This window comes from Ambystoma mexicanum, chromosome 6p, assembly GCF_040938575.1.
Source record: "Ambystoma mexicanum isolate Mex_15411 chromosome 6p, UKY_AmexF1_1, whole genome shotgun sequence".
In the NCBI taxonomy this organism is placed as follows: Eukaryota; Metazoa; Chordata; class Amphibia; order Caudata; family Ambystomatidae; genus Ambystoma; species Ambystoma mexicanum.
In genome coordinates this window covers 1,387,901,283-1,387,973,371 of record NC_090935.1, presented here as the reverse complement: position 1 = coordinate 1,387,973,371, position 72,089 = coordinate 1,387,901,283, and the positions used below count along the sequence as shown (strand labels likewise).

General features: G+C 44.6%; 1 long non-coding RNA gene across 1 annotated transcript; it reads right to left on the bottom strand.

Moving 5' to 3' along the window:
* Window positions 1-16,596: 16,596 nt before the first annotated feature.
* Window positions 16,597-71,383, bottom strand: LOC138510441 (uncharacterized). The gene is made up of 4 exons (XR_011280389.1): window positions 71,192-71,383; window positions 35,537-35,634; window positions 30,353-31,981; window positions 16,597-22,844 (listed from the first exon to the last, which is right to left on the bottom strand). It is a non-coding gene; the product is annotated as an uncharacterized lncRNA (long non-coding RNA).
* Between the last annotated feature and the right edge of the window lie 706 nt (window positions 71,384-72,089).

Here is a 72,089-nt window from a genome sequence, read left to right as displayed (position 1 = left end):
CCAACGAACAAATGCATGCATGGGCCCCAAGTGCCCTGTGAGTGGCCATCCACAATTGGCAACACACCATTGCCGTACTGATGCAGCACAGGCATCTGAAGGTGCAAGTACACCAAAATGAACTGAAAATTCCATGACACAAAACAACAACAGTCCCCCATCGCTTGCCACCAGTGTAAATCAACATTCAAAGCAGTAACCTGAGGGAGACTGCACCAGCCCTGTACACATGCCAGTAGTCAAACCAACCATCAGCATAAGCACGTACCACACAACTGTACCCAGAAGCCGGAACCCAATGCAGAACACCTCACAATACATCGCGCCACAAATCGGAATATGCCACATTACTAGTAAAGAATAACGCTACACGGTAAATATCTGAATATAAATTTAATGCACATCAAAATCACCAAGCCCATACAGCCATTTGAACATAAACTCACAAATGATCAGCATTACTGTGGGCTGCATCCGCAATAAATGACCAGCTTCCCCATGTGTGACGCCCTGTACCTTCATGGCACACAGGGGCTACATCAACGTCCAAAAAGGCAACATGGAAGCGCCTAGGACCGCAGGGCCGTCCCATGAAGTAGGCACTAGTCCAGCTGGAAGCTAGGTATGCTGCACCTAGCCACTAGTACTGCGTAAGGGCATGTGGGCCATTGGCGATCGTCCCATAAGATCGTAATGGTGCTCCACTGATTAACTCGAAGCTGCAGGTGTCGACTGTAGAAGCCATCTGCAGGAGTGGCGTACAGATGGCAGCGGCAGAAGGGGAGGAGATACCTGTCACCCAAATGAAAAAAATGATAGCATGGGCATCCGAACTTCATATGTATAACTCACTTCATTCAACACACCAAACCTACAACCATATGCATGCTAGCCCACTCATAAGGATCAATTGCACCCAAAAATCACTTGCGAATTATTACGACACAAATCGAGGTGAATACACTATTTCAAACGAGTGTCTGTGTGCATGCGCCTGTCAGAACAGGATCCATCAGATGGGATCATCAACGTGCATAGACACAAGTGATTGAAGGCGCGTCGAGACAGGGAGGGTTCAACAAGGGCAGACAGACGATGGTCCCACTATGGCAGCCTTGCATCACATAGCGCAGGGGAAGGGGATAGATTCCAAATAGCCATGTACATGGCAGACTCCCAATTAAATCATCTTTCCATGCACCCATTCATCATTCCCTCATCCCGTTATGAAAACGCCTGAATATTCACTCACATAACATTCGAAATTTCCATTGAGTCTGTGCGTAATGCAGCCTCCAAAATCCACTGTGCTCCTGCCCGGATTCCTTGTGTAGTGAAGTCACATGTATATGGGAACGTCCTGCCTTATCGTCCACTACGCTATAGCGCATCCCATTCAAATCATATCAATCATTGCATTCCCGTCATGGGCCCTGTCCCAAGGACATTCAACAATAGAACGTTACATTTCCAGTCAGACCTGTGGGCGTCTCCACGCCGCTAGTTGAAAAACGAAAGCGCTGTCCTTCGAATTCCTAATTTGCAACATCACGTCGAAAAGGCATCTGTGAACGCTTGTATTCACAAATACATCTATGCAGTGCGGCTGTGTGTGAAAATGGTAACTGGCCTCAATCACTGATGGGACTCCCCGCCGTCGGTGAACGTCGGTACAGTGCTGCATGAGGGTCCACCGTTGATCGAGTACTACATTCCACTGACCCTTCACAAGTCTGCTCGCGAATGCAAATATAGTATGTGAAACAATGGGACCATAGCAGAATTAACATATAAACCAATATATCACTGCCATCGGGATAAAAAACATGATTGTAAATGCAAGATGCCATGCGTCGAATTGCAGCGTTGTGTGCGGGACGTGCTCGCACGAAAGGCATTGCAGCTGACACAGGTGGAATGAATCACCACAGGTGAAGGCTATACAGCCTGAAAACACATAAATTACACACCCAACCCCCTCCCCCAACCACACCCACCCCAGAATGCTACCGGCAGGACTAGCGATGTTGGGCCTGGGGGACCTGATTGCACTGCAAGTACTCCAACTTCAAGAAGAAGACGAACGCCAACTACTACAACAACCGGCCGCACAGAGGAGACGCAGGAGGAGGAGGAGGAGGAGGAGGGGGGCAAGGCATGGCCAGCAAGCCCCACCAGCACAGCCACTACCACCACGCAGGCAGCCCGCAATCCCACGCCTCCGAGCTAATCCGTTCAACCTCACAGCTGAGCAGATCCACACCCTCTACCGTTTGGACCGGGAGACCATAACCGCCATTGTCGACATGACACACGCTGACCTTGTCAGCATGATAGAGAGCCAAACCGCCATCCCACCCCTACTGAAGGTGGTGTCTGTACTCCACTTCCTGGCCACAGGCACCTACCAGCACACAGTCGGACAGTTGCATGGCATTTCACAGCCACTATTCTCACGGACACTATTCCAAGTGCTTGATGCCCTCCTGAAGCACTCAGACGACTACATCACTTTACCACGCTCGGAGCAGGAGCTTACAAACACAAAAGTGGGATTCCATGCACTTGGCGGCATACCGGGTTGCATTGGTGCCATCGACTGCACCCATGTGGAATTGGTTGTCCCACATGCCATGGAGGCCCAGTACCGAAACCGGAAACAATATCATTCTATCAATGTACAAATAGATGCATGCTTCTAGCACTCACGCCTGGTGGCTGTTACATGGACACGGGACTTGTGGCACTGTGTGTGTCTGGAACATGCACAATGTGGACTGTACGCCAAGATAGGCCTCGTACACAGAGATCAATGTCCACACATCTCATTGGATGAAAATGAAGAATTGTATTGCAGATGTGAAATGACATTACACACCCAATCAACCCGCCACCCAAAGAAGCACAACACACCCCCTCCACCCTCCACCCCCCCCACGAACACCAGTGTCCAATGACGCTCATTGTCAGTGGGCAGACGCTATTGCAAGCCCCCTTTCCGGGTATCAGGGGCACCCCTGCCTGTGGAGCGGCGGTTCCTCCCAGATCTACGTTGGGGGCTGCCCTGGACGGAACTTGCAACGGATGATGTCTCTGCCTGCTCACGTCCATGCATGTCCCTAAGGGTTTGTGAGAGCTCAGTGAGCACACGGCGCACAGCGGCAAGTTCAGCACATACGTCTTTGGACGTCGCATGCAGTTCCCCCCTCAGGCTCTCGGTGCTTCTCTCCATTTGTCCCCTCAGGCTCTCGGTACTTCTCTCAATTTGTCCCCTCAGGCTCTCGGTACTTCTCTCCATTTCTGCCCTAAGTGTCTCAGTAGATGTTTCAATGGTTGCCTTAGAACCCCCACATTCAGCAGCATGCTCCTTGAGGAGCGTGGCCAGTTGCTGCTGTTGCACTATCATCTGCTCGAGGGACTGTTGCCTCTGCTGGGCCATGCCCATTTGCGGTGGTGTCACAGAGGGGCTGGACGCCTCATGTTGCCTTACAACAGGCCTTGTGGGGGTTGGCCAGTCGTCGTCTTGTGGGTGGCCCCTGCGTGGTTTCCTCATGGTGTACGGGATGATACAAACAGGGGGATTGAGACAGGTCATGGATGTGTCCTACTTCGGCAGCACCGTTTTCTGTGTCGGAGCATGCTGGCATGAATGCAGTGTCACCTAGGGTGCTGCTGCCACCAGAAGCAGTGCCTTCTGTGGCATCCATTGGGGGGACCTGTGGTGACATGCTGGCTGCTGGGGTGCCTGTTGGAGTCCCCTCCAGTGTGCTGCCACTCGATTTGTGCAGCTGCCGTGTCTTGATCCGTGCAGCTGAGGTGGAGGGTCTTTGGCCGTTGGTCTTGGCCCTCTTTGCAGGTGTGCTGGTAGGGGTGTCCTGAAGCTCGTCGTTGGAATCGGACCCTGTGGTGGAGTAAAGGAGGGCGAGCGTTATTCATGGGTCTGTGGTAATTGTAATGGCAATTGTGTCACATGCATTGGGGTGGTACCTGGGGGTGATTTGGGTCAGGACCTTGGAGGTGGTCTCATTTTTGTGTGCATTGGGGATGCAGTTATTTTGCAGACTGCAGTTAGGGTGTGCATGCTGCACATGTAGAGTGTGTTTTTGGGATTTTAAAATATTTATTTATTTAATCTGACTTTTACGGGGCGCTGTCATGGCAATGTATGTGGTCGTTCTCCTGGACATGTGTTTCTATTGCACTATGGGGACACATGGTACTTCACATGGTTGGTAATTGTGGATTTGGCATAGTTTTATTTGGGCCACCTACCTGATTCTTCTGATGTCTGCACTCCTTTCTCCATCCCTCCGACTCCCTCTATGCTCTCCATTCTAATGGTGGAGGCACAGATTTCTTCCCAGGGGGTCAACTTGATGGGTGATTCCGATCCTCCCCCGGTAGCTGTGGCAATGTTCCGGTTGGCAGAGAGTATGCTCCGGACGCGTATCCGTAGGTCGTCCCATCGCTTTCTGCATTGCTGTGGGTTGCGGGGTGCGGTCCCCACCGCACTTACCCGCTGTGCCACCAGCGCCCATATGGCCTTCTTGTTCGCAAGTGCCGTCCTGGTCATTTGCGTAGAGAAGACGACGGCGGCATTCTCCTGGAAGGTCTCTGTGAGCACGGTGAGTTCCTCGTGGGAGAAGTGGACCTGCCGCTTGCGGTCGCACGCTTTTTTAGCAACTTTTCCCATATTTATTTTTTTTAATGGGGTGGCTAACGGGTTGGGATGTGTCTCAGGGTCGGATTTTTTATGGTTGTGTTGGGATTCTGATTTTATAGGTGTATGGCGTGCTGTTTCCCGTTCCGGCCCCATGTTTTTACTTCCGTTTCCGTATATTTACGGTGACCGTATTTTGCGCTGACCGCTCATTACGGTGACCGCTAAAATGGGTGGCGGAATTGCACCTAGGGCGACGTACAACGGCGGTAAGGGGCGTTTTGGGGTCATTTCCGCCATCGCGGACTTTGCACTTCCGCCATGGCGTAATGCTCGTGCCCGATGGGTCAGAATTAGCCGCACTTTCCTCCATCGTGCAGTGGCGGAAACGCTATTTACGCTATGGCGGTCATGTCAGTTGCTTTCCGCCAGGGTCGTAATGAGGGCCAAAGAAATGGCCAACACATAACGCTAAGCGCTCAACAATCAACAGAACAAGTTCAGAAATAACTCACTCTCACACAACAAAATAATAATGTACACAAGAACATCAATTGGCCAGTACAACATACCAGAAACACAGGACCCAAGAGTCAATCTGTCTGACAGCGACCATTCATAATTGCACATGTGCCTCAATGTGTTGTACCTTGTACATGGCACACTTGTATTTTGTGACTGCTAACTAAATGGGGCAGGAAGTACAGACAACAGGAAAGCTAACAATAATGGAGATAGTCAAGCTAATACATGAAGATGGAACATGAACATCGGATGAATCTCAATGTCCAAACAAAAAGGGATGCTAACCATGCACTGGACAAACAATCATGAATCCCACTAGGTTTGTATACACAGGTCACACTTGAGACTTCCCACAGATATAATGGAAGCCCAGTGCCTCTGTGTAAGTTACTTTTACATGGTGCACTCCGTGCAAGTCCATGGAAAGGGGAAGCAGGAGTGGCATATGTGTCTGTACCCTAAGGCACAAACAAGGAGTGTACCAACACGAGCAAGCCTGCATGGGTCCAGCTGGAACCTACATTGGATGCCCTTGGATGCCACACAAAGCAACACACTGTCACATAAATGTACAATAGACAAAAACAAGTTTAAAAAAAATCAAAAATGCCCATGGGTGACCGAGTGGTGGGGGGCACCCAGGAAGGAGGAGGTGCAGGGTGCACGTCAACACCCACATGTGTGGATGTTGAGAAGAAAAATAAAACCTCAATGGGCTAATGGGCAGCACGGCTAGCATGGATCGGGAGACCTGTCACTGCTGTCACCACCCTCTGGTGTAGAATCAGAATGTCGGAGTGGTAAGAGAGGATCACTATGCATAGCCCTGGCCTGGTCATCCATGGCCGTGGCCATGTGGGACTGAGATGATTGCATCTGTAACCTAATGGCTCGGAGGTCCCCATGCAACACCTCACAGGATGCACAGAGTTCCTCCGTGATGGTATGAGTCAACTGTTGCATCTGCTGTTCAGACCATCTACTGCAGGCTGCCTCGAGTGCCGCCAGCATAGTTCTGAGAGACCTATACTTTAAACTCAGGGCGTCCCTGTGGGCCCAACCCTCTGCAATCAGGGATGCCTGCAGAGCACTCAGATCTGCCCGTCAGCTTCGGTTGCTGGCCTCCATGTGCCGCTTTTGTAAGCGGCATGTGGACCACAATGCCTGCAGCTGGTACTCCACCTGTCTCTCTGGGGGGATATTGGACTTGGCCACCCTATCCATGCCTTGAGCCAACATCTCATATGAAGCACCCTGTGTTGTGAAATAGTATACATGGACTGCTCCCACACAGTATCGCCAGCTAATACACGGCCATTGGCAGACCCCATGCCTGCCTGGGCCAATGGAACCTGGCCCTTGATGTGATGCACTGTCTGTAACTGCAGGACTGCATCCCTCCCATGATCCGCTGGCTCAGGACCAGGAGTCAATAATGTGATGCGTGACCCTGCAGTCGTAACCAACACAGATGGACATACCAACACTGACTGACCCTATGAGGTGGCCCCCCTTCAGACATTTGGGATCCAACAGCACCCACACTCTATGCACTCACCTGCAACAGCACAGAGGAATCAAATTCTGGTTCACCACCAGGGCCATAGGTATCATCAGAGGAGTACTCATACTGAGTCAGGCCCGGGATGCACTGTAGCTCCAGTGGTTCATCATGGGCTGCCTCTGCAGCTTCCTGACCCTGGCCAGTGTGGACAGCAGATGGCAATGCTGCTCCAGGACCCTGGGTACTGGTTCCGGGACCTTTCTCTGCATGTCTCTTGCCCTTAGAGACAAGGACATCTACTCCTGGGTCTCTGTGGGCCCGGACTGGGACCACTACAGGGCTAGCTGGGTGACCCTGATCCTGGGTGGTGGTTGCTGCAGCTGCCCCTGCAGCTTCCTGACCATGGCTGGTGTGGATAGCAGATGGCAATGCCGCTCCTGGACCCCGGGTGCTGGGGACGTCAGCATGTTTGGTGGGGGCATAGATCTCCCTCCATGGTCTCGGACACCACAGTCACCTCTGCCGCCTCGGCCACCATGTCCACCTCGGCCACCTTTCCCACTCGTTACCCTCCCAACCATGGCACTGATGGAATGGTGCAATGGAAGGCGCAGCTAACAATTGTCCTGGGCAATTTCAATGAAGGGGCAGTGTACCTGATGTTAAACGTACCAGTGTGCTCCTGCAAGGCTCAAGGTAACCCCTGGTGAAATTAAACAGGCAGTGTAATGCACAGGCACCTCAAAAATGAAAAAACGTGTATGCGACCGCTCGGTAGCCCATGTGAAAAAAACAAACGTTACGCTGTGGCACCCAGCAACACAGAAAATGCATGCAAATGGTACTGTGATGTTAAGAAAGGGAGTACGCAACACACAGGGGCACCCACAAAATTCAAAATGCGTACGTGACTCACCATCAGCCTCAAAAGTACACGTGTGTGTGTGTGCACAGAGGCAAATCCCCCACCAAAACAAAAGGCTTGTACGGTTGCAGTAGTGAAGAGATCATTTGGAAAAGAAGTCCACATGTCTGTCTGCTATAACTCGCACACGCCACGCCCAACGTTCAGCGCGGGTCGCGTAACTTATGCGCTTAGGCCCTTTCCTCTGATTTCACGTTAACGCGCTGTTTTCCGCACGTGCAGAGTCACTCTGTGTCCGGCTGCCCATGCGAGTAACACGGAAGACCCAGGCTCCTGCCTACCAGCCCATTTACCTGATTCCAACTGCCCTGAGCTGCCGCCTACAAGCCATCTGCTGCTGCCTTCCCATTGTGTTTGCTTGCTGCCCGAGTGCCCTGCAATTTGGTTGTCTGCTATACAGCCATTGCCACTGCTCCTGACTTCGGACCTGTGACCTTCGGACCTGTGACCACCTCTGCTGATCCAGAAGACTCCCAACGTGCCAGACCACCGCTCAACAGCCCAGCCCCAGGACCACCTTGCCCACCCACACCTGCCTCTGGGGTTTTCATGTCAGCACCAACATCATCTGAGGCAAGTGGCAACCTCACAGCAGCGAGGCAGAGGGCTGTCAGCTTCAGTGCAAAAGAAGTTGAAATCTTGGTGGAGCAAATCCTGGGGCAGTATGATGCCCTCTTCCACGGACCAACGCAAGTTAGAAAGGAAGGACGGAAGAGGATATGGGCCGACATCGTGGGTGCCATCAACGCGGAGGGGGTGGCACCCTGGGACTACCACCATGTCCACAGGTGCTGGGAGGACCTCAAGGCTAGGACCCACAACAAGGCCTGGCAATTCTTCCAGGCAGGTATGAACCAAGGGGGTCGTCGGGGCCGGTTGAACACCACTGACATGTGGGTCCTGGAGTGGTTTTATCCAGCACTGCATGCCCAGGTTTTGGATTTGCAACTCCGTCTGGAGTCGACTGGAAAGTGTCCATGTGCTGGTGTCATCAACAGTGCATGTGCATGTTGATGTGTGGTAGGAGTGTGCACCTTGACCATATCGCAGATATGCCTCTTGTACAGATGTCTGTGTGCATGTACGAGACAGTGCTGCATGTGTGTCCATTGAGGCATGTGTGCTACCAACGGTGTAACTGTTGCTATGTATGATGTGATACAGCATGTAACGATGTACATGTGGTTGCTTACATGTGTCTGACATGGCCATGTGAGAGGTGTGACACATGGGTGCTGTCTCAACATTATGGACATGCATGGAGTACATGTGCATGGGTCTGAGATGTGACTGTGTGACTGGCCACCAGTCCGGGATGGATGGAACTGGAGCATTTAAATGTGTGCAGTACTCTTGCTGCCTGATGGACATTGAGGGGACTCTGATGTCATAGCTCCGTGCACTGCTTCAGGGCTGTCAGGTGATGTGTGTGAATGAGGTGTGTATATCCCATGATGACGCAGGTAGCAGATGTTTCCACGCAAACGGAAACACCAATGCCTGAGGATCTCGCCATTCGAGACAGAGTGGAACCATTGCTAGCCGGTATCATGAGGCGTAAAGGCACCATTTGTGATGATGTCCAGGCTTCCAATCGTGGGCTTGCACATCATCACAATGAGGTCTGCCGTCTCAACAACTGGCTAGCTCAGTTCCTGGCCTCAAGTTGGGTGTGTGGGCTGACCACTTATGCAACCCCATCCTTGTCTTCCTCCTCTTTGCACCAATCGTCCTCCCTGGTGCCTTCTGGCCCAGGTGCCACCTGGGCACCCTGTGTACCTGCCCCCCCGGCGGCCCGTCTGGTGGAGATTACATCCCAGCCTGAGTCGGGAGTCGAGGTTGGATCAGCCGTGGTGGTTGCCACGCTGATCCAGGTGACAGGAGCTTTAGCAGTGGAGGGTGAGCAGGCACCAAGTAGCAGAGCATGTGCACGACGGCCCTGGGTGTTGTCATCATCCCAGAGGCTGTCCTTAAGGAGCAAACAATGGGCAATTTTGAAGCAGCAGGCTCGGAGTAGGAGGCTACAAGACTCAGGGCATACAATGTTGTGCTTTGACCTTCACCAGCATGTGTTTATGCTGTTATCATTGTCTCTGGTGATGTTGAGCATCTGGCACTGGCAGGCAGTTTTGCTGTTATTTTTTTTTTTACACATGGCCAGACCAATGCAACAGTCTTGGTGGGTAGCGCACTTTCTGATTGCCATGTATTCAATCAAAACTTGAGTCATTCCTCTTTCATTGTGCTTTTGGTACTCCTCTGCCCTGGTGAACTCCTGTTTGAATCTGAAATGGTTGCCTGGATACCCTCTGATCTTGTCCAAGGGTCCAGTCACCCGCCACTTGGACACTAGCACTGCCTCCCTGGCATCTCACAAACTTGGACTGCTTTTATGTATGCCAACAGACTCCTGCCGGCACTTCACAACTGCTGACTGCACTTAGGCTTGCACTTGACACCGGCTGGCCACAGTTTGTTAATTTCCTTTCATGTTCTATTTTTTATGATGTCCAACACATGTACTGCACTGCCCATTCCACCCACACCCTTTTCTCCTTCCCCACTTCCCATGCACTGGCGCCATCCCTCTGGCACCTGCCCAAACAAGTTTATTTTCTCTGTCTTCACTGTATTCCCCCTCCACAGACTCTTTGGGCCTTTGGACACTGTGTATATGTACATTATGAATGACATGTCATTTAATTACATGTCATGTCATTCACACACAGGAGGAACTGTGATGTGTTCATTAGGATATCTGTTCAGGTAATGTCAGCTCATTGAGGCTCAGGCCGTGACACTCCTGGGCAGTGTCTGTTCATGTGGCACACATTGAGGTTGCTTAGATATCTGTCACTGTGTGACTTTTTCTACAAGGGGATTATTGAGATGACTTTGTCACATGGGCTGCTGTGATGTGTATGTCGGGATATGGTTGCAGACAGCAATTGTGTTTGAGCAGCTGGCACACTCAAGGATGTAGCCCAGGTGTATGCTTTTGTTTCTGTTTGCAGGATATATTCTGACCAGAAGGTTCAGGGTGGTGTATCTACACAGCATTCAAGGTGCTCAACATTCCATCGATGGAGTTAACATGTGTCACCATGTCAGCATCCATTCTGGAGGGGGCTGCCTGCAGGGTGGCGTCATGGGTGATGGGGGCTGGGGTGTCCCATGTGTTGGGGGATGCCTGCAGGGTGGGGTGATGGGGCGGTGATGTCCCATGTAGTGGGGGCTGCCTGCAGAGTGGCGTCACGGGTGATGGGGTGGGGTGTCCCATGTGGAGAGGGCTGCCTGCATGGTGGTGTCATGAGTGATGGGGGCTGGGGTGTCCCATGTGTGGGGGATGCCTGCAGGGTGACATCATGGGTGATGTGGGCTGGGGTGTCCCATGTGGTGGGGGCTGGCTGCAGGGTGGGTCATGGGTGATGGGGGCTAGGATGTCCCATGTGTTGGGGGCTGCCTGCAGGGTGGGGTGATGGGGGTTGGGAGGTCCCATGTAGTGCGGGCTGCCTACAGGGTGGGCTGATGGGGGCTGGAGTGTCCCATTTAGTGGGGGCTGCCTGCAGGGTGGAGAGATGGGTGCTGGGGTGTCCCATGTGGTGGGGGTTGCCTGCAGGGTGCCGTTATGGGTGGTGGGGTTGGGGTGTCCCATGTGCTGGGGGCTGCCTGCAGGGTGGCATCATGGGTGATGTCAGCTGGGGTGTTCCATTTAGTGGGGGCTGCCTGCAGGGTGGCATCATGGGTGTTGGGGGCTAGGATTTCCCATGTGTTGGGGGCTGCCTGCTGGGTGGCATCATGGGGGATGGGGGCTGGGGTGTCCCATGTAGTGGGTGCTGCCTGCTGGGTGGTGCCATGTGTCATGTGGGCACGGGAGTCCCATGTGGAGAGGGCTGCCTGCAGGGTGGGGTGATGGGGGCTGGGGTGTGTCCCATAAGGAGGGGTATGCTTCCTGTGGATTTTTGCAGGTATTGCAGGTTGTTTCCCATCTGCACCATATTCCCTCCAAAACAACCTGCGATACCCACACAAATCCACAGGATTCCCATTCTGACGGGACAAGTTTTCACACGATTTGTATACTGGTCCAGGGATGGCGTGGGGGCTTGCGCAGTGTTGGGCATTTTACTTGCTTTTTACTGCGCATGGGGCGTGTTGGGGGCCTTACTGGGGTGCTTGATGTTCCTTGCGCCACGGCTATTGGTGCCTCGGGAAATCCATGAATACGCATGATGCACAATCGTTTATTTGTGCCACAGCTGGTGCACGCTCCTTCTTGGCGCGCAGCACTTGCACCATTTCTGCACTGGATTCTATGAATTGGGCCCATAGGGTGACATTTGCATGTAAGGAAAGAGTTTGAAGAAGTCTTTTTCAGAATAGGAAGGATGGTTGTGTGTTTAAAAGATGAAGGAAAGACAGATGAGAGGAGTTATTGAACAAGGAAGTAAGAAAAGGAAGGAGAAAAGGATAGACTTGAAGAATAAGAGGAGAGGGAAGGGGATTTAAGGGGCAGCAGTGGGGTGTGCTTTTGTCATCAGAGTAGAGAAATCACTGTCAGCGAGAGGGGTAAAGAGAGATAGAGATGCAGGAGATGCAGATAGAGGAAGGGAAGAAAGGGAGGAAGCAAAGGGTGTGATAGAAGAACAAAGCAGTTTAGAAGTAAAAAATGGCACAGTCAGTTGCAGAAAGAGGAGAGCAAAGAGCAGGAGATAGATTCGAGAGAATACGAGCTAGAGTTTGGAAAAGACGACATGAATGGGAGTAGTAGGAATGCAAAAGATCAGAATAGGAAGAACCTTAGTGGAGAGAAAAGAAGCATCAAAAGAAACACAAAGAGAATAAATGGTAGAGAGATCAGACAGAGTATGGGTCTTGTGCCAGCGGTGCTTGGCCCGATGAAGCATGCACATTTGGGACCGAAGCTGCGGATGAATCCAGGGTTGGGAGTTTCCCGGTGGGGATGAAAGGAAATGATGGATCAAGGGTGGTTAGAAGAGAAGAAAAAGAAGAGGCAGCAGTATCCTCAGAATAAAAAGCAAAATCAGATAATGATGGGAGCAAAGAATTACAAGTAGTTATGAAAGAAGATATGCAAAATTCATGGGGCTTGCGACAGTGGAAAGAGTTTGCTGACAGGTCAAGTAAGAGCAGGAATAATTGAAAAGAAAAGTAGATTGTGATCAGACGAATAGATAGGCAGGACAGACACTGAGGTCATAGATAGAGTAGAGGAGAATATTAGATCTAGAGATATTAGAGAGAGGTGAAGAAACAACAGACATATGATACGAGTCAAGAGTAGAGATTGATGGGACAGTCGAGTAAGTAGAAGAAAGATGGAGATTGAAATCTCCAAGAACCTTAAACTGGACTTTGAGAGGAAGAAGCACTGAAAGAGAAGAATCAATGTCATTGCAGAAAGATGTATTAGAGCCAAGGAGTTGATAAAGGAAAAGAGAAAGGTCCTGGGTAGGAAGAACATTGATACTCAAAAGATGAAAACGAGGGGCGATCAACTGGAGAAAGTAATAGGGGAAAATGAGGAGTGGTAAAGGATACTAACCCCTCCACCCCGACCTGATGGGTGGGGTGTATATATGAAACCCATAGAAGTGGAAGAGAGAGCAGCAGAAGTAATAGTGTTAATAGAAGAGTTGCAGGTTTCAGTAACACATAACAAAAACAAGTTGAGATTAAATAAACAAGCCAAGAGCTGAGTCGGCCTTACTGCAGAGAGAACTCACATTCCATAGAGCAAAGACTGACAGGGGTGGAGGGTGGACGTAAGGGTATAACAGATTGTACGGGTTACAAACCGAACAATGCTGAGGGGATGGGGGGAATACCAGTGTTTATGCAACTGGCAGGATTCACACAGTTGTTTATATAATGTGATTCTGCCATATGTTGTGTATAGCACAATAACGTTACAGTACCCATTGACGTCACAAAGCTATGCAGTGTTAATGTTATACCTGTTTTTAAAAGCACATTTTTATGGTCAAATTATGTCAAATGGTACCTCTGAAGATTCACTTCTGATTTGCGTTGATCTCATTACCATTATTTGTATGACATATAATCACTCTTAAATTGAGGCGGTAGTCTTGTGGTGATATAATACCATGTAATGTGGTCCTTTTCCCCGCTAAAAGTTAGAAGAAGGACAATTGATGAAAGAAAACAAATCACTCCAACTAAACAGAGAGGGTTTTGGTTTGCAGGCGCCTAGTTTCAGAGATGTGTGTTGGGCATTGGAGGCTTAGAGGGTGGCATTGAGTGCTTCCAGTAGAGAGACGCAGTTAGGTTGGAGGTGTTCGGTAAGTGTAAGGTGTAGGTTGGCAAGGTCTTCTGTGAGGGCTTCCACTGGGAAGATCTTGAAGGACCTGAAGGTTTGTCTGCTGGGTTTCTGCTGGTAGGTACAAAGTAGGGTACATTGCTTAAACCCAACCCTTGTAGACAGCACAAGGACAGAAACATGTAGGGCAGAGCATAATCCTAACGAAGAACCCTATCATTATAGAACATTCACAGATGTACAGCACAAAATGTATTTCAATGCATCAGTGGACAAAGCTAAAGTCATTCATTGATTGATTTCAAAGCATGTATTATTTCCAACTATCTGCCTGTTAAATATGTCCTTTAGCCTATTGTACATAGATACTGGAGTATATAAGCAGTGTGCACTGTATTTGTTGCTGTGTAATAACAAGAAGGTGTACACACCAGAGGTTGAAGTAAAATATGTGATGTTTTATTGAAAGGAATTTCATATATAGTAAACTTCAGAATATGCAAAGATTGCATTTAATTTCTGAAAATATTACATTTTTGTTAATCTAAAATATCATTAAAAACAATGCCTTTTTTAATTCATGCGAAATGCAAGTCTGTTTTTCCTTCTTTTTCAGTGTTTCAGTATGACGAGATGACCTGTCAGGGAATGCCCATAGTTTATATGGATGTATGTTCCTTCCATGGTAAAGACAATTATGAGAAGGAACTGCTAACTGGCACTAGAATGCTTGTGTGAATGGCATCTGTGAAAACTCAGCTTGTTATAAAATTGGTCCCCTGAGTAGTCAGGAGGCGAAAGTGAAAAAGCTGCCCTTACTGCCATAAATCATCAGCGTCAGGAGCTTGTGATTGTAGTAGGTTCAGACTGAATCTGTAATGAATTTGTTGAGCCAGGATGAACCTTTGTGCAAACAACAAACCCATGGGTAGTTAATTCAAGCAATAGATGGTTTAGAGATGTCAATCAATATTACTGTATTTATAAAAAATATAAAGGATTAATCAAAATGTGAAGGTGCTGATGAGGATACAATGTATTTGGCTGCTCAACTAACCAAAATCAGATGCACTCCAAGGTGAATATATTGATATGGAACATCTCCATGGAGAAATACAGATAACAGCACTAACTTGATCACAAACCTAAGCTGAAAGCACACTTTCTACTCTGCAACGGAGTACAGATGCTCCAGATCAACATTTAATTACTGCCCCAAAAGAAAACCCACTTATTAATAAGTTCTACCAATATTTAAAAGACTAAGAAACGTTGCCCTTTCTCAAATTCACAGGGAAAGGAAGATCTTTAATTCAAAATTCCTGTGGTTAGGAAACTACAATCTGTTTATGAACAGTGGGAGGTACTTCATTTTGAAGCATAATGTTAACTCATCTCCATGATGCACCAATAGAGACTTCAAATGACTATTGAGATCCAATGTGATGATGCTTTTTGGTCGTAAATGAGTCAGGACTAAATATTTATCTAAATGGGTGTTGGTGTGTGCTCAGTTCCAACTGAGCTCTCCCACTCGCCAGGGCTCCTCTACAAAGAGAGGACTGACATTACCCTGGTCTAATCTTCAGTTTACTTTATTGCATCAGTGATTCCTTCCTCACGTGGCTACAAATAAATGTTGACCGTTATGTGCAGTTCAATGAAGTGGGTTAACTGTCTTCCTGTCCCAAATTGCAAGGCTGAGAAAGTAGCTATGTTATTAATCAACCGCATCTTTTCTCATGTTGGCCTCCCTCAAAATATTGAATCCGACACATTTTACTGTGGGGGCAATGGCAATGTGGGAAATATGAGGCTTTAAGAGATAGGTACATATTGCCTATCATTCACCTTATAGCGGGGGGTGTCATTACATAACCCAAGGCATAAAACAAACAGTGTCACACAGCAATTTGCTATGTAATTCTATAGGTTTGCAAATCAAATTGCCACTTAAGCTTCATATATCCTGTCTGGCAAAGACCAATATGTGTTAACGTTATATTTTTCTATTAAGACAGTCATTTAATTCCATTACTAAAATGTAAGTTGTTACATAATGAATAATTACAGTATTGATACTGTGAAACAGTGGATCATCTCCATGTTTTAAACTCAAGTTTAGATTAGTGCATCCAAGTTCTTATATCAACTATATTTCATTTTGTTGTGGAAGATGCATCATATTGACTAGTGAACACTTTTGAAAATGTACGTGGAAACACAATCAAATGCTGTTGTTGGCAAACCCAGTTCTTTAACTTCTTGGTTGCATACATTTGTGCAACTGGTGCTCTACCCATGAGCGATCCTATACTCCTTGAGATTCTATATTATCACCTTGTTGCTTTATAACAGCTGCCATGAAACTGAGATGACCACAAACTACAATATTCTACCTAGTTTTCTCAGTTTTCTGCTTCCTACGCCACCCATTCTGTTGAGTCTCTTTCTTTCCTCCTACATAATGACTACACAAAGCAAACAAGATTATGCAAAGTAGTGATCATTAGTTCCATCCACTGTTTACATCTTGTTCAGGAGGAGAGGAATTCACTGACGGGCCCATAGGTCAGCGCTCACCCTCCAGAACTTGTAAGACAAGATAGCTGCACCATGTGAGGACAGGGAGTGCAGGATTCACTTACTCCAACACGACTCAATAATGAGGACTCAGTAAGTTGGCAAAGGGAAGTTTGTTTAATGACAATTACTTCAAACAGAGAAACAAATGGAAATCAGCACCCTTGCGATCACCTGTCTCGTTCTGACTTCCTCGAACTTCAGTCGAACAGCAATTCTCATAAGCAAAAATCATCATGCAATATAATTGGTTAGGAAAGGTAAATTAAGTATAGGTTTTATATCTGTATATGATAATAGGGCATGCGGATTGGATAACTTTTATCGGGTGGGCGTCTACGCCCATCCCTCTACATTACGTGTGATAGACGTCACTACAATTACGACGTCCTATTGGCTACAATATCTATAGGACTCCAGATAACTTGGTCCATTGTGATTGGGCAGGTTACACCCCTAGACATACATTTCCACTTTTAATTACCAGCATGCAGATGGACACCCCTGTGCCTGGTGTCCCAAGTTTCACCCTGTCTCCCTTCCATCAATCAGTGTTTTAGGGCAACGTGTCAATTAGTTGGCTAAGGATGGCCTCGAAACTGTAGTCTCTTATCAGGAAAAGTTATGGCATCCTCGGGTCCTGGATGACATCAGGCGATTGTAATTCTTCGCGCCTGGCTGGTCATGTGTTAGTTCACCATGAATCTGCTTCAGTTTCCAGCTTTTAGTGCATTTATTTCTGTGTCAGCCTAGCCACCTGCATGGGTCCCCCTTATCTTGACCTTCATGAGGCAGGCTGGTATGCTCTGAAGTTGGAGTCTTGTGAGCTGACGCTCTCCTCCCCTTCTCTGATTGACCTTGATTTCCTAGGCATGAGCCGCTCTTTGTTGAGTTTCGATTCTGCTCCTTCTCTTGCCTTTGGCTGGGTTTCGAAACTTGGCCTGTCAGGCCTCTGGCCGCCTGGGTACATTTCTGCCTTTACAAATGGGAGTCACACTTTTATAATGTGCCTTATTGAGGTAGATATATGGTTGGCGCTTGCCTCTCTATCTTCTACTAAGCATTGCAAGGAGTATCAATTTCTTAGCATCTTGCTTTCAAAGCCTATTCACACACGTTTAACAGGACTGTTGCTTCCATCTTGTCTCGTAGCACTGTTTCCTCACATTGTAACATTGTCTCCTCTCTGTGTCTATTCCATTCATTTTCGTAGTTACTCACACTGGCGTGTTATCTTCGATAGCTGCTTTCATTCATTCACGGGTCTGTTCAGGCCCTTGTGTCATTTCCACTGGCCTTCCATTAAGGCTTTTGGGGTCTCTTTGTGGACCGTGTGTAGGTACTCCTCATTTCGTATCAGCGGCTGGTATGGCTGTCTAATAGGGTACCGTGCTGCCCAGGGTTGTATGGTTATGGGTGCTTCAACCGGTATGGATCTTCTGATGTATACTGGGCAGAGTCCCAGTGCAGCTCTTTGTAGGTTAATTTGCTCTTCATACGTCACATACCTTGGCGAGCACGCTCCTGGAACCTCGAAATAAGAGGAAGGGGTGCAGGCCATGTCTGGGACCTCCTCTACAATCCCTCCCCTGGTCGGTTCATCGACTGCTTCTACACCCTCCTTTGCATTCATTTCTTTTGATTCTTCAGTGTCATGCTCATCGTCTTCAGCATGTGTACATGATGGTGTGAATGTGTGAGCCTTTGGAGTCCATATTGTTATCACTCCCTTAAAAACTTCCTGCTGTTTTCACATGTTTGTCTTTGTTCCATGTCATTAGCTGACATTGTCCATTTGCGATGCAGTAGATCCATTTTCCTTCATGCCTTCTTTGTTTCTTAGGGTATGTGAACTTTGTTATCTGTGGCGCAAATTTGCTGGCTTTCATAAAGTCTCTTATTTCTTCATCAGTCAGGTCTCTGGGCTTCCATCCTGGCTCGACATCAACCATTATTTTCATCCCTATGGCTTTCTTCACAGTTTTCTGGCACTGTGTAATGATTATCTTGATAACACAGAATCCTAGCAATACCATTGCTAGTAGAGCTCCCATAAACTTGAATGTATCTGCCATCCATTGTGGGACCCACGAGAATAGGTCTCCAAAACAGCTGTCATCGGCCATTTCATTGATCATCTGGTTTTTCAGGCTTGTCAACATGCTTTTGGCCTCTGTGAGGGTTCCAAATGTGCAACATGATTCTCTGATTTTTGCACAAACACCTCCATCCATTGCTGTGATCATGTCAAGAACATATCTGTTTTGGAGGGTCATAATTCTGATTGCTCTCAGCTCTTCTTTGATCGTGTTGAATCCTTTTATAGTGGTATTGATGGTCTGCAATAACACCCATCTGGTTATCTGCAACCATTTAGCATTCACTCCAACTTGGATGTGGGGCAGGAGTAGTGTTGTGAATACTGTTGAGGGGAGGCTGAACAGCCTGTGTTCGTACGGGATTGCATGGAATGCCTCTTCTGATTTGGGAGAAAAGCAGTTTTCCCTCTTCATCCTGGATACCAGTTCTACAGATCTCCTTCTTCTTAGATGAGCATCTGCTTTCGGGAAATTGTCCAACTACAGGTCATTCTTAGGGATCACTAGCGCGGGAACGTGGACGTTCACTAGTGTGCATTTGCCTCCCCAGTTTTCGGCAACCTTATGTATGCCTTGGATCCACACGCCCAGTAATGGTCCATAATAACTGTGGTTCCTTGTGTCATTCCTGGGGCTTCAAAGATTCTTCCGCAGTTTTGATTCTCTCCCATCTTCCTTGTGCCATTGTTTCTGAAGCATAATTTCGGGCTCTCCAGTGGCGCTATCTGCAGGGGTCCCCCTCTATCTTCGACCCATGGTAGTAACTTTACTAGCTTTGGCCACAGAGGTTTGCATAACCTCTGCAAATTCTCTATTGCTCCCTTGCAGGCTCCAAGGACCATCCATGCTCGGCAGATTACTAATCCATCCTCCCATCCATCTGGGGAGACCATTGACCCCCAGATCTACATTTAGCTGCTGTTGTTCCAGATTTGACCCTCTTCTGCAGTCTTCCCTTGAACGTTCAGTCTCGGGTTAACTTCCCATCTTATCCTTGATCTTTTGATGCCAGGGTTCTCGTACCTGATCACATTTTTTATTTATATTTATATAGTGCGCAAGCAGCCCAAGGGCATTGAGGCGCTGTTACTTGCAAGAACTTATTGATTTCTGGTGTGCACTCGGTTTCTTGTTTTAATGTCCTGGACGTAGCCATCTTCATCCAGGTAATCCTTTTCGTTGGCCCATATCAATGAGGCGTCTCTTCCCATAAATTGTCCTCTGGTGTTGCACATTGCTACATGTGACATACAGTGTGCTGTAGGGACATCAATTTCTACAGCCTCAAAGATCTTGGATTTTCCCATGCTGTATGGTAGGAGAGCACAGACGAAGCATTCTCCTTCCGAATGTCTTCGTCCTACTTCCTTCATGTACTGTGACATATGTTGTTTCTGAGATGGGCTGTGTTGTCCTGCTAATCATTAAGTTCATTGTTATCTTTGTGTGGGCTTCTCTTGATTCTCAGCGTTCTTGTGTAGTTTGCTACTATGTCTCAAAATGCGTCTTTGCTGCTTTTCCTCTCTGGGTGTCTCGGTGGAGCAGGCTGCCTCGCTATGGTAGGAGAAGGTTTTGTGTTTCTCCTCCTCTCCTCTTGTTGGTTTTTGTCATGGTTCTCAGGCCGCCTATGGCTCACCATCTCCTCAGTGTGAGGCTGAGTTATAGATCTGGTGCTTGTTTGTAGTGCTCGAGCTGGCGTGTTTGTCGTTATAGTATCTGCAGTTCTATGTTCCAGCTCTGTGTGCAGTTTCTTTGCACACTATCAATGGGAACAAAAAGTCTATCTGCATTTGTGTTTTGCCTGTGAATTCCTTTGTGGCTACTTCTGTTCTTTTGAGGGATTTTGCTATGCCCTCTCTCTCTAGTGGTTCACTTGGCTCCTCTTGAGTACTTCCAATGTTCTCTGGAACTGCTTGTTCGGCAGGCAGTCTCTCCTTCCCTGCTGCCTTCGTTGGAGGTCTTGTAGCCATTGACACTTGCCCTTGTTTGTGTGCATTCTGTGTGTGGGTGCGTGCCATGGTCAATGCTACATTATTATTCATTCCGTGCTGACCCTGTCTCCAGCCTTTTTTCTCATTCATCACCTCATGTACGTAGCGCTGCTAATTACATTCAATTTTAAATCATTTGCTTCATCATTAGCTTTTCTTGGAACTGGAATCCCTATATAGGGTCTGGGTGCTTTCGGAGGCCCCAGATGTTCATTATCTGGTGGGTGCACTGAGATCGGGGCTCTACGCGCACCAATAAAGAAAGCAATTCTGATTGTTAATGACAGAAAAACAATAATAAAAACTATACATATACACACGATCAATCGGAATGACAATTTGCAGCATTTTCTTCCAGGGAAGTGGGGCGCCCTTCTGTTGGGGGTAAAACCAAGTTACTGTTCTGGGCCCCCATTTCGAATGAGTTCATAGTCAATTATGTATTCCTTCTTTTACTCTGGTCTCGTATTTCGAGAGTTTGTTACTATTAGAGGGACGAGTGCTTCTCCAAATGTCCCCCCTCACGTGAATGACGACGGTAGTCTCTGGGTGCTCAGTACATTTCCTGTGCTAGACTATGGAAAAGGGTTAGGCTAGCACCTTTGGCACATCACATTCATTATACATATTGATAAAAGGTGAGGTTCCAATGCACACCTCGAATTTGCCTTGGTCCTGAGGACATGCTGGAATTTGCTCAATGCGAAGGAAGGAGAAGATGGAACTTCTAAAAATCACACAAAAATAAAATGTTGTTAAAATAAAAACAAAAGTAAAAATAAAAGTGAACATATGAAAAAATAGGAAGAAATGAGAAAAATGCAGAAAAATGAAAATAAGATGGTTAAGTTCTTGTGTCCGCTCCTTTCACTCGGGCTCTCGGTGACAAGTTGAAGAACAGTGTCTCTCTCCTCGATCTGCTCCACGGCGGAAAGTTTATTGGAATCTCCTTAGGAATTCTCGCTGGAAGTAGCACAGCTCCACTCTGAGCATTATACCATGGAGAAGTGTGCCCATGTGTGGGGCATTGGCCGGATCTCTAAGGAAGGCGATGACGTCAACATCTGCAGGCCTACTACCATTTCTGGATAGTCCATGACTAACCTAAACAGAACGTTCTGCGCCATCCGGGTGTCCTCGGGTGATAGCGACATTTGTCCTCTTTGGCTGTGTCCTGATCACAAGCTTTTCTATTGATTCGAACAGTCTTTGCACCTTCCCGTCGCGTGGATTACCACCAAAAGATTTAATTTAGTCCACAGCTGACTCAGTTGAGCCAGGTTTCTTGGATCTCTGATATAAGTGCGTGTGTCGTTCTTCTCCCGACGAGCCCTGGGCACTTCTCGATTATTTGGAAGAACAAATTAAATGTGAGTTCATCAATGTCTATTGGCGGTGGACGCATTTGTGTCCTTCTCACGGTACTCATGCAGTACAATGAAGGCTTCCGTGATGACAGTCAGTAGTTGCCAGATTATTTTCTTGTTAGCCGGATCTTGGATAAAGTCTGTGACACTGGCTCCTCTCCCTATGAGTGATGGGTATGATAGCACCAAAAGTTGGAAATAGGTTAGCACATCCCACTTGAGACTTCTGCCGGAATGTACCAAAAGTCTCAATACTGATTGCTTCAGGATACTGTGTTACACTCTCAGGCAATGTCTTATTTGCAGTCTATCAGAGTCATGATTCTTTGTACTAATTGAGCATGTTGTGCTTTCGAAAACTCATTTTATCAATGTTGTTGTGGCTTAGGATGTGCTTCTCTTTACCCTGCAACTGGGATGTACAGAATGTTTGTTTTATTGTTATTTTATTCCTTTCAGTGCTTAGATGGAATGTTCAGTGTAAGGCCAAGTTTACACAATGAGCTCTCTTGTTTTGTCTTTTCTGATCATGTGTCCTTCTTCCTCGTCATGGATCTTGTCTGCACGTGCTGAGGTTCATCCCCGTTGTCTGTAGATTCTTTGCAGCCGGATGCAACTGGAGGGTCCGCTCCTGCATAGGGTTTAATGTCATTGAGAAAGATCCATGCTCTTCTGCCCTGGAGCTTGACGGCGGACGGGGTGCAGTCCACTACGATAAAGGGGCCATTAAATCTTGGCTCATCCCACCTTTTTCTTGCGTGGTTCCTCACCAATACTGCATCACCAGGGAAGACGAGGGGCACACAAAGGATTTGAGCTGCGCCTGCTTCAGCACTTCCTGTTGTGTATTGTGCTGTGCTGTCCCCTTTTCGCCATCGCTGCAGCTGGCCTGTAATGACAGAGGTGCTGGATGTCATGCAGTCAAGGTACTTTTGCATCTCTGTTCCCAGAACCTCTCTAGTTGGCTGGGCATCACAACTAGCTCTATCTCTGGGGGTTAGAGGAGTCCTCATCCTTCTGCCTGTAACTATCTTGTGCGGCCTGAGATGATGGTCAGATCCTGGTTGGTTCTGAAGTGCATACAATGCCAATGGTAGACAGTGCAGCCATCCCGTCATTAATTTGAGCTTCAACTTGGCTATCCTCTCCTTAAGCAAGCCGTTGATCCATTCACATATCCCGTTACCCTCAGGATGATACGGCGACGAGAACTTGTGCTTTATACCAAGCAACAAGCTAATCTGTTCGAAAACTGCATTAACAAAGTGAGCCCCATTATCTGATCTCATTACTTCACACACCCCCCATCTAGGGAACACCTCCCTCACTAGGAACTTGGCAGCACAGGTAGCGTTGGGGTGTGTACAGGGACCTGCTTCAATCCATCTAGAGAATGGACACACCACAACAATTAAATACCTGTACCTGTTGCACACTTGAATCATGTCGATGTAGTCGATATGCAAGTGCTGGAATGGTTAATCTGGTCTGGGGATGATCCCTCTTACTACTTGTAATGTGTGCCCAGCAGTGAATTGCTGGCAGATTATGCAGTTCACCATGAAAAATGCAACATGCTCTGCTAAATTCGGTGTGAAGCAGTCTTCAGCGAGTGTTGCAGCAAGATTTTCTTTTGTCATATGCATGGGGTAGTGTAGTTGTTCTAACGCTACCTTTAGAAGGGCGATAGGCAATACTGGTTTACCAGTACTGTCTTGCCTCCACAACCCATCAGAGGGGTTTAAAGAACACTCTTGACGCTTCCACAAATCTTTCTCTTCCTGAGGTGCCTCCCCCTGGAGCTCCATTAGCTGAGTCTGCCCCATATTGCTATAGGCTTCTGGTGTGGCTCGCGCTACCATCATCCTCTCATTGGTACGTGCCACCTCCACGTCCATGATTGTTTCAGTTTTGGATGCCATGCGCTTGGCGTCCGTGTCTGCTTCATGATTTCCACGTGACACGAAATCCGTCCCCTTGGTATGAGCGGTGCATTTCAAGATTGTTATGCCCACTGGGAGCTGTAGAGCTTTTATCAGCCTGTCCAACAAGGCTGCATGTTGCACTGGCGTGCCGTCTGCTCGGAGGTAACCCCTCCTTTTCCAGCGCGCTAGACCTGCATGTACTGGGGACGTCACATAGGCTGAGTCACTGTACACAGTTACTTCCTGGTCTGCATGATTCTCAATGGCGAGTATCAGTGCCAGCAGTTCTGCAGCTTGCGCAGAATAGTGAGAGGGTATTCGCGCACTGAGTACTCGAAACTCTCCATTCGCTAGGTGTTTTATCACTGCCACGCCTGCATACCTTTGTCCATCTTCTTGGTCGATTCTCGAAGAACCGTCAATAAAGATGATCTCTCCACTTGCCAGGGCATTTTCCCTTACCCTGGGGATCTCATCATAGAATTCCTCATAGTTTGCACAGTCATGTATAGGTTCTCCCTCTGTGACTGGCTCAGCTATGAATGTAGCAGGATTCACAGTTTTACATCAAACTATTTTGATCTATGGGTTAGAGATAACCACCTCATAGGCGGATGCTCTCTGAGATGTCAGTGTGCCCTTTGGCTTCTCTAGTATGGCGAACAGCGAATGTTCAGCATATAATGTCATTGAGCACCCCATCACAATGGATGACGCTTTTTTTCGATAGCGAATGCGGCGGCAGCTAGATTTTGTTCGCACGGGTAGTGGCCCTTCATAACCGGGTCCAGACTCCTGCTGTAATATGCTAGGGGCTTCTACCCAGCGAGGTTCGCTGGGTGAGCACTGCCATCATAAACTTACCATCATAGTGTGAGAACAGGTAGAATTCCTCTGCATAATTAGGAATCCTGAGAACTGGGGCCTTACAAATTGCCCCCTTGAGTTCTGCAAACACTTTCTCCATTGCCTCAGTCCATTGAATTTCTCCTTTTGTTGCCTGAGCTTTCTTTAAAGCCTGAGCAAGGGCTTGGTATACAAGCTGTAGTCAAAGACCCATGCTCTGACATAATTGCACAGGCCTAAGAAGCTCTGCATTTGTTTTAACATGCGCGGCTTGGCCGTGTTCATGATGGCTTCAGCCCTTTCTGGGGTTACATTCTTCCCCTCAAGAGAGATCAGTAGCCCTATGTACACCACCACCTGTTGACAGTACTGCAACTTTTCTTTATCAACTTTGTATCCCTTTTCAGCCAGTATAGTCAATAGTTGGACAGAGTCATGCCTGCATTGCTCATCAGTGGTGCTGCAGATCAGAATGTCATCTACGTACTGCAAAACAACACTGTCCACCGCAATATTGCCTAGGTCCGTTTGCAGGACTCTGTTGAAAATAGACGGGGACTCGCAATATCCCTGTGGCAACCTCGCACTTTTCAGGTGCATTTATCTGAAGGTAAATGACGTCAGGTCCTGAGAGTCACGATGCAGTGGAATTGAGAAAAATAAGTTTTTCAAATCAATCACCATGAAATATTTTGCCTCAGTGGGTATATTACACAGTATTGTGGATGGAGTGGGGACTAGAGGGAACTCAGCTTCAACAATATTGTTTAATGTTCGTAAATCTTGAATTAAATGCCAGGACCCTCCCTTTGATTTTTTGACAGGGTAAATCACCGTATTGCAAGGTGATTCTGACGTCACTAGGATGCCCTGCTCCATCATGGCGGAAATTGTCTTCGCAATCTTTTCATCTGCCTCTCTGGACATGGGATATTGTCACGCTTGTGGTAAAATTGCTCCTGATTTCAGTTTAATTTTTACTTCACCTGCCCCCTTCAGAAGGCCTACATCATAGGGCCCTGTAGTCCATACCGCAGCAGGCACTTGGGCCATGTCGTCCTCAAAGTATTCTGTACGTACCAGCGTCAGCATCATTCTCTGTGGCACCTCCCGTCTGATCATTTTGACCCAAAATGTGAGACTTACTTCCACTCTTGTCTCCTCTAGGTCAGGGTGCTCTTCAAACAGATCGTCATTGGTGACGTCAGTCACTCGATACCCTTCTTCGATAATCGCACACCATTGTCTGCCTTCGTCATCATATCCTTCGACCAATACCACTTTCCCTCGCACTGCAGCAGATTGTATCATTAAGGGAAATACTTGCCCCTTCTCTTCGTGCATGGGTATTGTTGGTCTGAACAGAAACTCATCAGGGGTTCTCATAGTTTTGCCTGCGAGGCCTGGCAGTCCCGCCATAAACACCCGCATGCCATATGCAAAGACTTCTGGCTCTAACGGTACAGCTCTCATGGCTATACGTCCGGAGTATGCTCTGATCATTTTGCAAACGTTTGAATAATGCATTCTTGGAGTGGAGCACACTATACCATTCTCGGTCAACGAGATGGTCATGTTTAATTTAGTCATCAGGTCTCAGCCCAGAATATTTACTGGGGTCTGACGTGAATACAATAGGGGTACATTCATTTTGCGCTCTCCCACTGAGACTGGGAGTGTGTCTGTAAAGGGAACTGTACTAGGAGTCCAGTGAAACTCTGAGTATCTATAGCCTCGCCGGACAAGGAAAATTTGCCCTCTCATATGCACGAGTGCGTTGCACCCGTGTCAACTAAGAAGGAATATTCTTTCCCCCCTATGGTGACATTCACCCTTGGTTCCCTGTTAGGGTCTGGTGACACTGATAGGATAGAGCACATCAGAGTCCCCCGTGAGCTGTCCTATTTTATATATAAGTTTGCCCCACTGTATACTTGTTGATTTCCCCCAGCCCCAGCATTAACTCCCCCTCTGGAGCTAGTGCTCTGTGACATTTATGGTGGTGCCTGCTGGGGTTGTCCCTGCGGCAAGTTCCCCATGTTCGGTGGTTGAACCACTTGCTGTGCACCTTGCTGCATGCCTGACACCTGCGGCTGCACTATGTGATTTTGTGCACCGCCCTCTTGCGGGACGGGAGGCTGATTCACCATGCATGCCCCCATCCCTTGGCTGTTTTGCCACATGCCTTGGCTTCTGCACATGCGCGCCACGTGTCCTGTCATTCCACACAGCCAACACGCTGGCGGTGGTCGGGCCATCTGTCCATCTGGCAAAGCTTGACCACCCATCTGCGTGTTCTGAAAGCCATTTTGATTATTCTGAAAGCCTCCCTGGTTACCTCAAAATTCTCCTTGATTACTCTGCCATCCTCTTCCTCCAAAACCCCTTCCTCTTGGGTAAAATCCTGCGTTACCCTGATTATTCTGCGATGGGTTGGTCACTTGTTGTCCGCTTGGTTCTGCTGGGCTGGTGAGCATGGTTTCCCCAAGAGCATACTTCGAGATCTTATTTTGCACCAGCTTCGCCTCCTCACCCTCACGAGTTGCCTCCTTTTTCCGATTCTTTTCTTGCAACAATCTACAGTGTGCAATTGTCAACTGTATTTCGGCCCATGGTTTTGCTTCTACTCCTACCAATTTTTTGAGCTGCTTCTGCACCGGTTCAGGCAACCCTTGTCATAATATGTGGTAGAATACAGGGATTGATTTCATCCAAGACACATGCGTTTCGAGCACCCACGCGTCCTGAAAAGTCTGGATATAAATCAACAGGTCCTCTGACTCTTTCATTTTTCGAGTCATTGTAGCCCCCATATCAGAAGTGTCTGGATATAGCGTTCTCAGCGCTTTCCACATTGCTGCCCTAAAGTTATTAAATGGCCCTCCATCATGGGAGGTGTTAGTTAGGGTTACCCTAGGATAGCCTGCCCGTTTCCATACATCATCTGCTCTTTCACCAACTATGGCAATTAGGAGGCCCTTAATGTCCCCTATAGCTAAGGTGTCACCCCCGTCATTTTCTCTAACTCGTGTACCCACTTTCCAGCTCCCGATGTCAGCATTGGAAGCTTAGTTTTAAGGTTCTCTCGGTCCATATTTGGCCATGGAATATACTGTGGCCCGGCTCCCCCCTTTTGTGGCAACTGGAATTGGAATGCACAGTCCTCCTTCTCTTTCCCCATAGCTCTCCTGTCTGTCGCCGGGGTGGCATTCCCGCCTTGCCATCTACCTGGCAATGCCCTTAATCTGTCTGCATAGGCAGGTGCTGATGCCCCCCTCTGACCGTGGGGTGTTCCTTCATGTCGGCTGGACTGCGCTGCAGACTTCGGTGCCCTACATGTGGTCCCGCTAGAGTATGGTCATCGGACCCATCGGTCCCCTGGGAGCCGTTTTTCGCACCGTCTCCCTTCTTCATGTGCCACATCCTCCGTTTCCCCACCAGAGTCAGATTCGGAATATTCCCAGTTTACACAACTCCAGCATCTCCTTTGTTTTGCCCAATCTCCAGCCTGTCTAGGGACAGTCCCCTGCTCCCACTACTTCGGGTGACATCCTCAGTGTCATATAGCTGAGTGCTCTCTAAGCGCTCATCTTCCCTTCCCCCATCGGATATCTGCTCTAACCCCATCTCGTCATAAATTTTATCGATCATTTCCCCGATGCGTCTGATGTCAAAGTCATCTTCAATATTTGTCCCGCTTGTACCTGGTACTGCATCGCTTGCAGAAAATAATTCTTCTATGTCTTCCCATTCTACTGTAAGATTGGGTTTAATCACTTCCCGCTCTAAATATTCAAGATCCTGTGCCCTCTGTCTGTGCTTACGTTCTATTTCCTCATCCATTTCCTTTTGCTTATTTGCTTCTTTCCTAGCCTCATCTACTTACCTCATCCGTTCATTTCTATGTTCTTTTGCCCTTCTACTTTCCTCATCTTCCTGCTTTTTTGCTTTCCTTTCATGCACTCTCCTTTCTTCCTCCAACCTTAACATGTCCTGCCTGTACTTTTTATAGGCTGCGTACTGTGTGCGACTGAGCGGTATTCCTTGCTCTTTGCGATATAGTTGTTCTCGCCTTAGCCTATCTTTCTTTCTAGTCCTTTCATCTCTTTCTTCCATCTCTTTCTCTTTCTCTCTCCTTTGCATCTCATCAGACTTCTCCCTTGGCCTCAAATCATCACTTCCTTTTCCATCTAACTTCAGTAATATTTGACCTCCCGGCCATTCGTCTTTCGTGATTGCTATCTCATCACCTCTACCTTCATTTTCTTTATGTTTATTTCCCTCTTTCTCTTTATCTGGAGGTGCACAACTCCGTGCCCAATCTTTCCCTTTATCTTCGCATCTCTCTTTGTCCCTTGAGACTGCGGAGGCAATATTGTTTTCCTGTTCTTTTCCCTTATTATCGTCACTACTGTACGTAGGCGACTCATATGCGGGGTTGCTATACCCCATGGCTGCTTTAAGTTCTCTTAGTGGGTAAAGACCCTATGACTTGCTTCCTTCAATGACTGGCTCAGGCGGGGCTGGTGGCGCGGTAGGCGTCCCACCCCCCTCTGCACATACATTTAGTATCCAGTCTGTGGGTGGTTCTTCCATCTTCGTTTCTTCAAAGACTTTCTACAACTCTACAACAGCAAGACGTTTGTCTAAATTCTTGCCCGAATATGTGGCGTGTAGGAAGGTAGTCATGTGCTGTAAAACAGCCTTAGAGAGTGATCCGTTCTGGGGCCACGGCATAAACATCTTATTGGCGGTACCCTTGACCCACTCCTGGCTGTATTTCTTCAGCTTTAGTGCATGCTTGGGCAGTTGCTTGCATAAATGCGCAAGTGGGGTAACTTCCTCCATTCTTAATTTCATCACCAACAGTATTTATACAGTTTTTTAATCTTCCAATAGTATGAGCGAGCACCACATACGCAAGCTCCAATCCAATTTTTCCCGCCAAATTTTGTGCCAACAATTTACTCAAAACCCATCAATTCAATGGCGATTCCCTCTTAGTTACAGAATCGCGTAAAGCCATAATGCATTTCAATCAATCATCAATACAGTTAGTTCACATTTGACATGAACAGGACATATATGACAGACATTTGACAGACTAGACGGACACCAGCTGGTCATACATATACCTGCCTACTAATCAATACCCCGTCATGGGATGTGAATAAACCCCTTTGATGCCGTCTTTAATCGTCACTGTAGCCTAAATTGTCCCCCCACTGTGGGCTCTGGGTTCACGTTCCTTCTGACCACTCTTTAAAGCGTAGGAATAAGGCGAATCCTTATGTTTTTTTCTCAGGTGCCCCCCTGGTAATCCTTACATTTTGTCTCAGGTGCCCCCCTGGTAATCCTTACGTTTTGTCTCAGGTGCCCCCCTGGTAATCCTTACGTTTTATCTCGGGTGTCCCCCCAGTATCCACTCTTTATTTCTTATGCTCGAATCATTACCCATATATATATATATATATATATATATATATATATATATATATATATATATATACAGTCTCCTCTACTTCTAACAACTTTATTTATCTCCGCCACCCTCCGTTACCTTTCCCTTACTTACTCTAATGCCTACAATACATTTGCCAAAGTAACAAGTTTCTGTTTCACTCACCGATCGCATCTTATCCTCTCTGGAACTTCGGGATCACCGCCCCCTCCTCTTCCCGCTTTTTAAGGTTTTCGTCCGATCCACTGCCCGTGGGAATGAGAAGGGTTATGCTTGGAAAGGTGGGTTCCTTCAGACCCACTGCAGATTTTTGAAGTTTTACTCTATCATTGTCCACGGGGAGCTTCTCAGTCTACTCAGCCGGAATGGTTAAAGGACTCGTGATCTTACCGAAGGCCTAGAGTTACTTTGTGCCGTCGGTCTAAAGGTGTCTTATAACTATATCAATCGATAATCAATAATCGATGGCCGAAACCATCCTCACGCTACCAAGTGTTCAGGAGGAGAGGAATTCACTGACGGGCACATAGGTCAGAGCTCACCCTCCAGAACTTGTAAGACAAGATAGCTGCACCATGTGAGGACAGGGGGTGCAGGATTCACTTACTCCAACATGACTCAATAATGAGGCAAAGTTGGCAAAGGGAAGTCTGTTTAATGACAATTACATCAAACAGAGAAACAAATGGAAATCAGAACCCTTGCGATCACCTGTCTCGTTCTGACTTCCTCGAACTTCAGTCGAACAGCAATTCTTATAAGCAAAAATCATCATGCAATATAATTGTTTAGGAAAGGTAACTTAAGTATAGGTGTTATATCTGTATTTGATAATAGGGCATGCGGATTGGATAACTCTTATCGGGTGGGCGTCTATGCCCATCCCTCTACATTACGTGTGATAGATGTCACTACAACTACGACGGTCCATTGTGATTGGGCAGGTTACACCCCTAGACATACATTTCCACTTTTAATTAGCAGCATGCAGAATGGACACCCCTGTGCCTAGTGTCCCAAGTTTCACCCTGCCTCCCTTCCATCAATCAGTGTTTTAGGGCGACGTGTCAATTAGTTGGCTAAGGATGGCCTCGAAACTGTAGTCTCTTATCGGGAAAAGTTATGGCATCTTCGGGTCCTGGATGACATAAGGCGATTGTACTTCTTCGCGCCTGGCTGGTCACGTGTTAGTTCACCATGAATCTGCTTCCATTTCCAGCTTTTAGTGCATTTAATTCTGTGTCAGCCTAGCCACCTGCATGGGCCCCCCTTATCTTGACCTTCATGAGGCAGGCTGTTATGCTCTGAAGTTGGAGTCTTGTGAGCTGACACTCTCCTCCCCTTCTCTGGTTGACCTCGATGTCCTAGGCATGAGCCGCTCTTTGTTGAGTTTCGATTCCGCTCCTTCTCTTGCCTTTGGCTGGGTTTTGAAACTTGGACTGTCAGGCCTCTGGCCGCCTGGGTACATTTCTGCCTTTACAAAATGGAGTCACACTTGTATAATGTGCCTTATTGAGGTAGATATATAGTTGGCGCTTACCGCTCTATCTTCTACTAAGCATTGCAAGCAGTATCGATTTCTTAGCATCTTGTGTTTCAAGCCTATTTACACACGTTTAACAGGACGGTTGCTTCCATCTTGTCTCGTAGCACTGTTTCCTCATGTTGTAACATTGTCTCCTCTCTGTGTCTATTCCATTCATTTTCGTAGTTACTCACACTGGCGAGTTATCTTCGATAGCTGGTTTTATTCATTCACGGGTCTGTTCAGGCCCTTGTGTCATTTCCACTGGCCTAAGGAAGAAAAACAGAGTCAAAAGCTATCCCAGGTCAACCGTGTAGGATAGGTAAGTTTAGATAGGCAGGAAGCTAGTGTTCAAGAACTAGCTATTGAGGGTCACAAATAATTTGTAGAAAACAGATGAAATTTATTCTTAGAATTGGACACATGTAAAATAGTTTACAAAAAGAAAAACACACAAGAAAAAACAACTTAGAACTGTCACATAAGAGCCTCATTCGGCTTATAATGGAAGGTGAAACAATTAAAAAAAACTGTTGTTAGCATCACAGTTGAGTTCAGTGAGGGTTAGTAGCATAAGTGTATCGTATTTTTTTCAAAATACTACTATTGGATTTAGTAGTATGATATCACAGTCAATACATATTTTATGCAGGTCTTTCTGGTTCGGGGAATAGTCAGCCTTCACTGGGTAGAGAATGTTCACAGATGAAGGGTCCAAACTGTCATCAGGACTTTGTTTTGGGCTGGTGAACACCTATAGAAACAGGTGACACATAGGGAGGTGGGTATGTTATCAGAAGATGAAAAAGACCATACAGAGTGTGTTCTGTATCAGGGCTGCATTCTAAACACATACCTATTTTTGTTTGTGGTTGAGCACGGACTGGTTTTCAGGGAGGCACCTCAAGTGGTGCGGACGTCTGTAGCAGGATATCTACAGGGAGGGGTAACAGCTGGTTACTGAAATGATATGATAAATCATGTATAGCTAATAAATAGTGGTAGTGGGCATACCTTAATTAACAGGTATGCGGTCCAGCGAAGGTGCTGGAACTGTTACACGTGCTGGAAATGCCGTGAGAGTAGGGCCTTGAACAGGTGAGAAAGATAGCCATGATCGCTGTTCGAGGAGTAATTGGAGAAGTTAGCTAGTAGTCCAACTTCTTGCAAAGTGAATAATGACAATATGACTGTTGAGTGAGGGCTAATTTGTTATGCCAAAGGGCTTTTCGGGGCCTTACAGGTGCCTAACAGATAAATGACTAGAAAAGTGATCCTTTTTACAAAAATTGTAAAAAGTGCATGCATGGATTTGGTAATGGTAGTATCTATGAATGCAGATGTATACCAAATGCCATGTGGGACTATTCGTGCCTCGGTAGCGCGATGGCAAGGTGTGCCATATAATTACTAAGTTAGTGCGCTGGAGAAGTTTTTTGTGCTGCCAAGGAAGACTCCTAGTAAGGTGATGGAGGCTTTTATAGGTGCTTGAAGATAGAACACTAGAAAAGTAACAAACCATGCATATATGGATTGGTGATGGTTGCATCTATGAATGCGGATCATTGCCAAAAAAGGTCGTGGGTAACTTATCGTGCTGGTGCCTCAGTGACGTGATGGCAGGGTGTAACATAGATGACGGTATTAGTGCGCTCCCGATGATTAAGTGTGATCAGCGTATTATTTGACAAAACAAAAGATGTCTGGCAGAACGTTCCACGACCTATTGACAGAAGCGTTTCATTCGTTTCTTAAAAGTTTCTAATAAAACCCCCGTGCGAGGACTTCGCGAAAACTTGGCTGAATCGCTCACCTGGTAGAGTTGAGTACATTTTACCGCGAATGGTTTCAATCTGGCAATGAGCTGTGGAGGACGCCGGGAGGCGTTGCTAATGAAAGGGGGGTATTTTCCGCGAATGCGTGGAAGGCTAGTGACTGTGGGCACTTGCTACGTGTGCAGCTGCGCATTGAGGTCCATTTGTCGCCGGGGAGCATTTACTATTGAAGCTTGCGCATGCGTGGAGGGGTGTTAACTGAAGACACTATGTGCGCGGCTGCGTAGTGAACGCGCATGCTGTGGATCGTATGATGTATATGATAGCTTCTGAGTGGAGCAGAAGGAATCACGTCGGGGCATGAAAAAGGGCCCCAGAGATGGAGGGGGGATCCATGTATGTGACATGTGGGTTTTATAGAACCAAGAAACATATTTTGGCAAGCAGTACGGAATCAATACATGATAGAGAATGGTTTTAAACAAGAATATTGACCTTGGTTAAATTAAATTGCGTGCCTAGGGCATGAGATTATATGAATCTACATGTTATTTGACACAACTGATGGTATATTTACACATCTACATGAAAAAAGCACACTTTAGAGTACAATACATAGCATAGTAGTGATGCTATTTAGCTTGATCTCAGGAAACCATAAGTGCTCTGGGATGGATGATAATATGGGCAAGTGGGCATTGCGACATTGGTTCTGAGGAAAGGTTACATGAAAAGGATGTTAGATCAACACAAATAACTGTAGGTGCTGGTGGTAGAGGATGGAGTTATTTGAAAAATAGATTCCATTCGATTGCCATGTGAAGGCCTTGCTTAACTGAATTCCAATGGAAAATCCATTGTTGCTCTAGTTTCCAAAGTGAGAGGTCCCTGTTGCTGCCTCTAAAAGGGTTTTTGGCTGTTTGCAAGACAAACCAGAAAATGTTGTTTCCACTGGCCTTCCATTAAGGCTTTTGGGGTCTCTTCGTAGACCGTGTGTTGGTACTCCTCATTTCATATCAGCGTCTGGTATGGCTGTCTAATAGGGTACCGTGCTGCCCAGGTTTGTCTGTTATGGGTGCTTCAACCGGTATGGATCTTCTGATGTATACTGGGCAGAGTCCCAGTGCAGCTCCTTGTAGATTCATTTGCTCTTCATACGTCACATACCTTGGCGAGCACGCTCCTGGTACCTCAAAATAAGAGGAAGAGGTGCAGGCCATGTCTGGGACCTCCTCTACAATCTACAGATCTACTGCACTACCATACACTGTAGTTAGCCTCTAAAGCTCACTTTGCTTTATGATTATGATTGCATTATATATTAGCACCTGCAGGGGGCAGCTGGCCAAAGTGTTTTCAGAGCCTTTTTATCACATCAATTTTTGTGTGTCTATTCATGACGCTAACCTTTTCCATTTTACAGACACTCATTTTTTACAGACACTCATCCAGGGTTTGCAAAGTTTTCTTTCCCACTAACATAGCCAAGTAGATTATATGAAGGGCGAGTACCATTTGCAGGGGATCTTTGAAACTTGTATTTAACATTTACTTTTTTTCGCAGTCAATGTCAAATAAAGGTTTCACTGTGTATGGCTGGCCTGTGTGTGGAAGCACTATGCCAAACATAAAGCAGGTTTAGCAGGTTTGTAGTGCATGCACTATTTTACAGAAATCACATTTCAATTTGTTTTCATCTGTTGCTATAAGTTGAGTCTATTTCTGTTAGGTCGAATATGTAAAATAAGTTAACCGACCTGCAGGTCTAGCTGAATTTTAAAGCATTTGCAAGGCCGTACTCCTCTCACTCATGCCTTATTTCAGTGGTATGCAAAACTGCTGTAATGTTGCTCATTTCATGTCTTGGGTACAATTAACTTCTGGCCACATTAACAATATTAGTACAACATTGCTAACCAAATGTGTCTGTTTGCTAATCAAGAACATTGTAATTTGCGAACTCTGCTAATCACTTTTTAAAAAACAGTTGGGAGCATTTTAAAGAAGTTTCCAGTTAATTCTGGCACCAATTAGAACTTGTTTCCTTACCATGAGTCCTGTCTGCCCTGAGATCTCCCCGTGCTTCTGTTGCACTGATGTCCAATTTTGAACTCATAACTGGTAGAACATTGGTCTTGCCTTAACATCTGTTGTATCAAACACAGGAAAAGAAATTGATCAATGCCTCAACTCGTCGATAATATGTATAGAACCTGCAATAGCATATCCAACATGCTTTTCCCTGCATGCAGAGGAATCTGAAGAAGTGGGTGGTAAGTGCAAAGAACTAATATGACCATCTATAATACTTCTATAATATTCAAATGGCCCAATCTAAAAAGTGTAAAATCTAACTCGGCTGGTGCAGGGCTTTTGAGATCACAGAGAAGATCTTCCCCATTGCCTACTTCATCAAAACTACCAAAGGGGAACAGAGAAATGCTGGGTCCACTTCAACCAGCTGAAACCCCATCATCCTCAAAACCCCCTCCATTGGTTTGAGGAATCAGTTCCTCATTCAGACAAGATGACCTCTGAATGAAATGGAATCTGAATAAAATGGTAAGTGCAGATAATTAGATGTATTTATTGTTTTTTTTACTTATTGGTCATTTGTTAGGTACTTATCCAATTAGCAAAACTGTTTCAAAGTGCCCACAGGAGGACAGGGGGAGGCAGACAATGAATTACAAGCTAAGTAATTAAATTAATAGTACAAACAAATAGTGAGAAGAACATTGAGGGGAAATGAACCTATTATGCATTGTGAGTATTCAGAACGTGCAAGTGCAGATGAACTACTGTGTGACAAAAATGACTTCTGCTAAGCAGGCATATAGGGGTGAGTAGTGAATAAACAACCTACACAGCCCTCATGCTCCTATAAACCAACAGTGATTCCAATCATAATTGTAAAACAGGCACAGTTAACAGATACACCTCCTTTGCCATTTGTGGTAGCGTGGGCCCTGGGAAGGCTATAATCTTAAGAGGGGAGTGAATGTCATTCAGTAATGTATCACAGCACACAATAAAAGGAATGCCCAGTAAAGGTTCAATAAACATGCATATACTTTGATTAAACACATCATCTGCAAGAAAACTAAATAGAAAAACTGTGTATAAACCTACTCCTGTGGAAAGAACAGAGATTATTCAGAAAAGAGAGAATGCAGCACTGTGGGTGAGAAAATACTGGGGTGAACAGGCTATTTCAATTACCACAATGCTCAGTCTCTAGTGCCCAAAATGCACCAAAGTGGGAAATATGGGCCAATAGTACCTTGGAACTAGGCTGCTCAGTGCTGTTTGTATGGTCGAGGTTGCTTGAGCACTGCGGTCTCTGTGTCCTAGACCAAGAGCTGTGTTCAGCAGCGGTCAAACCGAGCTTATTGCAGTTAGAAGACGATGTATGGAGATGAGGAGTGAGGGTCACCAGGGTCGGCTTGATGGTCAGTTCAAAGAGGATGGTAACTGAATGCGCTGGTAAGAGAGATTGGTTTGATGAAGCCCGTGAGGACCTGTGGATTGTGATGGCAATCAGGGTTGGTTCTACGGTTCATTGGAAAATAGCACTGGCAACTGGATGCGCATGTTTGCTCCGATGCAGCACCCGAAGGTTGGGGCTCGACGATCCACCAGGATCAGTTCAACTGCCCATGATGATCGGGGCAAGCAGTGCTTTGAAGGTGTCAGATCCAACAAAGAGCTTGTAGTTTGAGCAGAGGCGGCAACATGCTCAGCTATTGTGGTGTGGCAGAAACCAGGTTTAGAACGTGCAGTCTGAGTTCAAAGAGCTTGCTGAGTGCCAAAGGCAAAGTCTTAGGGTCCTGCTGGTTTGAGATGTGGTGAACCCGGTTCCACCATAGTTTGACGGTTCGATGCAATTAAACAGAGGGATCTTGGTTGACGGTCGGGGACGTGCTCAGCTAAAGCAATGCAGTGGTGCAGCACAGACAGGTTTCGAACATGCAGTTCTAGTTAAAAAAATTTGTTGAGTACTAAAGGCAGTTCAGAAGGGTTCCAGAGGGTTCTTCTGGTTCGAGGTGCAGTGAATCCATTTCAATGAGAGTTCGACTGGATTGATGCAATGAAACACACTGCTCTTGGGTGGCTTGGTACTCGGTCACTTTCTGTAATCTCATGGACAAGTCCAGTCCCTGTTCGCTGGCTCCAAGCAAGTAAGGCTCACCTTCGGGGGTCCTTCACCAAGTTGAGGTCCTAGCAGCAGTGTAACTGGCAGAGATGCTGGTCTTGTTCCAGCAGCAGGTTCATCCCCAATGTGCCCTGAGCATGGGTAGGGAAGAGAGCTCATCTCTGCCGTGTAAACTCAGTCTTCACTTCATTGGTGGAGGGCTCTGAAAAGCAATCTCTTTTAACAGAGGTCTAAATGAAAATATTCTTAGTTGTTTGTTGCAGAGTGAATCTGATTAGTGGTGAGATTATTTTAAATACAAAAGCCCCCCAGGTAATTGAATTAAAGCTAGCCTGCTTTAGGGGTCCAATCCCTGTTAATGGAACCAGTGGACTTTGCCTTTCGGACAAACACAAAGTGCTTTGGGCTATATGAAATGGGGGGGAGGCAGGAAGCAAAGACAGAGGCCATGAGAAACACAATGGTGAAACACTCCTCTAGTTGTCAAGAGATCCTTCTTTCTACACTTACCCATCCCATTTGAATCAAACGTCTTTAGAGATGCAGCATCATTGAGTGAGGCTCTCCTGTGTCAATGGGGTGCTCATTAGATACTGGTTTCAAGGTCAGCTTCCTGTGGAGTGGCTGTCTTCTGGGGATCGGGTTAACTGCCCTCACAAAAGAAACACACATAGGAAATCCCCCAATGGCTTCAGTCCTGCTAGCAGTCGCAGAGCGAGTCTTGTCTGGGGAGAATACACTTCACAGCTGTACTGGGCCCAAAGATATGACACATTTTTGATATCAAGCTGTTGTGGCTGTAATGATTATGAGAGTTACGGACGATCCCCCATACCACTCACATATGGCATATATTTAAAGATGTATCTGCCACCAGAATAGAAACTCGTACTTATTCGGTTTTGGTACAAGGGTGCATTTCTTAAATGCCACCTTTATGCTACAGGAACCTGGCTGTAACTGCAGCTTTCAGATGGGCACTTGTGTCCTCTGATCCTGCACTGTGTACACTGAAGGACAGGGGATACATATCAGGCTACTGATGCAGTAGGGCAACTTGTGTACACTATGCTTTTGGCATGGAGCTTAAGAAAGCTCAATCTGACTGGCAGATCAACCTTTCAGAGATGTACTTGCCTACATCATTGTAGTAATTACTTCAAATCAAAATCAATTGCACTTCTACACACTTACCAGATGCAATTTCACACAATAAAATGAGAAGTAAAACGGACATTTATGAAGCAATATGCCAAATAGTAGAATCTCATATTCATGTGTGTTTGTACAAACACAGATTCTAATAAGTTAGATTTCATTCAATTAGCATATTGCTGCCATATATTACGAAGGAAAACACATTTTCAGTCAAACGTATTAGGAGTGGATGTAGGCCCCACCTTTTTTATTACAAGTGTACACATGATAATCATCCAATGGATATCGGCTGTGAGGTTTATTCAATAGGAGTGTCTTACTATGAGATAGGGCAATGGGAGAACGTGCTCAATAGCTGCAGAAATGAAAACCACCTGTTCCTATTGGGGGGATTAAAGGGAGACACCAATTTAAGGGCTGCAGAAGGGAAGGCTCCTGTTCTAGCGGATGATTTGTCTCCACAAGGGAATGAACAGAAGGCGACCTGATGTTGACTGTAACTCCCCTGGTGACAAAGAAGGCTTTATTATGGCTCCACCTCAAAATACTAATCAAAATTGTGTTTGGCATTTCCTCAAAAAGAAATAATATAGGTTCTCTATAACTTTTTTCCTGCTAAATCCACGAAAGGGGGTGACTTGGGAACATATTATCAAAATGCACTGATTTAAATGGGAAATACTGGTGTCTTTTCACTGCATGTCCAATTAAGTGGGATGTATTTTTAATCCAGTTTAAAAAATAACATTCTGAGCTGTGTGCACAATGATATAGATAGCACGCATGTGCATTTGGTGTGCCGCTCTTTAAAACTCATAATCTCATTAAATTGTACCCATGAAAATGTTAACATTGGGTTGGGATATGATGATGCCCGTAGCAGAGCCTAATGAAGATATGTTTGATAATATGTATTCTCTGAAGACCATATCTATTTAATAAGGAATGGGAGATGAGATCAAGTTTAAAGGAGTAATTTATTTTCCCATAAAAATAGTGGTAATGTAAATCCCATATACCCCTCATTCTTTAAACTGCACATGGGACTCCATTAGTGAAGTGTGTGGGCAGGGGTCAAGTCCTAAAAATAAAAGTGGGGGGACTCATCAACAAATGCAATGGGATGCAACGTCGCCTGAAATGGGCATATCAAGGTGAAATATGCACATTTCATTAAATTGGTTTTGCATAACCACCCAGATTGCACAGGACGAATGGCATTTGCCTTTCATAAAATCAACACACAAAACCAAGAGAGTATATTTTCTTCAAATAGTGTTTTTAAAAACGTTAAAAAAAGTGTGCATATTTAAACTCCAAGAACCAATACAAATGTTTTCCCTGGAACTTGCAGTACCAAAAAGGGACAATTCACCTTTAGTTGTTTCCAATTTTTCATTAGGTCATATAGTGCAGTGGTGAGGTGTCCGGCCGGCAAACCGGACGACTGCAATTTGATCACCCAGGTCGGCTTCAATTCATAAATTAAAAGAGGACATTCAATGTTTCTCATTGTAGCTGGGGGGACTGAGCCCACCCTCTGAAAAAAAGCAGGTGGACTCCGTCCACCCGCGTGTACCCTCGACTTGAGCCCTGTGTGTGGGAATGGACACCTATTTAATACAACTCTAAAACCATTCTTTTAGGTTGGGTTGGAGAGCTGAAATTATTTGTGTTCTGAATTGATAGCATAAATCAAAACATGCAGAATACAAATGCAAGATTTTGCAATCATATTATAAACTGCACATACATGTTAGGAGCCCACAGCACTGGGTTTGCACGAGAAATGAAAGACATGCAACAGTTATCTGGTTCAATAAAATGCTTGTAAATGTGACTTTGCGTATGTGTAATTTGGAGACATTTTTGTGACGTCAAATATTTTGAGATACTGACTGACAAGCTTTAGAAGTGTAACCAGAATGTCTATTGTTATTCAGAACTTACGATATGTGCAGAATTGAGCATTGAAATGAATGCATGGAAATAGTGAGGTTTATTCAGAATAGTTATTTCTGTTTTCTGTAGGCAAGCTGCCTATTATTGTGTATCATCATAGTATACCTATGCTGTGCCCTTCCACACTCCATTTAGACATGGGTGACTTGCAGGGTCTTGGCCACCCTCGCATAACTTTAATGGCTGAAATGCACACATGCACAATAGCACCTCCCAACTTCTCACAAATGTTGGTCTCTGGTCCCTCTGAGATTTTTCAACCAAAAGCGCATTGGGAAAAAAAATATGGTGAAAGGCACTATAACAAATGGAAATATGAATGAATTAATTAATTATGGTGCCTTTAATTCTTCTGTTTAAATAAGATTGCGTTTTGAGCAATCTGTCTCTTTCTTGCCAAGGACTGTGCAGTGGGACAGTATATTAGAGATCTAAGTTTCCACCTGTTGATTGACCTAAGCATTAAATAGGTTGAAAATGGTGGAATTCAAACAATAATCAGGCTTTGCTTATATGTTGCATGGTAACAATTCTAATTGTACATGCGTTTGAACATGAATAGCTTTAAAATGAGCAAGTATTAGGTTTAACGTAAAATTAAAGGTTTAATGTATAGGAAACAAAGTCTTTTCCCCGTGTTTCGTTTTTACTTAGGGTTATTAAATTAGTTGATGGCGATCACATTAAAAACTTTATGCAAAACTGACCCTCAAACAGAGGGAGAGTTGAAGTAATAGCAAACATGTGTTCCTGAATTTCTGGTTTGAGTTCAGAAGTGGGCATGCCATTGTTGATAATATTTTCTTGTGTTTCCCCTAGAGTGAAAAACAGGCAAGAGGTAGTTGGTAACTTGGTGTATTTGTACTGCAGTTTAATGTTCTAAGTCTGTCTAACAGGGGTATGGCAGCAGTGCAACACGCTTAATATTTATGCTTGCTCATCAGTAAATAAACAGCTGGGAACAACACCCCAGATTATGTACATTGTGGGGGATTTACCCTGTACTTTCGGCCTGAATACTACCTGTAGCAATCGTGTTAATTGCTTAGATGAAGTCACATCCTGGAACCTCGAAATGTATCTACAACCTAATGCTAGAAAAACAGATATAACTATGGTTTAGCCTCATTACCCTGCTAAACCTCTCCTCCTCCCATTCTAGTTACTAGTCCCTTGAGTTATGCCCTCAATGTAAAAGGTTTGGGTTGTTAATAAATCAACTTCCATTGCCCTCATTTTATTAGCTCCACCGCCTTCAAAGAGTCTCTACTTACATTGATAGCAATGATCTTCCCATGTTCATTGGCTACTTATCAATTCTAGGATTTATTATTGCAAAGTTGTATATCTGGGTATTCCTGACTGTGTAGTTAAACGAATTCAGAAAATTTAGAATTGGGCAATTTGTCTGATCTTTCGAATTTCTAGGACAGAATTGATCACTGATTTTTGTCAATCCCTGAACGAGCTTCCTGTGTGGCGCCTTCTTGTTTTGTAATGTTCTTTGTATAGTATTTATATATTTGCAAAACACGATTCAATAAAGACCATCCTGACAATTATAGTCAGCAGTACAAACTCTGCTCATACTCCTTAAATCAAACTTTAAGTTTAGGGGAGATCGAAGATTTGATGTTTCTGCATCAAGATTTTGGAATTCTTTTCCTGTATTCCTCTGGTTAATGGAGAATGTTCTGCAATTTCACAAAGCCCTTAGGACCTGGCTCTTCAGTTAATTGCTCACCTTAGGGCGTATCCTGTGAGTGGTGTGCATTGTGCTTTGATACAGTTGTGTCTAAAAAATAGAAATATTGGCTCAAACTAAATATTTAGCCTAAAGGGAAGTTATCCAATAACCAACTTATTAAAAGAGATTTTTATTATGGAGCACATGTTCACCCCAGTGCAGTGGAGTAACTTATCAGAGTTAACAGATGTGTATTGTTATCCAACCCGATGCCACTTATTTTATCGACCTTGGAAGCGTAAAGAGCCTGGAGAATCAAACCTGTGGCCAGGAGATCAACACCAGATCCACGTAGTTAGATGCATTAATCCACTGAGCCAAACACCATAAAAAATAAACTTTGAAATGAACATTTTACTTAAAACGCAGCTAAAAGTAGAGAGCTTATTTTAGTGGATGATATCAAATACCAGTCAGTGCCTACTAGAACTAAACAGTGCATCAAACTACTGTTGAATATGGAATATTAGTATTCCATTAAACGTACACGAAAACAGGTGAACAACAGAATTTGTATCACTCAAAACACAGCAAACTATGTTTGTAAATAGCATCCTTTAATTCCAGTATTTCACAAACTAAAATTCTGTAAGCAAACAAAATGTACTAGGGATGTACAATCAGCCTGTTACAACCACTAGCTAAATGTGATGCTTATTTCCTGCATCTCCTCATAAAACAAACTATTGCCTAATTACAAGGCGGAGACATGACCCGAGCCCCACCAAGCTGGCAATAACTGCTAATCTTTTGGTGATTTCTTGTTTTGCTGTCCCTTTTCCCTACTTAAATAGCCCTCCAGCCTCTTTTCCTTTAAAGTCAGTGATCAGGTACAAGTGGATCTTAGTCACATGACCCAAGACAAGCCACATGTCAATCAATGTAAATATTTGGGTTCCTTCTTGTTTTGCCGACCTTTTTCCTGACCCAAACAGCCCCCTAGCCTCTTTTCCTTTGAGTTGCTGAGCAGGTGCAAATGGATCTCAGTCCTGTGACCTAAACCCCATCCACCTGTCAATCACTGCTAATCTTTTGTTACCTTCTTGTTTTGCTGCCACATTTCCCGATTTAAGCAGCCCTCTAGCATCTTATACTATGCAGTTGGTGGGTAGGTGCAAGTGGATTTTTATCATGTGACCCAAGCCCCACCCACCACTTTACCCCACTGTCCTTCCTTTCCTTTCTTAACTACTAGATGAAGGGTGTCTCTTGCCTGGACGTCTGACGTGAATTGCAGTAGAAGAAACTGGCAATTCCTATTTGGACCTGTGTGGATCCCCTGCTCCTATAACATCAAGTAAGCTCCTGGAAGTATGTGTTTGTCCCTCATACTGACAGCACTTCCCTACATCCCCACTCATCGTAAACCTTGCATCAACATAGACCCCCATCAACACTCCATCATCCACCGCTGCATGAAAGCTGATGCTCGCCACTGACCTCTCAGCAATCAACCATGCAACAAACATAGCCAAACTCATATCCACACATTACCTACATGCCAACTTCATTAGTGAGACATGGATGACATCCACCTCCACCCACATCCTAGATGCCCTCATCCCCAAAGGGCAAACAAAGAACAGTGGTCCCTTTGTGACCAGGAACTGAGGAAAGACATAAATAGCTCCTGTCAGAATATTGTTCAAAGTATTCATTTGAAAGCTATTCATCAGCACAATTAAATGTATAATTGCTGGCACTCAAATCCCTAATGTATTAAAGAATATCTAATACCAATAGAAGTCAAATATGTATAGTCTTATTTTAGTGCATCATATGCAATTAATTTAAGAGACAATGCATTTATAAAAAATCAAGTTTTGGAAAAACATTTCATATAGTTAGTGCATAGCTGGTGACTACAGTGAAAGGAAAATGTTGCATAACACTAAACAGGTTACAGCAAATGTCATCAAATTCTAACAGACTCAAAGGATAAACATATTTTAAAAAAGATATCCTACATAGAGGAATAGTACTTAGGACAATATGGTTTAACAAGTGAAAAGGTTCCTCAGTCTATTGGCCCTAACTGTTGTCCCAGAAATGAGAAATTTGATATTTGAAGAGAATTAAAGGCAGGAGGACTTGTGTCTGTCTATCATTACCTAGAGGATTGAAATGAGTTGTGTGGCTCTCCCACAGGGTGTAGGTCCATAGTGGGAAAACACCAGTGAGAACGGTGTGGGTAAATGAAGCACGTAAGTGTGATGACATCACCACATTGGAGCATGGTGATGCAATGAGTCCGGTACAATGATGTTCTCACATATGTAATGAATGCTTGTGTATGTCAATGTTAAGCCTTTAACCAACCCCTGAACCTGGCAGTTGAGCATGAATGCACAAGCATGCGAATACAAAGCCGTGCAGTACCATCTAGATTTGGAGGATGAGCAAACAATGTGTAGAACATAACACCAGGGTAACAAGCGATCAGAAACCACACAGAGATGCTATATTGCCTCCATTATCTATTTATTTATCTTTTATTTATTATTTATTTCTGTTCTCCTCTGCTCCGCACTTTCCACTCTCCCCTTTTCCATGCACTTTTTCCCCTTTCCCTTTTCCATGCACTTGCACGTTCTCAATGTCACTGGGCCTAGTAAGATCGTTGTTGTTGTTCTCCCCTGTTTCCCCTCCCTAACCTTGTCGCGCTCTGAAACACTTGTGTACGAGCACGATACAAATAAAATAACATATATCATTAAGCAGTAATGAATCGCGAGGCACTAGAAAAACACAATGGCTGGTATATTTAATACAGAATAACACATTGATCATTCAAGTCATGTGGATGCATTTGCATCCTGTGAATCCATTGTGTTTCTTTTATTAGAAGTTGATGTTCCACATTTGTGGATGTTTTGACTGTGTTCTTTGATGTACTCAACTGCTTCTCCTCTTACCTCTCTTCCCGCTCCTTTACAGTCTCCTGGGGTGGCCGTTCCTCTCCTAACTATCCTCTTGAATATGGCGTACCCCAAGGCTCCGTGCTTGGCCCTTTCCTCTTCTCTCTATACACCTCCCTCATTGCTCCTATTATCTCCTCTTTTGGCATCTCCCACCACTTCTATGTCGACGACACTCAACTCTTCCTCTCCTTCTCCTCCTTCTCAACTGACCTCCACCTACAACTCTCTTCCTGCCTTACTGCCATTAAGAACTGGATGTCTTCCCGATTTCTCTCTCTCAACACCGACAAGACAGAAGTCGTATTCTTTGCCTCTAACTCTCTTTCTCCTCCTCCTCCCCCTTTCATTCACTTCCCTCCCTCCAACCTCCCTATCTCTGTTCAGGCTCGTAACTTAGGCGTTCTCGTTGACTCATCTCTCTCCTTCTCCCAACACATCTCCCTCACTTCTTGCTCCTGTCACTTCCACCTCTTCAACATTCGCAAAATCTGTCCCTCTCTCACTTTTCATGCTACTGAACTCTTAATCTCCTCCCTCATCTTCTCCCACCTCTTCTACTGCTCTTCCTTACTCTTTGGACTTCCTACTTCTCACCTTGCCCCTCTTAAATCCATCTACCACTCTGCTGTTCACACCCTCTGTCTCCTTACCTCCCGTGATTCCATCTCATCCTCTCTCTCCTACCTTGGCTGGCTTCCTTTTCACTCCCAACTTAAATTTCAATTTCTCTGCCTTGTCTTCAAATCTCTCCATGGTCTTGCCCCCCCTTATCTCTCCTCCCTTCTCTCCTTCTACTCCCCCTCCCGTTCCCTTCGGTCTTCTGACCATTTCCTTCTCACTTCACCCCACCCCGCTGTGCCTCCTCCCGTTTTCTCTCCTTCCAACTCTTAGCACCTCTACACTGGAACTCCCTTCCTCTTGCTATCCGCTCTTCCCCCACCTTCACTTCATTCCGCACTTCCCTTAAATCTCTCCTTCTCCATTCTCCTCCTTGAAACCCTTACCCCCTTCTACTTCCCCCCTTCCTCACTCTTTTCCCGGACTTTCTCCCCTCCCCTCCCTCCCCTCTTCTACCCTCCCTTTCCTCCTCCTGCCCTCCTCCTCCACTCCCCCTAACCTGTCCTATCTCCCTTTCCTCTCTTTCCCCTTCAGTTAATTGCCCTTCTCACTGTTTTATTGTTTAATTGATTCATATTGTAATTGCTTCAACAGTTTTATCGTTCATGTTTTATTTATTATGTTGTTCCATGTACAGCACTTTGGCGTAAGGCGCTTTATAAATCAATAAATACAAATACAAATTTTATCCTGGACCGTTGTTCCGAAATAAGGATGTGTGCTTCCTGCATTGTTTGTCCTATGTATCTCAGTTTGCATAGACATTTAATGCAACAAATTACTTGTTGTGTCTTACATTTGGCCATTTCTTTTAATTGCCATGGCTTGGTTTCAAATGTGAAAGTAGTGATTATTTTGTGAATTTACGCACAGAACAATGTGCACAGGGCAAGTATCGGGCACAGATGCCATAATGTGGTTTTCCTTATTTTGGACAAGTTGAGAATGTACCTGTTAGTCTTTGATGTTCTTGTTTGAGGGCAAAAATAGAGCAATCCTATGTTGGGAAGACTGATTTTCACGTTTGGCCAATATTTGTAATGATCATTTTCAGAACCAAAGTGTGATGGCAGAGGGTGATCACACATGTCATTCTGGGCTGTGCGATTGGTTTGTTTCGAACTGTGAGGTGGGTTTTCCTAAGGGTGTAGATAGCTCTTGTCTTACATTAATTCAACAGTTTTCTGGGGTATCCTCTAGTGTTGAGCTGTTCATATAAAATCTCAGTGTTATGTTGGAAATCTGAGATTGCAGTGTAGTTATGACATAGTCTGAAAAACTTGCCAAGAGGTAAATTATCTTTGAGATTCCAAGGATGAAAACACGTTTAGTAGAGTAAAGTATGTCTATCACTGGGCAATATAGAGTACACAAATGGTTGTAATTCTCATTTTAAATGCAGCAGTATAAAAAGTTGATAATCCTTTTGCTATGTTCAATCATAAACTTGATATTAGGGTTACAGTCCTTTATCATCAATAACATTCAAGTAGCAGATTGCTGTTACCTGCTGAAATGAAAATTATAACATCAATGTATTGTTCCACATTGTGATATTATTTAAAAACAGGCTAAGGGCATATATATTGATCAGCAAAGTCTGCCATGTATATGACTGCGACACAGGGGCAAATGCATACCCATTGCTGTGCGTGGTGGGTAAAATCGTTTATAGAATTGGAAATAGTTTATTTGGAGTGCTACAGTCATTAAATCAATGATAAATTAAATGAGCACGCAATCAACAGTATGGTTCTTGAGATGCTGTCTAATGCATTCTATGGCATCTTCTTGGGGAATACTCATGTATAAGGATTGAATGTCCATAGTAACTAGCAAATCACAGTCTGGGTCTATGTGTATGCCTTCAAATATCTTAACTCCTGAGGTAGGGTCCTGTTGAAAAGATTTTGTTCATCGACTAAGAGATTTAAGAAAGTTGTCAATGAAATAGCTGAGGGGTTAAAGTATTGAGCTACAGCCGGTGACTCATGGTCTGCCAGGGGGACCATTCAAGTTTCTGTGTATCTTTGGAAGTGTGTAATTCTCCCAATCTTCAAGGAGACTTTGGACCATGGTCTCATGTTGTGATGACTTCAGTCCACTATACTCCCACACTTTTCTGATGGTTTAATTACCAAATTACTGTCATTGTACAGGGATTTAAGGGCAGATGTCTCAATGTTAGTAAAATTATGTTGCAGTGATTTATGACCATTCTGTAGCGACAAGAGGCTATTGATGATGGAATTTTCAAATGTAATGATCTCTGTGGATAGTTGGTTTCCTGGGGTGTGAAAGTGAATTTTGTATGTGAGCCAGTATCTTCTATCACTTTGTTTTCTCTCTGTTCCTTGCAGAATGCTACTAATCTGACTTTTCAAAGGAACTGTCTCACCCCAAGCTCAGATTTGAACCAATTAGTCAGATTAGAACGTACAGATGTAAGTCCCTGATTTAGAATAGTCATTTTTTCAGGACATAGTTCTACACCAGAGAAAAGTAAAGATGGCCTCACCTGGATCTTGACTTATCAAGGATACGTTCTCCTGCATGGTCTGCAGATCCCAGGTGCTCTCTGATTCGGGAAGTCCTGAAAGTATGCATCCAAGTATATGCTGCGCGGTTCTCCACTCCCTAAAAATGACCTGTTCCTATAGAGGAATGGATCTCTCTTCTATCAATTATATCCTCCTGTGGCAAATTGATACTCAAAGGCTACAAGAAATGCTATGAGACCTACCACATAGAATCACTAAAGGCTTGTCATTATTATTATTAATGCGTCATGCCATGCGCCCGACTGGACTTTACCACCATTGGCTCTTTCTAATGACCTTTCTTGCCCCTTTCTGCTCTCTTCAACAGACACATTCCCTCTTCACCTCACCTACAGACAGTCTAAGCCCAACAATGCCTTAATTGAAGATTTCACAGGTGTAGTCACCACCATGTCTCTCAAGCATGACAACCACATCTTCCTCAATTACTTCAACAACCTTGGTAAACCAGCAACCAGGTCAATCAAGAAAGGTCTCCACTGCCTACTCAATACTATGAACCTTCCAGAGTATATGAAAGACCCAACTCACAGCAAAGGTAATATCCTCAACATAATCATCACTTCCCTGCCCATTCTCCATCACAGCTGCCCATTCCAGCTCGACTCGTCAGACCAACTGGCAATATCTTTTGACATTAGTAACACCACACCAGTCAAGCAAACCCATTGGGAACACAGCAAACACACCTACAGATCACGTGAGAACTTCTCAGTGGAGGATCTTACAGAAGACCTTGCCAACCTCCACATCACATGTGCCTATTTACCTCTGATGACCAAGGACCACAACTTGCTTATTTTAGAACTCAACAGCACCCTCACCACCAACATCAACTGCCAGTCCGTAAAGAAACAACGCACCCTCAAAACTAAATCTCCCACACCGCGGTACACTCAAGAACTCAAATACAACAAATAAACCATTATGAAAAAAGAAAAGAATCTGTGTTGCATGTAGATGACTGATCACCACTGCTAAGGCCAACTAATACAAAACACCATAGTCAAGGCCAACAGTGAAAGCAGAGGTCTCTTCAAATCCATCGGGCACTAAATGAACCCCAAGCCCTTCATCCCAGAAATCGACTTCATATCTGCCGTTCACACCTTGGTCTTCCTCTGCCTGGATAATGGCAATGCCCTTATAGAAAGCATTCCAAAAACTACCTGGGCAGCCTTGAGATGTGTCCTGCATGCTGCAGCAGAACTCATCAGATGTGTCCTGCATTCTGCAGCAGAACTCATTAAAGGACTCACCACATTTGACCACATCACCTGGACTCTCCCTCCTTGAACTGCACTGGCTCCACCTGTAAACTGGTATCATCCTCAAATCTAGTTGCGTCATCTACAAGGCTGTGACCCTGTAGTCCCTAAACTACCTCACTGAGAAACGCAGGCTGTCCAAATGCCTATGATGCACCAGGAGTAAGGACATGTGCTGTCTTGAACTCTGCTGGTAAATGAAGAAAATACCCTGAAGGCAGACCCTCCCTTTCTACTCACCAAGATTTTCAAACCTCCTCCAGTCAACATCAGACTCGCCCCTCACTTCTGCAATTCAAGAAGGAGCTCATGACCCTCCTCTTCAAGGAATAACACCTAGCTCCACATACCCTTCAGTCTCCACCCTTCCTGAGACGAAGTGATTTGCTCTCCACTGTTTCCTCTCCTGATTGCTTGCTGCCAAATTGCCTGCCCTTGCCCTCCCCTGTCTTTAGGTCCCCTCTCTGTTGTTTCTCTTCTTTTGTGACCTTGTTCTTCCCCCTATAATTGTAAAGTGGTCTGTTGCTTATTGATGCTAGGTCTGCACTAAATAATAATAATAATAATAATAATAATAATAATAATAATAATAAACTTATGTTTCATATTTACATTGAATGTGAATCATGCTGATACGTTTGTCCCACTCTGTGAACCCATGAAAGTGGAAAGATTGTTACTCCGAGGAGAATAACCTAGTGCTAACAAACAATTCACCATACAACTGTAACATACCATACTTCACAATTATTTCAGTTGAAACAGTTGATATTTTATTTAGCTGCGTCTATTGGAGCCAGAATGTCTTCAGCATATGTACAAATATATGTATGTATTATTTTGAAACAATACTTTTTTTGATGCTGAAAAACTGCAATATGCAACGTTAATACTTGGTAGAGAATAAAGGTATATATACAAACAAAACACACAAAAAGGTTCTGGGAACCCTTCTAATGAGAACAAACATGGCCAAATAACCTGTTCTATGAGAAGGTGCCCATTCGGGAGGGTCTACAACCACTTTTTAGCTCACTGTACCTTTCACAGAGGAGAAATACCTATTTGCATATCAGTCTTCGTCCCACCTACAAGGGCAGTCCGGCACCGAAATGCTAGGCAATTCTCCTTTGAACAATAGTACCAACAGAAACCCCAGACACATGTGTTGGCCTAGTCTGGGCTTATTAGTGAGGTGATGCTGTGCCTATCTAAGCACAGTGAGCAAAAGTGTCTACATTTGGATTGCCATGGGTAACTTAGGATGAAAACCAAAGTTCCTAAAAATGCACAAAAAGGTCTTGGTGCCCCTCTCCCGAGAACAAACATGGCCAAATAACCTGTTCTCTGGCAAGGTGCACACTCGGGAGAGTTAAAAACCATGTTTTAGCTCATTGTACCTTCATAGAGAAGATATATATCCATTTGCATATCATTCTTTGTGCCACCAACAAGGGCAGTCCAGCATTAAAATGCTAGGCAATTCTCCTGTGAACAAGCATACCAACAGCGACCCCAAACACATGTTTTGGCCTAGTCGGGCCTCATCAGTGAGGTGTAGCTGTGCCTCCCTAATCACAGTGAGCTAGGGGTCCACGTCTGGATTACCCTGGGTAATTTAGGGTGAAACCCAAAGTTCCTATAAATGCACAAACATGTCTGGCAGCTCCTTTACCCAAAACACACAAATAACCTGTTCTATGGGAAGGAGTCCACTCAGGAGGGTCTAAACCACGTTTAAGCTCACTGTAACTTTCACAGAGGAGAAATATCAATTTACAGATCAGTCTTTGTCCCACCCACAAGGGCAGTCCAGCACTGAAATGCTAGGCAATTCTCCTCTGAACAAGAGTACCAACAGCAACCCCAGACACGTGTTTCAGCATGGTCGAGCCTCATCAGTTAGGTGAAGCCGTGCCTCTGTAAGCACAGTGTGCAAGGGGTCCACGTCTGGATTACCGTGGGTAATTTAGGGTGAACCCCAAAGTTCCTAAAAATGAAAAAAAAAGGTCTGGTAGCCTCCTTTAGCAAGAACAAACACGGCCAAATAACATGTTCTATGGGAAGGTGCCCACTTAGGAGGGTCTACAACCACATTTAAGATCTGTGTCCCTTTAACAGAGGTGAAAAATACCATTTCCGTATCAATCTTCGTCCCACCCACAAGGGCAGTGCAGCACCAAAATGCAAGGCAATTCTCCTCTGAACAAGAGTACCAACAGCAACCCTAGACACGTGTTTTGGGGTAGTCGGGCCTCATCAGTGAGTTGAAGCTGTGTCTCTACAAGCACAGTGAGCAAGTGGTCCACGTCTGGATTACCCTGGGTAATTTAGGGTGAAACCCAAAGTTTCTAAAAATGCACAAAAAGGTCTGAGAGCCCCTCCACTGAGAACAAACATGGCCAAATAACCTGTTACATGGCAAGGTGCAATGGTGTTTCAATTTCTTCCACTCCAATTTTGTCATTGAATCACTGCATAATTTCTGCCAAAAACTCTAAGGTGGTCATTTAAATCCCTTGGAGTACCATTCATGCTTTGCTTTTAATCTCCACAGCATTTTCGTTCGCACCTCCACTTTGCTTTACTCCTGTGTCTTGGAAGAACATCACATTTTATGCCTGCAGGCGATTTTCATGTAGCCTCATAACCAATGGATTCCTAAGGAATCCTCTTTGCATTTGCACCTGCTAATGAACAGGTAGATTCCATAGGAATCCTTAATAAAAAAACTGCATGTAAAGCATTAATTTTCTTTCCAAGATGGAGAATAAAAGGGAAGTGAAGTGCAAAGGCGATTTCACCTGCTTGTACTCTTCACAATAACACACCACGTTGCCAATGTTGAACAATGCATGCAGGAGACCAATCAGCACAACATTGGAGGTCCCTTGGATAAACTGTGCATTTTATTTCAAATGACCCACAAAAGGTGTAAGCGTGACACAATGACTATGGCCCTGCGGGAGTATGGGTACATACAGGCTAAACTACCTTTACAGCCATTACACTTCTACAGACATAGAGTGATCCCAATCATGCTGATAAAACTGACACAACCAAGAGATATACCTCTGCTACCTTTATTTGTAACGTGGGCTGAGGGAAGGTAATTCTGCTAAAAGGAGGTGTGAAAGTGAGGCGGTAGCAACTCAAACAGCAAATGTAGGCACCTGCCAAAATAAAATAAAAAATCTAATTAAGGTTCCATATAAATATATACTTTAATTGAAACAATCAAACAGCTAATCATTAAAAAACACTATAAAAAAACACCCCTGTAATAGAATACAAAAGATGCAGAACAGGAATGGATAAGCACTCTGGGTCTTCGTCAGGGAGGAGACAATCAAAGAATGCAACAATATTATTCAAAGTGATATGTTTTGGTGGAAAAGGGTGCAAAAGGCACTTAACTCACTCATCTGTAGGGTCCCAAAAGTTAGACTGCAGGGACACAGTTACATAAAACGACCTGATTCCAATGTTAGGCAGTTTGATGGTGTCGAACCAGGCTTCAATATTGTGTAGATGCGGGTTGAACCAGGTTGGGGTGTGTCAAGTCGTGTTGGTTCAAGCAGCGTTCTGGTGTCAATTCTGTTTGAAGCAGGTGTTCTGTGCTGTTTGAATGTGGCATTTGAGCGAAGCAGCTCAGATGGCTCACCAGGCTCAGTCAAAGATGCAGTTGGTTCGAGAAATTGGTAACTGCTGGCTTGGGTTGATGAGTCAGGTAATGCTCAAGTGGTTTGAGTCATGATCGGGTGCTTTGAAGTTGGCATCCATAGTTGAAGAGGCAGTGGATCAAAGTCATCCACAGCTGCAAGCTGGTTGTTCAGGACAAATAGGTGACATGCTCTGATTGGTAGAGTGTGGGGGCGGTGGGGTGTTGGCTCAAATGTTCAACCACAGAGGTTCAAATTCGAGTGACTGAGAAAGGCAGCACCAGCAGGTCTAGTTGGTTTGAATGTGTCATACTTGGTTTGAAGATGGTTCAAATCTGTTCAAACAGCAAAAATAGGCATAATGGCTGTTCTGGCTTTCAGGATGCTTTGAGGCATACTCCAGGGGACTCCAGGACAAGGTGAGTTCTTCTCAGTCTCTGCTCACACAGCCTTGGGAGGATTGCAAGCAAAGTCTTAGGTTTTGGTCTGATGGTCTGGTCACCCCCAAATGTATCCTGACCTTGAGTAGGGAACAGAGCTTGCCTCTGTTTTTGAGCACTCCTTTTTCATCTCAATGGCTTACGATTTTGGAAATATCAACTCTCCCAAAAGATGTCCACATACATTCTTACTTAATTCCTTGAAGGTCCAAAAGTGAATTAAATAGGGAGTCAGAGACATCTTCTTTTATAGGGAAAATGCCACATGGGATTGGAGGAAAGCAAGCCGGCTTTAAGCAGTCCCATCACTTTCCTTGTTACAAGACCCCTTGCCTTCTGATGTCATACCCAAAGTGCCTTGGTCTGCCCGAGATGGAGGAGACAAAAAGAGGAAAAGGCCACAGAAAAATAAGATGGAGGACTCCATCCTCCAACCCTTGTGTGCTCCCTGTTGTCCACATCTACCCTTTTCCAAGCCTGCAGCTTCAAAGACTCTATGGCATGCAGCAGCAGAGTGTGAGGCAGGCCTTTACAAAGAAATGACTCTTTCAAGGCAGACTCTTTGGCTAAATCCAGTTGGGACTGGAAAGGTAAGAGCTACCATTCCACCCAGAGAGTCAACAGAGGCATCCAGCCTTCATTTTGTCTCATTTAATTGAATGCAGCAAGCAGGTGCCTGAAATACACATAGCCTTCCATAGCTGCCTGAGCTTCCAGGGTGGACACTGGTATATTACAAATCAGTGTTGGTTTTCTAAGTATGTGAACAACCAATCACTACAACAAATAGGTATGGTTTATGTTGTTAGATTATTCTGCCCCTGGATTGGCAGTTTATCATAATTCGGATTAATTTGTAACATAGATGTACACTTAAATGCAGTTTCTTCACCTCAGTGACTTTACAGTCACATCAGCTGTCAAACAATACACCTCTGACCTCTGAGCATGTTCTGTGCCACTCGAGAGCAGGGCATGCTGATCAGGATATGGATGCAGTTGGAGATGAGTGTACACTATGCGTTTGGCATATATTTTAATGAAAGGGGGGTTAGTTAGGAGAATGCCCTTATGAGATGGATTACCTGCATCAATGTATTATTAATAAAAATCAACACAATCTCGTGTTTTTACACCCTTGTCAGATGGCAATCCTTCACAGTAAGTGATTTTTTGACAAAAGCCTGCATACTTCCCAAAGATAATTTGTGTTAAGTAATGGTCCCTTCACGTTAATGCTTTATTTCGTATGTACTCACTGAAATCAGCAAGTAAGTAAAGTAATTGTTGATCAGAGACAAACCATGAACATTATTTTAAGTGCTGGTCACTCAGGCTTTCACACACGATCAATTATTGTTCCTTGTTATGGTTATTAACACATACAATCTACAATTTCTATTTGGATTTTCTATGCACAATCTGGTGACATAACAATCATTGTTTCCCAGAGGATGAACCAAAAATTCACAAACATCCTTTGCTTAGCCTTATCCGGAAACATACTCAGAAAGTGCTGAAAATGAAGAAATGTTGCCAGAGATTTGATGCAATCTGAGAACAAGTTATTGGTATTGCAGATGGTTAAGTTTTGATTACAAGTGCCGCATTTAACTTTTTTGTAAAGAATATCTAAAATACTTGAAGGCCAGATCAAATAATCAATTTCCAATTGAATATCTGATAAGAATTCCATATTGCTTTTGCAAACAAAATCAAATGCATTTAACGTATTTCTCCCTTTGACATGTAGTTAATGGCTGACATTCTCTTATCTTGTCTAGGTCGAAGACAAGTCTTATTGCCTTTATTTTGCATCAATTCTACCTCCCCTGCTCTTCACAGGATCCATTCCATGTCCTTAAAACTGTGGCATCTCACTACTGCTGTGCATCTCCCATCCCTAGCTCTCCCTCCTCTGTAAGGTCTGTGTAGGGAAAATGGGGCCCTGAATTTCAGCCAGAACAGAATTTGACAGTAATGGGTTTGAGACTATGGGGTGAGACGCTGATGTGAATCTGATGTGATTCAGTATTGTGGATGCATGGAAAACATAAAGAGTAAACGGGGGGTTTGAATTCGGTATTACATTCGGTATTACATAAAAGCTGATGATATAATTTGGACACAACACGATGGTTCAATATGGACTGAATTGCAATTAAATGTAAGACTAATAATTACTAACCATAAATCACTTATACCCCAAAATTACAAATCTATCCTGACACTAATGTTAAAGGCAACTCACTCCAAAGTTTACTGGTACAAAATATTGGTACAGAACTATGGTACAAGCCGCCTCCTTTTATGAAATAGTACCAGCACAGGCTGTGCAATGTGGTTGGCAAATGCAGAATAGAATAAATGTGCAGAATAGAATAAATGTGCAGAATTGAAGCTGTGTTGTAAGGAAGATGTGAGCTGAGCAATGTGAAAAGCCACATTGCTCAAGTAGCTCAATTGATAGTTTTCTGCTGGAGGAAGCCAGCATGGATAAATGTAAATCTTTGCACATCTATTTTCTGCTGCCTTGAATCACTGTCAAAGATGCAGACTAAACACATGTTTTCTTAAGGTTTCCAGGAGGTTTGACTATTTAGAGGGGTGTTTGATTGGCACATGTCAGAGTGTGGGGCAGGCAATTTCTAACACTTTCTGTAGGCAAACATACATTTTATGAGCAGATCAGAAAGAAGCCTTAAAAAGGGAAGTGCAGTGCAAAGCGGGGGGCTGTCTCTCAGAAGTGGGTGTGCTGTGTTGCTGATGGTGTGCAGGCTGGTTGTCTCTCGGAAGAGTGTGTGCTGAGCTGTCCTACCGAAAATGGAATAAAAGCAGATAAGAAATTTTCCAGTGCAAACACTGACCAGCCGAGCTGCTGTGGGGAGATTCTCAACAGCCGAGAGGAGAGGGAATCCTAGCCTTGCAGTCTGAGGGCACACAGAAACAAGCATGCTTTAGGTGAGATCATAGTACAAGTGAGGTGAGTGGAATGAATGTTTAATGAAAACTTGTTATAGACAGCTGCAGGTTGCTGACCTTTGTCCTACATTAACAAACGTGGGTAGTGTCTTTATCTGTTTTCTCCACCGTCCAAAAAGCAAGTGGCAAACAAGACAACTGATAAGCTTCGGGGCCAGTTATAATAGGGTTCTGGACAACCAGCATGAAAGGCTAATTGAAATTGATTGTAAAATAAAAGAGAAAAGCTTTCCTTCATGGGGAAAACATTAGCATGAGATGTGCTAGGAGCTGCATTGCAATCTGAAGAATACACTTTTTCTTCATGTTGGAAGACTCACCATCATGTATAAGTTGTTTGTATTACTCATGAACTCCAATTGCTTATAAAGCGTATGCAAAAGAAGTAAGTCAGCCTGGGTCTATTTATTGTGTGTTCTGATTACTCATGGAAGCATATAGACGGGTAGAAAGCCAAGGAGGTATTTGTTTTTACTGCATGCTGCACAATAAATCACTGTGAACTGGGGCAAATCGTAAAGAGCTGGTTCCCCATATTACAGTATTCAGGTGATCTGGTAAGTCTATGTAGAGTTTATACCACCAGTAAGAAAATACCACCAAAGTGAAAAAGTGGACAATTGCCTTAGATAGTCCTGTGGCTCTGGGGTCCACAAACTATGCTTACATCTGTCAACCTTCAGGTGAAAACCCACATGGTCTTTAAAAAAAGGATTTCCACCAGGTTTTAATCTGCCATTTGCACTTCCCTGGGTCTCATTCTTGCTGTCCAGCATGCCAAAGATTCATAAGTTGCTACACCTCTCTCTAGTCTCAATTTCATCTACCTTCCAATTCCTTGGGTCTCTTCTATACCACTTCCAACCTTTTTGCATACTTATGCTCAAGTAAGTCCATGAGAAAATTGATTATTTTCCGCTGCCTCAAGCCTGTCTTCCATTTTATGCATTGTACCTTTCAGCTCTGATACTGATACTGGTAGTTCTGGTCTCATGGCTCTGAGCTCTCCTAATATATTCCTCATGTCGTGTTTCTGTTGTGTGACTGCCTCGGCATCTTTTCCGAAAGCCCTACTCATTCCATTAAGCCCTTCTCATTCCCTTCCTTGAGAAGTATTAAAGGCATTATTTGAAACCCTTCCCTTTGCCTGACTCCCACAAATGGAACCAATATGGAGCTGGAGCTGGATGTTCCCTCATTATCGGTGTTCCACCCAATAAACACAGAAAATGTGTGAGAGTCACCAGATTCCTCGCTACACTGTGCAGGGTCAGCAGCTATTATCTGTGCAGGTGGGCAGAAGTACAGACCCCTTGTAGAACTCCATAGCTAGGGTACACTGTTCCTCGTGCTGTTTGCCACAGTGGCACTCAACAAATCTGAGTCTGCTGCATCACCCACTCCCCCATTTGTGCTCTCTTTTGCGGGATTGATTTTACCCAAATCAGACCCCTACTACAACTGCAAATAGCACTCGTCAAATTGGAGAGGGCACACACTGGGCCTCCATTGGTTATCACTTTGTGGGCACTCACCATACCTAATCTCCTGCAGATCTGGGGGCCAGATCTAGTCTTACCTCCTCATGCACTCCCTTTCTTGCTTTATTGTAAGGACTGCACTCTCCTCTCTCTGCCTACTCAGGGAGGAACCTCAGAGCAGGGCGTTTAGTGCCCTCCTGCGCTGACAGTCTTCACGCCTCTGCTCCCTTGTCTCTCCCCAGGCCTGCCATTACTCTCTACTCTGTACAGGCCACTTTGCAGCATTCTGGAATGCTCAGGGTTAACCTCCGACCACTTGTTCTGTGTTGCTTTGTCAGGGGTTTTGACCCATGTTCGAGTTATTATGCTGCAACATTTGGGGCTGTGGGCTCAGAAAATCCAAGATGGCCGAAAAGCCCACATTGCGCCAGAATCCAGGAAAACCGCACAGTTTTTGCGCACACCAAAATGGTCGCCTGACCTGCCACCCACCAGTGCGAGCGTGGTGGAACAGAAGCGCCATGAGTGAAACGTGGTGCCAAGGAAAAACAGCAGTGCCTGTAAGCTCCAAAAGCGCTTTGAAATCACCTTTGTTTCTCTGAATACAAGCTCAAAATGCATATTTCAAAACTCTACTGCAGAATCTACCTTAATACACTGTTAGCAAGGATCAAATGCTATCAAGTAAAATCCTCTTTTTGAAATGTATTAATTCAAGACAGCTCCCAAAAATGGGTGCAGTACCATTGCAAGCCACTGACCGGCGCTGGTGCTCTATAAATCTTGACAGGAGAGCTGTCTTGCAGAACTGTGCAGTGAACAGAAGGTGGTCTTATGTAATTAAAAGTTCAAAAGACTTGCTTTTCCTGAGAACCATTAACACCTCAGAGACCCACTAAACAGCCCAGGATATCACATGGCCCTGTTGATTGAGAGGGAGGAGTTTCCCCTGCAGCCTGCAGGAAACAACACAATAGACCCTTTCAACTGAATAGAAATGCAGATTGGTGTGTAACTGTCAACATCTGCCTTGCCAGGAAGGAGAGGCCTGTGATCTCTGACTCACCAGGTTCTGGGGAGCGGGCCAGACTGGTTTGTGGATTCATATTGCAGCAAATATATGTTTAAGTTAAATGCTTCTGAAATCTTGTATTAAGCTCACAGAAATGTACAATGTGGAGGTCCTTAATATGGAAAATGCCCTCACAATTTGAGACCAAACTCCACTTTCTGCAGTGTTCTGGGTCCAAACCTCGCTATTTATTAATATTGCAGACACAGGGTTTATGCTAGAGACATAGTAAATTACTGTAATATGCTCAGGGAAGGGGTGCAGGTCTGTGTACATTTTGAGCAAAAACCAATATGGTGAAAGTCACTAAAAATGAAAAATGTTTGTCATTTCTTAACCCAAGCTCTTAGAAAGATCAGAGTTGGGCAAGAATGTACCTTAATTCATCTGCAATGTGTACATGTAATTTCAACAAACTGTGTATCTGGGAAATATGTGTTTTGGGTCAAATTGATTTTTCTAAGTAAATGCAAAGGGGAGGATCCTCGGACTCATAAAACATACCTTATCACGATGACACTCCATTCCTTCCCCCAATCAAGGGAGAGAGGAGAGCTTGGCCAATGACAAGTTGTGAGGGGCAGGCTTAGTTATGCCCACGCACACACCCATTTTCAAAACACATAAAAAGAGACTGCTTTGGACAGGCAAGACACTCACTTTCCATTTTCTTGCGAAGCACTTTGCCGGACCAGACAATATCCAGAAGGACCATCTCCAGAACTTAGAATCCAGACTTCAGAACTTGTAGCATTAAGGCCTGAACCACAAGGCTGAATCCTTTTTCAGCAGGCCTCAAAATCTTTTGCAAATTATTCAAACAGCCGGGCTGAGCTGTTTGATTCTACCTAGAACCCTGTGCCAGTACCCAGAAAGCAGTGCTGTATCCAGAATCCACTTGATCCAGACCAGCAGAACCAGAGACCCAGACGAGACCGCAGTGCCGCTAGCAGACCCAGACCAGACCGCTGTGAGCAGAACCAGTACCAGAAGCCGCCAGAAGTCCAGTCCAATCCTGACCCGATCCGTGACGAAGTCGCATTCCTGTCCAAAATTAGGAGTGAGTATCCAGCCAGAACTGTGGAGCACCCATCTCTTAGTTTAAAATAATCTGATTCAAAACATTTGAACCTGTCCAGAACTGCATCATAGGAATCGTGTGTTCATTCCGTCATTTCAAAGCTGTAAAAGTGTCATTTTGTCATTCTGAAGTTTACTTTCATTTCGAGAAACTACCTTCACTAAATCGTCTGTATCTTTTGAATCGTAGGTGCTAGGAACGAGATTTGACGTTCATTTTAAAGCTAAGATTCTAACTTTCCGACTTTCTATTCCTTATAGTTATTCCATAATCGCGCTCGACGCATTCGGAAAAATTGCTGCAAATTGAAAAATTAGCTCCTGTCAAAGATAGCCGCTTTTGCTTGAACTGCTAAAATTCGTTTTCAACCTGCTAAGCGTTGCCAGTGTGACTTGAACTAATCTTAAATAGCTATCACCTACCCTGAACCTCCTACAGGGAATTAAAATCATTTTTAGCATATTTTTCCCTTCTTTGCATACCACATTTAAAAGTACTTTGGCCTGTGTTTAAAACCATCCCTGTTTCTCTAAGCTTGCTAGGGGGGAACTGAAATTCGTATTGTATTGTGATTGTATTCCTGAAAACCGTGTGCTTTACTTCCATCTCCTTATATTGCATAGGGGGGGAGTGAATTGCCACAAGGGGAAAAGTGAACATATTATCTCTTGTGAAACCCTACCAGTTATTTCTGTACTGCATTCTTTCCATCATTGTTTTTCCTTGAAACCATAAAAGCATTCTCAGTTACCTTTTCCTTCCAATACCAACTCCTAAGTAATTAAAAAAGCGTACAATTGAAATATTATCCATTGTTGATCACTGTCATATCCTTAAGTGTGATATCAAATATTAATTTATTATAAAAGTGTGATATATATATATATATATATATTGTTTTAAATTGCAAATCAAACCTACTTCTTGGCTCAGTGAGGTCAGGGGGATTCAAAGAGAGGGGCGTTATGTAAGGGTTTATCATCCAGAGTATAACTTGTCATAAAAATATATAAATAAGGGCTTCCCTTTGGCATCCCAGACGAGGCACTGACTTAGTGGGATTGCTGAATTGAAGTCACTTAACAGCTTGTCACTTCCTCTTCCGCTCTCCAAAGCTGCAGCATGGGTGTTTGTGCTCTTCTACTAGGCCGCAGAGGCCTGCCCGAGCCCAGTACCCAGTCAGCATACCAAATGAAAGTGATTCTTCATGAAGACTCTAACAACCTGCACCCCATCACAAATTGCCATTTCCTGCTAAATATATTAGACAAATGTGCCACCACCCAGCTTCAAGGCATTGTTGAAAAATCAAATGTCCTACACCCCAGACAGTCTGGTTGCCGTCCCCGCTATGGCACAGAAACAGCACTTCTGGACCTCCAAACCCATATGTTGAGAATCACTGACAAAGGTCACTACGGCATGCTGGTCCTATTGGACCTATCAGCTGCTTTCGACCTCCTACACCATGATCGGTTGCTGCTAACCTTAGAAAACACTGGCCATTGCAGCTCGGAGACCATCCAATGGATTCAATCTTTCCTCTCACATCGCTCCACTAGAGTAGGTTGGGGCAATGCCACTTCACCTCTCTCCCCCATCTCTCGTGGGGTCCCTAAGGGAGCGTGCATGTCTCCCCTACTGTTTAATGAGTACATCTGGCCTTTCTGCAACCTTCTAGACAAACTCAAAGTGTTTTTCACTAACTACTTTGATGACACCCAGTTGGTTGTCATACTGACAGGAGAATACAGTCACAATGCAACACTACGTCAAACCATCTACGGTCGCATTGAAGCCTGGAAGAACACCAACTGGATGTGTCTCAATGGGAATAACACTGACCTATTGATATTAGGTTCTGCTCACACTAGATACAAGCTTGACCCATATATCCGTCCTTCCATATCCACGGATGCGCCACCCAGGTCTCAAAGAGTATTAAGACTCTGGGCTTCTATCTGTACGTTCTGCTTAGCGCTGAGATACACGTTAATCAGGATGTGAAAAACAGTACCTATTACATCAGGCTCCTGAGGAATACAACTGCGCATCAGTGGCTCGGGCTATCATTCTACCCAGACTTCACTACGGAAATGCACTCCTGTTTGGGGCCAATAAAAAGAATATCCAGGCCTTACAAGTGATACAAAACAATGCTGTCCACATTGCAAAAAGGAAATCTAAAAGAGATCACACCTCAGATAGCCGTAGAGATCTTCACTGGCACCCTGTCACTGCATGCCTAGAATTCAAGGGGGCCTCACTTGTCCATAAGGCACTACATGGCACACCCACCCTTTTTCCCATCTCCTCCCCTTACTATTGTCTATGCACTTATCAGAATTGTCCCTGGACCTAGTATGATAGCAACCTCGTCTGTCTCCTCCCCTTCCCCGTCACCCCCCAATCCCCAGCACTATCTGAAATGTCATCAGGCCTAGTACGATAGTCGCTTGTTTTGTTCCTCCTCTCCCTTTCTGCACCCCTCTCCCTCACCTTTTGTTTTTCTTCGGCTCTACCATAAATGTTTTCAGGCCTAGTATGGTAGTCGCCTGTCTGTTTCCATTTCCTTCCCACTGTCCCCCTCCCTTCCTTATCTATGTCTTAGCTCTTGCACAATCAGAAATGTCGTCAGGCCGAGTATGACAGTTAATTTCACATCCTTACTGTTCATGTCCTGTAAGAATGTCGTTATTTTCCCTTGTTCCCTTCCTTGTCTTGAAGCGCTTTGAAACACATTGTGTATAGGCGCAATAAAAAATAAACTATCATATCATATCATACATCAAAGAGCTTGTCTCTCCTTAGGATCACCCAAGAAAATTATGCTCATCATCCTTAGCGCTGGTTAAAAACCTTAAATTCAATCTTGCCAATTGCTTGGTAGATCTTCTCCTGTTGTGACTGTTAAAGTCCGGAACTCCCTCTCCCTAGATATCAGACCTATGAAGAAATTCTGGTCGGAAACTAAAGACGACCCCTTTTAACTAACTTTGTGTGATGACTCCACCTGCTGTCCTGTTCCCCCTTTCTCTGTGTGTTTGTTTTGGCGCCCTGATGCCTGCGTGCTCCGGCACCATACAAATTAAATGAATAAGAGCTTAGGGATCGCAAATGTACACCTTCCAATAATCCTGAAAGTGTGTGGGGTTGAGTCACACGGGAAGATTTTATGAGGCATGCAGGTGTCCAGCAATCATGCATCCATCACAGCCACCCCCTTGGGGCCCGATTCATGGACTCTTTTGAACGGTTCAGAGCAACTTTACACTGCTGAAAAGTGACTTTGGACTGACTTTGCACTGCAAAAATACACTTTGCACTGTTCCGTGAATCAGGGTTACATATCGGCAGTGCAATGTCACTTTTCAGCAGTGCAAAGTCACTTTGAACGCTGCAGAAAATTCCATGAATCAGGTCCTTGGTGTTTTCATTAGGATATGCTTTCAATGATAGGGATTGGGAGTGCAGGGCAGAAGCACTGAGATGACAAACTGTCTTGGATCTGATTAGTACCTCTAAGTGCCATCTGCATTTTGTGTCAAGTCTTTTTCTTAACTGAATAACTGCATTATCCTGCTCCAAATCTACCAATTGTTTGGAAAGTATTCTGGGCCCGATTAATGGAAAAGTGCACATTTATCCTGCAAGGTCTGCGTGCTAAAAAGGACACTGTGTGAGCCTGCGCGCGGAATAAAAAATGCGCGCTCCATGTATTCATGGAATCGTTTGCGCAAAGTAGCCGTATTTGCAAGTCACAGCCGGAATGCCACCGACACCTTTGCGTGCTCCCAATTGTAGAGATGGCTCTCCTATTTCCCTAGTGAATGTGATTTTATTGTGTACTGATTTGAAATATTCAAGGAAAAGGTCTAATTCATGTCTTGTCCACATCAGATGCCAAAAATGTCATCTATAAATCATTTCCACATTAGAATCTTCGATGACCTAATTGGATTGTCCAGTACATGATCCTTTTCAAATTTGTACATGTAGGTGTTAGCATATACAGGGGCCATAGCTGACCCCATTGATGTACCCAGGGACGTCATTTGGGGGTCGCCAGAGGTCGCAACTGCGACCTCTGGGCTCTCCCTTGCGACCTCTGTGGTCACCCTGGCGACCTCTAGAAAAAATAGAAAAAAAAGAAAAAAAAAGTTTTTTATTATTTTTTTTTTTTGTAATGTAAGCTCACGGGCTGTGGCCAGCACCATGTGGCTCTTGAGTTCTGGCGTGGCTGGCTTTCTTGTTAAAGCCCGTTAAAAAAAAAAAGAAGAAAAAGAAGAAAAGGAGTGACACAAGTCTAACACTTTCAGCACTGACCCTAAATAAGAAAGATTAGGATTACCAAATAATGTGTCTTTCTGGAATTCTATACAATAATTGCTAGACTCATTAAAGGTTTATCTCAGGCACACTTCAGGGGGTGAGTCACTGATTTAGTCTGTTCTTAAACACCTCAACTCAGCCTTTAATCCTTCTGAGGTCGATAAATGAGTACCAACACAGGTTGGGTGATATTGGGTGTATATTTTTTCTATATAAAGCACTTAAGCGTAAGTGCTATATAATAACTTATCATTTGGTCGTGGACGTCTGCTTGCATTCACAGTAATTTGGTAATATGGGCCTATATACACTGATCTTAACGATACATATGGCGATCCATTCTTGTATGAAATGTACATCACATTATAGCGATATCGTAACCACATCTCTTGTAGTGTACAATGCTATGTGATAGCACGTCCTGTTTTGTCAACGGGGGAAAGGTCGCGTTCCATCGCATCCCACAATATCACTTTGGGGTGGGGTCAAATGACATCACTTCCTGTGATGTCACCAGGGGTCAAGGGTCATGTGATGTCACTTCTGCTACCCCTGGCATTTTGGTGAAATGACGTCCCTGGATGTACCCGACGACTGCACGTAGTATTTGCCCTGAAATCGGAAATAGCTGTTGTATAATATTATTACCAGTAATTCTACGACAAATTCCTTGTTCCCTCTTATGTGCAAGTGATTCAACAAAAGCTAAAGTACGGCACTTATACCCTCAGCATGTGGAATAGAGGTGTAAAGGCTACACACATCCATACTGATGAGAATGCAGCTTGCATCTGAAGCTGTAATCTCCTGAAGGCAGTTCAAAAAGTCAGTGGTGTCCTTTAGGTGTGTGGGAATTTTCTGAATTAAGGTTTGTAATAACCGATCAACATAAAATGCAAGCAGGTCAAACACACTGTCCGTGCCCGCTACTATTGGGCTTAAAGGCAGATTCTTGCTATTCTTATAGACATTTGGTAGGCCATAGAAAACGGGTGTGATCGGGTGTTTGTTAATTAGGAACTGGCTGGTTTTTTCACTGATCTAGTCATTTTCAAACACGTTGTCAATTGCTTTATCAGTCATGATTTTAATTCTTGGTAGTGGATCACTATCCAGTTTGGTGTAGGTAACAGAATCATTGAGCAATTCTAGGCATTTCTGTGTATAGTATGATGTGTCCATACCAACAATGACACCACCCTTGTCGGCTGGTTCGATTGTAAGTTCTTCATCATTAGCCAGCATCTCAACATGTTCGAGTTGACAATTCTTGATATTAACAGGTGCAGATTTCTGGTAGTCTATTCTCTTCAGGTCATTCATCACACTTTTCTCAAAAAGGTCCATTATAAAGTTCTGGATCTGTGGGTCGAACAACCATTTGAGGCATAGTTCCAGATTAAATTATAAGTTTGGTGGCCACGAAAGAGCCCAACATCCGGCTAGGAAAAGGACAGTTCTAACAACCGTAGAGGAAGGAAAGGTTGAATTACATATCTAAAGACTCTTCCACTTTGCTTGCTGAAATAGCAAAAGAATATTGGCTGTTAAGCTCAGCAGAATACTTGTTTGCTTCCCTACTCTTGCCAGGGCAACAGGCAGCAGCCAATGCCAAATGGCTACAGATTGTGCAGTGGGAACTGGTCCATCTTGCAAATGACACAGAGAATGGGGTTATCGAGGTTGAGTTGTGAGCACTAAGACTTATGACAATGCAAAATAGATATGTGCTCGATATGTTGACAGCAATAAAGGGTGGGGTTCGCAAAATAATTGGCAATTCCTGTTACACTTTCAGACCTCCAGAAGACACAGAAAAGGCATCACTATCCCACATCATTGCAGTTGTCCATGGTTTAGTTGTTTGCAAGAAGGAAGGAGGAATTCAGGACAATGATTTCTAAGTATGACTTTCAATTGGGCCCCATTGTGCCTAGGAGCAATCATGAAGATGGTAATGCCCATCATTGTGTTCATCCTGGTAATATTCTGCACATGTCAGCTGGTTCTTTGAAGGTGTGCCACTCTGGCACCCAATAGCGCAATAATGATGGTATCAAATGGGGGTTCAAAAGCAGCTCGCGAAACTAAAAGCATTGAAGTACAAACCAATGTTCCACAGAGTGGCCCAAGTATGAAATGTGTCCCATCCCGTATGGCCATGAAAATGACCCTTTACACCACACTGTCATTTCCCAACCCCCTAATCCAGAAAACTACACAGAGATTTGGGTGGACCTGGTGGGAGAAGGGGGATGCTTTTACATGATGTGGTCACCTGAAGAGTATGCACGTAGGGGAGAGAGTTTACAATCATCAGTGTATAGGGCGTGGGTGCCAGTAAAAAGGAATAAGCCATATGTGGATGTAGAAACTGGGGACTGGGAGTGCAGAGCAATTCCAGAATGTTCTACTGTAGAAGTAACGAAAGAGGGGAATGTTGGGAAGGGGTCAGCCCTATCCCCCCCAAGGCACTTTAAAGTAAGGCGAGGTGCATTTGAGGCACTTTATGGAACCTGGGTGTTAAGGGGCCAGTGAAAGGAGCGCTTTCCCATCCAGCAGGACCCCATGCTAACATCATCATTTATAGCATATTCATATGGTGCGCCCCAAGGTGCGAGCGGCATTGCTATTTTGATATTAATATTCTTAGGTAAAAGAGGAGGCTTGCGCGGTAAGTATAGTAAAGGCGGCATTGCATGTTCTAGGCCCAAATCCACAAGGCAACTGAAATCTCCAGACATGCCCGAGCTCCCGTGAGGACAGTTTGCACCCCCACCCACCACACTGTTTGTCCATTGTTGTGGAAAGTGTTGTGAAGATGTGTCTTTCACCCAAAAGGAATGTGCCATACAAGGCCACGATTAGAGCCTGGTGTGCATGTTATCTCACTTTGGCCAAAGCACAACCCGGCCCATTCCCGAGTGACCACAAGTTATAGACCATATAACTGACTAAACCATAAGATCCTCGAATTCCATGACACCTGGTGCCCTTTGACCATCAACCCCAAAGTAACAAGTGCTGAAATGTTCAAAGAGGCTGGACAGGATATATTATTGCAGTGACAATCGTGTGATTTGTATTGTGAGGTGCTGTGAGGGATACATTATAGTTCAAATGAGGGTGAAAGACCAGGGAGTCTGATGATGTGGAGGGAGTGGGTGAAATGTTCAGGTGAAGGTTAGAGTGCCCTGGAACCTACTGTGTGTCTGTTTTGAAGCCTGCCAAGTGTATGGTATGAGTGATAAACAAGCTGTATAGTAGGAGTATAGTTAATTTGTTTTCTGACCTTCGACATGAGTAGAAGATGAGCCCTGCAGTGCCCACATGATAGAAGACGGACAGACTGGGCTGGGTCCACTGGGCCTCATTCCGAGTAGAGTGGTAAGGGTTAACGGTCACCGGTAATGAGACTGGTGCCGTTAAACCCTTACCGCCCCACTACGAGTTCCCTTTGCGGTTCCTTCCTTAAAGCCTGCTTTTTGCAGGCGTTAAGGACGGAACCCGCAAAGGGACTCCAGGGTCAATAACGGTACCGTAATTTACGGTACCATTATTGCCACCTTCCCCCTTCCCATTGAGCCCTATGGGGGCTCAAATGGGAATGGGGAATTGCCCTGGTGAATGGGGAATTGCCGGTCCCTCCGACCTCGGAACGGACCGGTCATTACTCCATTCACCAGGCCGGAGTTTGGACGAGTTCGGAAGCAGCCATGCCGCAAATAGCGATGTGGTTACCTCCGAACTCGGAATGAGACCCACTGCCATCCCATATAGATAAAGGCAGAACCTCTATAGGGTCCATTCAATCAGCCGCGTGGGTGTGTTCTACATGTATTGCATCATTGCCTTAAATGTTTCTGCTTGTACCTCTTTTCAGCAGAATGTTCTTGGCAGCAGAGTTCTTTGCTGTTGCCCACATATGCACATGAGATTGAAACTTGTTATTCTTACAAGATTGACTTGGGCCTTTCTTCCCTAGCAGGTTGCATTTTCTCTGGTGTTATCATTCGGGGGCTTGCCTTCAACATCCTGTTCACCATATGGTGCAAAATACTAACACCTTGGTAAGAAGGGTATTGTAGTAGCTCCTTTCTTCTCTGAATACCTCCAGATATCCTTAACACAACATAGCACAGAAAGATGCTTCAGGTCTAACCTGCAAAAGCAAAACTACTCACAATACATGCCTGATGGATGACACTGGTATCATATTGCCTCTTGCACCTCCATAACAGAATATACATTTGCTGAGTGACTGGCCAGCTCTCATGATATACCTGTACTCTGCAGTTCACAGAATCCTAATTATGGGAGATATTAACTTATGATTACATAACTCCGAAAACAGCATTGCACTAGAATTCTTGAAGCATATGTCGTCACTTGGTTACAAGCCGTTGGTCAACAACTCCAGGTGCATGCAGGGTCATCAGCTGAACCTACTCTTCACCTCAATATTATCCTACTCGCCGCACTCCCAGCAGTTCTGGTTAGACCAACAGATCCTAATAGCTCAACTTGTCTACAGGCAGCTTCACATCCAATTTGGCTAAATACTGTGCAGAGAGACAGGATCAACCCTGCTGATTATAATGTATAAAATCCTTAACTCACTCATTAAAAACAGGTCACATTTTCACAGACCTCTGACAGAGTAGACAATACCATTATATTTCACTGCCTTCGTGGCTCCTTAGGCTTCTAAGGTAAGGTTCTCCTTTAGATATAATGATTCTTGAAGGACATAACAGTCCGGGTGAAATTGGATACTCAAATACAATACACTGACATGTGGAGTTTCCCAGTGATTAGCTCTCCTACTCTGGTTATTCATTGCCTGCATTAAGCCACTGGCCAATATTATCAATCAACAGGTCACCTTCTTCCAGCTCCATGCAGACGCCATGCCAATTATCTATGATCTATAACAAGAAGCTAACCAACACATACATGTAGTGGCTTTACGCTGGCGGTCTAGCATGTTTGGAGAATCACCATCTTTTTGGGTGTTTTTTGTGCCACAAGTGTTTAGAACTTTTCGGGAGATTCATCCATAGAAGTTTGAGATTGGAAAGGGGCGCAAGTGAGGGCCCTGCAAATGAGGTTAGGCTGTTGCCATCCTCCACTGTGCTGCATAACATGCCCATCAGTGCTTGAAACAAAAATACTCTTGAGATCCTGTGGGGCTAATGGAAGCAGGAGGGACAAGGAGGGTGGTAGGGATGGATTGCTTCTGGTCGGTTCAGGAAAGTGCTTTGCAACCCCAAAACTGTTCCACAAACATGTTAGTGAAATAGAACCTTTCACTTTGCACATATAATTCTTAGGAGGACCGTTTTGGGGAAGTGTGTCCAACCTTACTCATCACCAAGTCAGACATCAAGTTCTCTTTAGCATACCTCCCCAGGTTCCTCCAATTCATTTGCCCAACCTTTCTGGATTCCCTGGAAATGAGACACCTGCGGATGATACTTGATGGTGACCTCCCCTTGAACCGACAGATAAATTACATCACCTCAAGCTTCCATTGCCGTATTCATTTGAAAATCTGTATGTTGCCTATTTTGGACATGTCAAACAAAATAGACCTGGTGACATTACCTATTCTGGGTAGCCTGGAGTATTGCAGCATCCACTACTTCGGTCTAATTAATAAACTGAGCAACCAACTCCTACTCATCCAGAAGAGAGCAGATAGAATGACCCTAAGACTCAAAACCAGATACTATATTTGGCAAAACCTCACAGCTGTCCACTAGCTGCTAGAGTTGCAGAGAATCAAATTCAAATCTCTATGTACAGCTCACCAAGCCATTTGATGTGAAGGTCCAGGGCAACTATGTCAAAAAATCCAAATACATCTAGCACAGGACACTATAGATCTAGAACTAGCATGATGGCTAAAACCTCCATAACTGTAATATAATCATATTTGTTATGGACACCTTTAATGGAACACTACGTGTCTCATAGAAAAATGTTATTCCGCCTCGTGAAGTAGTCCGCATCACCGACCTGCGTCATGCTGCTTAGATTACTGTGAAGGAATGTAGAATGCTGGTTGAACAAAGACAACGGATAGCAGCTGAACCAGCGGCATTGATGTTAGCTCCCTCCTGTTTCCCATTTGCTTATTGTATATAAAAATAAATACTAATTAACTATATATATAGCCCCGTGTATACATTTACATCCATTAGTGCCTCGCGTCCCCACACTACAATTGGTGACGAGGTTCTCTGCTGCGACCCACCTACCGTCTGCCAGTTCGTGTGCCAGTTTGCGAGCTGCTAGGAAAGCTCCTTCAGGAAACTTGGGCCGCTCTGCTTATGCCCAAGCGTTGTAGTTGCCCCAATAAACCCGAGATGTCCTGTCGTCGGAAGGTAATTTCGCCTTTTATGTGTGAATCTCCTCCAAGTGAAGATTTTTGTTTCCTCGGTGTCGGCGCATGCGCGTCTGATTACAAGACGTTTGTGTCAACAGGGAAGTGAGCATATTTAAAGTGATACTAACACTTCTGCTAATACAAGACGTCACGTTAACAAGGAAGTAAACATATTTGAAGTGATAGTAACGCTTCTACTAAGTACTTCAGCACAGCACAGCACTGTCGTTATATTTTAAGGCGCAGGCACATCATATCTTTTCAACTTCAATTGGATCACCTGTGTCACTGAATGCACGTTTCTGCATCACGTTATGGATACACATACATCATACTGTGTGCAGGTCCAAATGTAATGGCTATATTGTGAAATAAGAAGAAGTGTAAATGTAAAGGTTCTTTTCCACGCTGGATTTGACATCATCATATCATCAGGTGAAATTGCACAGGGAGTCAAAACGACTTACAGCATTCATTACGCCAGATGGTCTGTACCAGTATAAGAGGAAATGCCTTTTGGGCGGGTGTCAGCTGCATCAGTTTTTCAAAAAATAATGCACAGACTTTTTGATGGAGAACCAGGAATAATATGTTTTCAAGACGACATCCTGATATATGCGGACAATCAAAAAGTACATGATGTGAGAATGAAGAAAGTATACAAGAAACTATATGAGTCGGGATGACTTTAAGCAGAGATACTTGTAAAATTAATTACACAGAAATTGCATATTTAGGGCACAGGATTTCAGCTGATGGGATATCGCCAA